The sequence below is a fragment of the Pararge aegeria genome, chromosome 21 (assembly GCF_905163445.1).
Source record: "Pararge aegeria chromosome 21, ilParAegt1.1, whole genome shotgun sequence".
Taxonomy (NCBI): Eukaryota; Metazoa; Arthropoda; class Insecta; order Lepidoptera; family Nymphalidae; genus Pararge; species Pararge aegeria.
The window spans coordinates 14937034-15009122 of NC_053200.1; the positions used below are offsets into that span (position 1 = coordinate 14937034).

General features: G+C 35.9%; 1 protein-coding gene across 1 annotated transcript; it reads left to right on the forward strand.

Moving 5' to 3' along the window:
• Window positions 1-1213: 1213 nt before the first annotated feature.
• LOC120633213 (zwei Ig domain protein zig-8-like) lies at window positions 1214-43069 on the forward strand. Its single transcript, XM_039903365.1, has 7 exons — window positions 1214-1319; window positions 11337-11518; window positions 16359-16475; window positions 29007-29100; window positions 30341-30468; window positions 38974-39142; window positions 42829-43069. Exons 1-7 carry the CDS (start codon window positions 1262-1264, stop codon window positions 42927-42929), a joined length of 849 nt encoding a protein of 282 aa, XP_039759299.1. The 5' UTR covers window positions 1214-1261; the 3' UTR covers window positions 42930-43069.
• Window positions 43070-72089: the final 29020 nt, after the last annotated feature.

Consider the following 72089-nt stretch of genomic DNA (forward strand, 5'->3'; position numbering starts at 1 on the left):
ATATAGTATTTACCTATATATGTCTTCTATGTATTTAAAAACAAACAATTGGTAACTCGCCACCGCTGAAGCCTCTCAAAGTTCTTTGAGACCAGACGATAGCCTCCCACCAGACCAGAGTAGAGAAAATGCGTTTAAGCAAGTGATATATTATTACAACGCACAAAATTTAGAAAAGTTGGAGGTGCGTGCTGGGATTTGAACTCGGCGCCCTGAAAGTTCTAACCACTGCGCTATCACCGCTTCATGCTATCACGATGTGAAATAAAGATATAAAAATATATCTTTCATTCAAATTAAATAGAGTCAAAATTACCAAATCCTAAATAGTTATTTAATTTGAATTCTACCCCACTACCATATGGCAAATCACGAGTGGACACAATGAAACACAAAAACACCCTCAACACACCAAACCACAAAACTATCTCACTCTATTAGATAAGCAACGATGTGCCACATAATATCAGCCTGTAATTACTTTCTCATTGTCTTATATATGTTTTCTTATATAAATGTCGGATATTCTTGGTATAAATAAAAAATTATCATTAATCAATTTAAATTTAGACGAAATTACCTAATCTTAAATCATTATTTAATTTGAACTCTACCTCGCTACCACACAGCAAACCCTAAATGCCCACAATAAAACACAAAAACACCCTCAACACACCAAATCACAAAACCATCTCTCTTTATTAGATAAGCAACGATGTGCCATATAATATCACCCAGTAATTACTTTCTTATTTTCTTATATATATATCGAATATTCTTGGTAATAATTAAAATTTATCATTATTCAATTCAGGTATAGTCGAAATTACCAAATCTTAAATCATTATTTATTTTAAATTCTACCTCACTACTAAACGGCAAACCACAAGTGCACACAATAAAACACAAATACACCCTTAACATACCAAACAATAAAACTCTCTTACTCTCTTTATTAGATAAGCAACGCTGTGCCACATAATATCACCCTGTAATTACTTTCATATTTTCTAGTAAATAATAACTGGCTACAAAACAAAATAACCCTCGAAACGTGCAGTCATGCCGACTAATCCCAAACAGGAACTTCGTACATAACAAAGGGGTATGCCGTCCTGTCCAGCACTACCCGTTCAACTTATCTTGATGAAATAAAAGCAGACTTAACCGGTAATTAATAAGGTTTAATTTTGTCCACAGATGAGGATAACAGTGTAGCTGAGCGTTAAAGTGGGATTATGAACAGGCACATGGTCTAGCCATGACGATGGCTTTTCTATTTGGCGCGCTCGGAGCGTTAGCCCTCGTCAGTCGCACGGGTGAGTAAATCGATCCTTTGTCCAGTCTATAATTACCTATAAATTGTTTATAAATCGCAATGCCTCTATTTCTATATTATCTTTATAGAAATTCTGGGAAATATCTTATTGTCTATACTAATATTATAAATGCGAAAATGTCTTAGTTTGTTAATCCTTAACATCTAGCTGAGCAACTTATTAACTTGAATACCAGGGAAGTACTTTTATACCAGGAAAACAAATGGCTTATCGCTTTAGCGATAAGGCCGCCTTTGCACGTTTAAACTAGCTTTTAAGTTTCTCTGTTATTTCCTTTTTCTCGAATGTGAAGGGGTTTATGCCGTCGTCCACACGCCTTTGAGAACATGGAGAACTCTCATGCATGCATTTTTGTGTCAAGATATTTTCCACCGTTGAATCAAGTGATTTTAATTGCTTATAAAGTACGTAACTTACAAAAGTTAAAATTCAAAATTCAAAAATTCTTTATTCATGTAGACCTATTGCAGACTCTTTTGAAGCGTTCATACATATATGCATAAATAAGTGAAAGTCAATGGTGATTACTTCGTTCGCCAACTTAAAGCTAAAGCTACGAGAGTTCCTAAGAAGAGCCCACAACAAACTTAGCCGGGTAATATTTTTTGTTATCACAATCTCACTGTAAATTAATATTAAGGTATGAAGTTGGAGCAATTCACACCCAAGCTTTACATCGTTAAGGTAATCCTTAACATTATAAGAGTAGAGTTGCGTGCTCGAACTCGGCCTAGTCACTGGGCTAAGTGGATGTGTCGGTTTTTGCGTGATTGAGTAACAAACATCCTCACTCACTTTCACATTTATAATATTAGTAGGATAGTAGGTTTACTAGCTGAATTGTTATAATTCATATATTATTTAGATAAATCTCTTTTTTGTCACAGCCGTGGGTTATTGAATTTATAAAATCCACTCTACTGAATTTTAAAAAGCCAAAGTGTACAGCCATTCTGTATGCTGTTTGCGTGATGGACTTGAATGGAAATGATTTTTCAGAAATGCGAACCGCGTTTGTTTTTTAAAAATATAGAATTTAATTATGATATAGAGATTTTTGTGTATATTTTATGAATACAACGTGTAAAGGAATTACTAAATACTGTAGAAAGGTGCATAAGTATATTTCATAAGGAATCACCCTGTAAAAATATTTATTAAAAAGAAGCATATTTATTTTTCCATACAAACTAATTCAAAAAAATCTAAGTGCTTACTTATGACAACCCTATTGAAGACAACATACCGACACGCGCATAGTACCTACGCTGCGCGACGCGTACCTAATTAAGTGACAGGAGTCACTTGATTTTACTTTTGCATGTGATGTTAGGGCTGTATCTGATTTCTGTAAATAAAATGTACGGCAATGATTTACTGAAAAACTACTAGCATTTCGGTTTCACAGATTAGTCTCAGAGACATTAAATAATGTATCTCTAACGCCTTTGAAGTATTATTTCGTAATTCCGTTACACGTTTTATGTCAATAACTATATAAGGTTGTATCCAGACGGTTAGCCCGAGCGGTTGAATTTGAATGAGGAGATAGAAATAGAAATTTTTTATTACATAAACTCAGTACGATAAATATTCTTGCATATCTAATTACCCGGCTGAGTTTGTTGTGGGCTCTTCTTAGACCAGGGCGCGTTTGAAACCCTCGTAGCTTTAGATTTAAGTTGGCGAACGAAGTTATCACCATCCCGTTACAATTATGTAAACAAATATGTATGAACGCTTCATAAGTGCCTGTGATAGGCCTACATGAATAAAGAAATTTTGAATTTGAAATTTTGAATTTAGCAGGCGCAAATATTAAAATCTCAATAGCTGTTTTATCTTTGTACCTTTTGGTGTAGATTTTGGGACAGTGGTGACCTTGGCTCGCGCTTTTATTAAAGAATTGTAAAAAAAGTTATCGTGTATACCGGTGATGCTAGAGCTGGCAGTTATTTGGCCAAAGAATTAGTTTGGCCATTGAAAGGGGTAATACTGCGAGCATCTTAGACACTATGCCTTTCTGCGCTGGTTTCGAGGACGTTTATGTTTTTATTTTGGTACATTGGTTATTTTAGGTAATTTTTTGTTTATCAATATATTAATGAAGATATAAATAGCAGGGTTGGAGGGTTTTTAATAAAAGGTAAGTTTTACAGAAGAAGTTGAGGAAACTTCATTGGTTTATGTGATATACGGCAATACTGTTATGAGTGATAGTACTGTTTGTTTCCCTTGAAATCTTATAAATAAATAAATTAAAATCTGTTACTAGATTTCTAGTTGATAGCATTAGTAGTTACTAGAATAAAATGTTACTACTGATGAGAAGCGGTGATAGCGCAGTGGGTAGAAGCTCGACTTCACTTTCGGGGGGCCGAGTTGAAGCCCAGCACGCACCTCTATCTTTTAAAAATATACAATTTTACACCAAAATAAAAGGAAAAGAGCGGCGTTTTCCGGAAAAAGATAAAAAAAATATATGCCCCCTATTAATAAATAGCACTCGGTGTCTCTACTATACAATGTCTTATTTATGTTTTTAAAATTCATAACATTATTTGATTTAAAAAAAAATGCCTGCGCTCAAACTGGGTGGGGTCGATTTATTTTAAATATTGTATTATAAATGTAACATTATGTATTGTGCTGAATAAATTGAATTGAAAATTTAAATTGAATGGTGGAGACCACTACAAGGGGACCCTAAAAACGGCTAAACGTTGAAATTGAAGTTCCGAAATTAAGAACCCATTTGATAAATCGACAATCGGCCGGAATGATCCAAATCCCTCATGCAGATCCCGCTAAGCATCCAAATGCTTATTTATTTGAACTGAAGGCATTCCAATTTATTATCAACAAAAGATTGTATGTATTCCAATTTCTTTCTCGCCACTTTCCATTGTCGGGTCCTTAAATTTCGAAAATCCATCGTCCCGTGTAATTTCCGCTTCAACTAATACATTCTCCGTTTAGATTTAGACATCTGTTATTTGGAAAATATATTTTTAGGATTCCGTTACTCGAACTGAAATAAAAACAAAGGAAAAGTGACCACAATTTTACGACGATGCGTTTTCACTGTCAAAAGCAGAAAAAGACTGAAAAACCTTATGCCTACTTCCCTGATATTTTGGTTCCAAAGATGCGGTTGCTCAAAAATTTGCGGATCACGAGGTCCTAGGTTCAATTCGGAGTCAGGTCAAAAACTGTCGGGCATTATGTATTTTCTTTCAAAGCATTTTCAGTACCAGCCTGGAGCTAGGGAGCTGGCATTAGAAGAGCATGTTAATGTTAAGCATGCTAAGCATCGTCCTTGTTATTATCACTTGTGAGTCGTTAAAGCCCACCAACCAGCATTGTAGCAGCATCGTGGGTCTATGCTCTGAAACCGTGTATGCTATAAATAAATAAATAAACAAACAATACACACATCGCCATCTAGCCCCAAAGTAAGCGTAGCTCGTGTTATGGGTGCTAAGATTACTGATGAATATTTTTTTTTGAATAATATACATAAATACTTATAAAATACATATAAACACCCAGCACAGAAAATCATTCCTGTTCATCACACAAACATTTTACACACAGAAAACAGGTTCCCTGCCCACTGCGCTAATCGGCCGCAAAACTATAAGAGGGACGATGTCTGTGCCCAGCAATGGTACGTTATTTGGGTGCGGATGGTGCTGTAAATTCAGCTATTACCTTATATTGCAACTCTTAAATAGTACGGAACTCTCACTTATCGAGCCCGATTCGCACTTGACTAGTTTATTTTCATAAAGTATAGGGAAGAGTACGTCGTTATGTTGGCAAATAGAATTTAATCTTGATTAAAGTGGTCACAGTGTAATCCAGAGGCTTTCAGGGCTTTAAAGCTATTATTTCAACCGCAGATCCGTTTCATTATGTTGTATTTTTTAAATCTGTGACTTATATTCCGCTCCAGCTACTTAAATGGGCTCTCTAAATTATTCCAGCCCGGTTTTGTTTGCCTTTATTTGTTGTTTGTTTTACTTTTGATTTATGTTATTACTTTATCAAATAATTTCAATAGGAAAATCGCTTTACATATAACATTGACATAATTGAAGTTGAGAAAAATTGATTAATGGTGCACAGCGGATAACCGTTTAGACAGAATATCGAGCCGTTATCTCCGACTTAGTGTAGGCGGTAATAAACTAAATTCCCGTTTTTAAGTTTTTTATTGTAATTTTGCAGAACGAAATTGAAATTAATCATAATATTAAGTTTAATTATTATCTTAAAATGGTAAATTTCTATTTACTACTTATAAAATACAAATAATTATGTACACACAAAATTATTCATCAGTCATAGTACCCATAACACAAGCTACGCTTACTTTGGGGCTGGCGATGAGTGTTTTGTCGTAATATATTTATTTATTTATTTATTTTATCTGTTAGTAGTCTAGTAATATAAAAATATAAATCGTGCAAAAAATGATGTCTATCAATGCCTAGTTGAGGCTAAGACTTGTCTTTTTATCTTCATTTGTACTAATTTTGCCACTACAATAATTACTTTTCGAAATCAATGACCAACAACGAATTTTCTATTTGCAAGCCAGTTCTAAGTTTAAATAAAACCTTTAATTAGTTACCTCCATGGTTGCCGTGTTTCATAGTAAGAGATTGTTCCATTTGTAATTTACACAACAGATGTGAGTCTACTTTTATTTGGCCAGTAAACCACGACAAATATGGATTTCCATACAACTTTTGCCGGCCGCTGTTTGCATTCATTCGGCCAGTACAGTTTCGGTTTATCTCGAAGGAGGTTGTCAAAATAATACTCAAATTTCCAAGCATGTTTGAGAAATAGATTTTAACCTTATTTAGAATAATCCACAGCTTAATTAGGAGCTATTATATAAGCTTAAGCGTCGTTGGTCGAAGGATGTAGCGCTCGCATGAATCACCCGCCACAATAGCTGTCCGTAGCTGAGTGCGTCCGTTGTGCTGAGACAAAACGGACTAAAACGTCCTCTATGTTGGATATTAAAGTGATCATTGCTTTATTTTTATGGTTAGGATCTTTATACTCGTAGATTTCGGCTGTGACTTGCCGCTTTGCCGGCAAAGTTAAGCTGCTAAGCAATTTACGCCAAATGTTAACAATCAATAGGTTTACCAGCAACCAAATCTTATGTTTTAAGAAGTATTGTTTCTTTATAAATCTTAAACGCAATGTTTGTTTATATACTTAATCTAGAACTCTGCGTACAAACTATTTTTGGCCTAAATAAAGTTTATTATTGTTATTATTATTATTGGTAAGTACCAAGATTTTTTTTAACTAAGAAAATTATTACTTGAATAACCATAAAAAATTAAATTTCGAAAAAAAAAAAAAAGTTGCAGGTTTATTATTTATTGTTCATTCGTTGAGCAATATATTCTAATAATCTCGCAATTAGTAGGTACTTACTGCGATTGCAAGTAGAAAAACTATACATGAGCCAAGCTTTGCAGGTTTTTTTTTGTTTTACCCATTACAAGTTAGCCCTTAACTGCTTTCTCTGATCTCACCTGATGATAAGTGATGATGCAGTCTAAAATGGTAGCGGGCTTACCTGTTAGGGAGAATAGCAGTTATATTAAACCCATACTCCTAATTGGTTTCTATGCAAAATCGTACCAGAACGTTAAATCGCTTAGCGGCACCTCTTTGTCGGTAGGATCGTAACTAGCAGCGATTGAAGCCTCCCACACACACATCATAATACACAACAAAGCTCGCATGAATCTCGTGCCACTATGTTTCCTTTTTTATAGTACCTAACAAGGTAAATACTAAGTAATTTTCTAAATTTCTCTTGGATTTCTCCAGGAACCCTCAAATAAATCTTCACTTAATTAAATTAGGACAATCTTCAATGCTAATGCACTAACGTATACATTTAATGATAGCTGTACTCGGACTAGAAAACAATATAACGGATAGACAATGACAATACAGTGTATGAATGGTGTTTCTTATGAAATAAATAAATACATTATGTATGATTTATTTATTGCTTTCACATTTGTTTTATAAATATAACTTCAAATAAACTATGTAAAACTAAATAAAAACTAAAACGTCTTCGAAACCACCGCAGCGAGGCACAGTTCCTAAGATGCTGGCAGCATTGCCCCTTTAGATGGCCGAACTAATTCGTTGGCCAAGTTAACTGACCGCTTTAGGATCACCGGTAGACTCGATAACCCTTTTCGATAATTCTAAATAGGACTACCTCTGAGATAGGAAAAAAAGAATCATCAAAATCGTTTTATAATTGGCAGAGTAATCGAGTAACAAATATACAAAAAAAACGTATAGTCGAATTGAGAACCTCCTCCTTTATTTTTTTCGGTTGAAAATGAAATTTAGGGCCCGATTTCTGACGTCATCCGGACGTGTACCCTTACCACGGTCACGGGTGCGTTCGGACTAAACGATAGTTATTATAGTATTAGTCAAAAAGTCCACCAACATTCAGATTAACATTGAACCGAGCTGAGGTCCGCGCAGGAGGCACCCTCGGGTCGACGTATCCCATTTTCCCCCAGATGTCGTCGAGTCCTGGGGCTTCTCGGTGACGCCGTAGCCATTCCTCAGGTGGTTATCAGCAAGTGTCCATCCGAGAGTGAAAAGAAAATAAAAACTATTAAAATCGAAATCAAAAATTAAAATTTTTAAGAATATTTTGCGCATCGAAGAATTGATCCTTATTAACAATTTTTATTCATATTTATTTAATGTTTGATCTTTGAACATATATTGTAACAATCATACATCACTACTAATATTATAAATGTCAATGTAAGTTTGTTTGTTACGCTTTCACGCAAAACTACTTAACCGATCCTTATGAAACTTTGTAAACATATTCTTGGAAGTGTTAAAAGTATATAGGATACTTTTATCCCGACATTAGGCTTGGTTCCTTTGGGAGAGGGGATGAAAGTGTTTGACGATTTTACACCATCACTCCGACAAATTTTAACCGATTTAAATAATTATTTTTATACTATAGAGGTTATAATATGTGTTAAATTTTGCCCAAACTTTGTGAAGATCTGAGGAATGTGGTTGGAGATAGAGGACAGAACTCCTCAGCGGAGAGCAGAAAACCCCTCATTTAAGGCTTAGCGATACTGAATACTTTAATTTTTTTTAGAACTACAGCTAAATTGAATGCCACATCCAAAAACCAAATCAAACGCAGACGAAGTCGCGGGCAACAGCTAGTATATTATGATTGTTACAATACATGCGATTAGCATTCATCATCATCGTCATTTTTCTTGACATATTTGACAATTAAGTTAAACCCATCGGTAAATATGATTTACAGCTCTATAGCGTTTCATCAGGCGACTGGGAAGTAGACCGGCTCACTGTCAGCACCGGCTTCCTCAGTAGCTACGGACCTCCTTTTCATTGGCTAGCTAGTTAGCTATAATTATATAATCTCGATCATGCGTTGGTCGCAGGATGTATCTCTTGCATGAATCACCCGCCACAATAGCTCTCCGTAGCTGAATGCGTCCATAGCGTCCGTTCCGCTGAGACAAAACGGACTAAAACGTCCACCGTAGTTGATACTGATCATTGCTTTGTTACATTACCCGTTGGTCTTGTGCTTAAAATATTTTGACTAGTGGGCGGTGCGAATGCGATTTACGGCCAATGTTAATAATAAAAGTGAATAAAATCTTTCAATTAAATTAAGCCAGTAAATAAAGCCATGGATGTAAAGAGTGACGGTAACAGTGTCGCCAGTTGCATATTCTTTGGTGGAACTTGGCTCACACACTGCCGCGTGTCTTAATACATCGAGCTAGCAGCTGGCGAATTTTTGACATTTTGCTAAAAGGGAGCTTCAGATTTGCCCTGCTACTTCAAAAGTGGCTAACTCGCTTATGTCAACATGTCAAAAAAGTCCATTTTCCATTAGTGCGGCAGCCAGTGAGTCAATGTCCGTCCGACAGGGCAACGAATAGGTACGGTGAGGAAGAGGGAGGGGGTTACACCCTTAGTAACTTAGTAAGAAGTTGACTAACTATAGGCTCATTGAACATATGGTATCCGTCAAAATCCGATAAAATAAATCAATACTAAACTTAATCTTATTAATATGTGATATGAATTAATGGTTTAATATGAAGTTTATTTTCTGATCTAGAGATTTTTTTAAACTTATCAAGATGACCATATGCTTGGTCGATCAATTATTACTTTTACATAAAAAACACAAAGCTAAAATTGTGAGAGTTCTGAGAGCTTGATCGTGCCAGAGAACCAACTACCTTTAACAATTATTTATAAAAGACGCGAGTTATTTGAGATAAAAAGTACACAATGCTAAAACAATAGAAGTCGCGGTTATACATGGCTTGTTTTAATACATATAGAAGGTTATATCACTTTATATTACTAATACAACAATAACACAAAGCTAAAATTATGAGGGTTCTGAGAGCACCTTTAACAATGATAACTTAAATTGCGAGTTATTTGAGAGAAAAGCACATAGTAGGACATACGTAACACATACTCTCGAAAATACTCTTTTTTATCATTCTTAAGATTTGTTTGAAAAATAAAAAAACAGGTTAAATAGCAGTTAAATTAAAAAACAGATGAAATAAGTTTAGTCTTTGACAATATATCGTTAATTATGTTCAAATTTACAATTTTAATTAATAATGGGCAAATTTCGGTTAGTAGAAAACCACTCATACTATTTAGATATTAATCAAAACATTAATTATCTATAATTATATTAGTTGCTACTATTTCAGTTAACTTTAACTAACAAACCTCAAAATTGGACATACCTACATAGCCTCATATATCATAATTTTTACATACATTATAGGTAGCATATAAAATAAACTTTTCTATTGCATGTACTTTTATTAATTAAGTAACATAGCAATAAGATTAATTACAATTTCAAAAACTAACGTAACTCCATTATAAAAGAGTCAAACATAAATAAGCAAATCACAAAATATTGGATTCAATGGGATGTTTCCGAGAATATGAAATGAACTGTCGCATAAAATCCTATCCTCAAAAGGGTAAATCTCCTGTGACATAAATGTCCCTCATTCTATATTTAAATTGTCAATTACTATTTAGAGCTTTCACAATTATTTGAAATGAAAATATATTTTTTTTTCTGTTCATATTTTATCTGTGAAAATACGTGGGTGTTTTAATGAAACTGGAGTGGAGTGGAGTACAGCAAAGTAGAGCACAGTAGAGTAGACTGGAATAGAGTAGAGTTGAGAGAAGTGAAGAGTGGAGTAGAATTAAATGCACATTGGATTGCCTATCACATACGATGTGACATAGCTGTCTCTACTGCGCCTCACTTCACTCCGTTCTTTGCTTATTTATGCTATAACCGGGCTTTTGATAGTGTATTATGTGATTTATATTTTTTTTAGTGGGAAAAAATATGGCTGAAAAAATGAAACGTTCATATTAAATCATATTTTGTTACAGCTAAAACAACGCAAAAAAAACTTTATGATATACTTTATCATCATCATATCATCCCATTACCAGTCCACTACAGGACACGGGTCTCTTCCCACGATGAGAAGGGTTCAGGCCGTCAACCACGATGGCACAGTGCGGATGATGCAGCCTAATATGGTAGCGGGCTAACATGTTTGAGTTGTGCCAGTTATAGTTTATCCCAGGAAGAGCTTTAAGTGTTCTAGCTTCACAGTGGGACATAAATAGGCTGAGGAAAGTAAAGAATTAAAAAAAAACGGATTTATAATAACTTAAAAGATGTCTACTTAAATTGATGTTGCCTGGAAGAGATCGCGATGAGGCCGCCTAATTGTATACATCGTGTAAACTAGTTTTTTTATATTTGTTTTCCTGTATTTTTATGTGGTGTACAATAAAAGTGTATTCATTCATTAATTTATTTTATTTAACCTTCAACAGGTTGCACAGACAACAGAAACGGCGTCCACGACGGCGGCCAAGAAATAGAATACACAGACGTAGACCTAGGTGTCGCACAGAGGGGACCGCACTTCGACGTGGCGTACTCCAGAAATGTCACAGCGCTGGTTGGAAAGACCGCGCAGCTAAACTGCAGGGTTCACGACCTTGGTAATAGAACGGTGAGTTATTTTTGCCTACAATTAAACTTTTTTAACAGTTAATTTAAATTTTTGCATACAGCAACAGGATGCTTTGTTAGTTATTTATGCAACTGTTTTATACTTAAGGGTATTGCTAATTATCAAACGTTGCATTTAAAACTTAATCTACACCCATAGTTGACAGCCGACTGGCGCAGTAGACAGCGACCCTGTTTTATGAGTCCTAGGCCGTGGGTTCGATTTCCACAACTGGATAATGTTTGTGTGATAATCATGAATGTTTTTCAGTGTCTGGGTATTTATCTCTACATTATAAGTATTAATGTATATTATTCATAAAATATATTCATCAGTTATGTTAGTAGGAACCCGTAACACAAGCTACGCTTTCTTTGGGGCTAAAACATATAAATTGTTGACATCTGCATAATAAAGTCCTTGGAAGATTTCTTCGCAGTAAATTTAAACTGCATTTAGGGTTAAATGAATAATTTTGTTAAGGAAACGACTGTATTATAAGACTTTTTTTTACGTAAACAGAGCCGAGGAGAAACTCCAGTTAAAATTAATATAAATATTTAGAACGCAGTAGTAATTGGCGCCCTACGAAGACCTATTGAATTCATTCAAGTGTTTGAATAAAACATTTTCTCTTTCAATTATAGAACCGCTCGAGCGATCCGAGGATGTACTTTGTACACAAATGAATAAAACATTAAAAACACTTTTGCTTTGCTCTGCTTTGCTTTTTAATGCTAAACGCATTAAAAATTGTAAAGGATAAGTATTTGTTTTAATTAAGGTTTTTTAATAAGACACGGTCGAATTCTTATTAACCTTTTGTGTGTTTTTCATTATATTATTAAAGTTTTGTTACTTTATAAATGTATTTCTGAAGTGAAACTTCTTTATTTGCGTTGGAAAAAAATTTACAGTCACATTTTTCGGTTATGCGTCACATTTTTCCGTGACGCGCCATCTTTTACTGTTACGCGCCAACTTCATATCTAAGTCACATTGTTCGTTACGCGCCATATTTATTTCTAATACATTCAACACGTGGGTGTTATTATGGTATTTTTATTCAATTTAGTTTTTTTTTCGTTTTTGATTGTAAATATCAGTGAAGGTAAATATTTTTAGCGGAAGCGGTGATAGCGCATGGGGTAAAAGCTCGACTCCACTTTCGGTTTCACTTTTTATGTCTGTCTCTCGCTCTTAGGCGGGCGCGTGCCTCTCACTCGCTCTCATTGTGAGCGCATAACGTGAGCGGAGCGTAACGCAGTTTCTTGAAGTGTCACCCGGCAAACCAATTTATAAGACGTTGTCACGTCAAAATATCACTTGCGTCATTGGTGAGGGAAAACATCGTGAGAGTTCAATATAATATTCTAAAAGGTGTAATGGCTAATATTATTGTCTTGTTTCTTATTATCCAAGAGGAAGGTTTATAATATGTACTCGTAGCATACATGCATATTATGAGAGAGTTATCAAGCACTCTAAACTTCTCTATATGCAGTAGAAGTATTACTACTGTTCGAAACCGGAGCGGAACGCTAGTTATTTATAATATTAATATCGCGAAGTCCGGAGATCGATTCTCCTAGAAATGTTCCATTCCTGTTCAGTCTGGAGTTACAAAGTGGACGGTGTCGATTAAATTTTTTTGGACCAAGCAGACAGCCTAACCGACGGTTTGTGGAAAACCATCGCCTATAGACAGAGGAACACTTAACAGGGCATGCATGGAGCACGTCCAGCAACGTGCCACCTTGAGCCCATCAATTTGAGCCGTAGGTGTTAAGGTGCGCCTGTAATTACACCGGCATCCACGCTTCAGACCGGAACACAGCATTCAACAATGCTGCTTAGCGGCAGAAATAAGCATGGCGATAGCACTTCCCTTTCTTATTGGACGAGCCTGTCACAAAAAGATCTACTACTACTTCAACTCTCTACCTACTACCTTTTTCTTTTTTTTTTCCGGTTCCGGTTGTCAAAATGTAAAGTATTCTAAAGTTGCTCCAGAGTTTTAATTCAAAAACAAGTAAAAAAACTGAACATAATTTCCTTAAAGTGCAATAAATATACAACAAGAGGTCATAAACAAGCTTATTATTACCACAAAAAACCACAGGCAAGGTGATCTTTTGGTTAAAAATCAGAAATAGTGTCAGTACGGCTAAAGGTTAGAGAAAAAAAAATCAAAACAAGTGGGTAATCGTAACAAAAAGTAGTCTAATTGATAAGTGTGAAAATAATAGTGGGTTTTAATCACTGACGTTGTTACGTTAGTGATTAAATACCATCAAGAACTGAGTGTGTGTGAGGTGTGAGGACTAGCTCCTACTCTTTGTGCTACACAGCAAGTCGGAGGGCGGCCGATTGGCGCAGTTTGCAGCGACCGTGCTTTCTGAGCCCAAGGCCGTGGATTCGATTCCCACTACTAAATAATGTTTGTGTTATTAGTATGTTTTTCAGTGTCCGGGTGTTTATATGTATTTTCTAAGTTATTATGTATATAATTCATGAAAATATTCATCTGGCATCTTAGTACCCATAACACAAGCTACGCTTACTTTTGGGCTAGGTGGCGATATATCGTCGTAGTATATTAAAAAAAAAAACTATCTCCCCAGAGCCCAATAACCCACAATGGTGCAGCAAGGTGGGGTTAAGCTATACATCTCCTACCTGTCTGTATATACACTGATACACTAATTACACCAATAATAATCATGAAAAATACGACAAAAGTGTGTGCGGATTATATCCACAGCACTTAAATATTATGTTGGTAATTTGTTAGATCAAAAAGGTTGCCCCATAATCTGCTTGAAGATGAAAGAGTGACCTCTACTTATGAGATTTAGGACGTAATCCTTAATATCTCTGAAGTAGTGTTTATTATTATTGGTTACACAACGCCCTCTATCCATAAGTCCAACGCGCGACGGACATAGCTCAGAAGACAAATGGATATTGGAGTACTAAGATGATGTTGGAGATTTTGTCACTCGAAAACGCAGTTTTAGCGGAATAGCGGCGATAGCGCATTGGGTAAAAGCTCAACTTAACTTTCGGGGGGCGAGTTCAAATCCCAGCACGCACCTCTAACTTTTCTAAGTTATGTGCGTTTTATGTAATGAAAATATGACTTGCTTCAACGGTGAAGGAGAGCATCGTGATTCAATATAATGGTCTCCAAGTTGTGTGGAGTCCACCAATCCGCACTGGACCAGCGTTATTGAGACCCGTGCTCCACTGCTGGACATAGATCTTTTGTAGAGAGTTCCAAAATCCACTTATTTCCCGCGGCTCCCACTCGTTTGATGTCGTCTGTCCACCTCGTCGGGGGCCGACCAACGCTGCGTTTACCTGTGCGGGGTTCGCCATTCCAACACCCTTGGAACCCCAACGTGTTTTGTTAAAACTAGCAATTATGAATACGACTGTAATCTAGTAAATATCAATTAATTATTGTAATAATGAAATACAAAAGATGTCATAAATAAGTGTGTGTAGGTGAATGAAGATAAGACTTGATTTTCATTGGATATTATAAGATCACCATCATCAACGAATTAATTCTCCTTCAGTCCCAATGTGTGCCATTGAAACTGACGGTCTCCTTTCAGAGAGTGATAAAGTACCTTTTACAATTATTATATTACAAAATGGAACGTTATATTGTCTTACTGTAACTCGGTACCCACTGGAATACCTGAGAATTCCTTTATGTTGAAACGAAGGAATTTTTATCGGATTTTTTTTTTCTCATGTACGTTACTCGATTAATCGAAGATGCCTGAACCAGGGGTCAGGTCAGGGCATTCTTTCCAGGCCCAGGTCCAATTGAATATAACCGAAAGTAGCAAATGTTTGCCTATCAATTTCATTATTTGGCGTGCGCTGAGAAAAGTATTGTTGATACAAAAAAAATATGCACTACAAGATTAAAGTACTCATTATTATCTACAAAAAAGCCCACAATATATCTAACTATCATATTAACACATTCACAATATCGTTTGTGTTCTAAAATTTAATTAGATCGCCGGTATAAACAAGTATTTTCTGCTTTTTAGTTCCTGGGCGTATGTTTTAGTCGGTTATTTTTTGCATTTATTAAAACCACCAAACCAATTTATCATTTATATTTTTCGAGTACTAGTAAAAAAAACTGATACCTGTCATACGACTTTTTAGTTAGTTTTATTACAGTTTTCTCTGCACACTCTGAATACTTATAATTATAAAAGCAATATTAAAAAGTGGCTTCTTAAACAAAATTACGCAGTAACCGAAAATTTATTGTAGATTCTAGTATAATTTATTGGGTGAATTGAAAATCGTTTTTTCCAATTTATCATAGTTACATTTACGCACGCACCCACACACACACTCACACGCACACACGTACAGATACACACGTAAATTCACTCGCAAGCTCACACAAATACACACACTCACACACACACGCACTGACACACACATAATTCAGACATGGACATTTAGGACACGTACAAACACAACCACGAGTACTTGGGCCTACAAGTGATCTTAATTTCTAGTATTAAGCTATGTCATCGAGCGGGTTAGCCCTGTTTTCCGAGACACAGTCTCAACTAGTTCGGAGAACAGGTACACTTTTTATCTGTGCAAAATAAAACAAAATTTTTGTATATGTTATGTGTTATGTTTAAGTACTTTTGATTCTGTTTTGTTATTCTTTATGACAATAAAGCATTTTTTCATTTCAAAGCATTTTTTCATTTTCATTTAATTTTATTTAGTGATTTTTTTTTTTTTTATTATTTTGTGATTATTGATAACTTGATTTGTTTATACGCAGGTGTCATGGATAAGGCATCGTGACATACATCTTCTCACTTCGGGGAGGATGACGTACACGTCGGACCAGAGGTTCATCAGTGTCCACAATCCACACACTGAGGATTGGATATTGAAGGTAATCACTCAATCAGTGGCAAATTGCATTAATTGCAACAATCCTACTCCTATAAGTATTACATATCAATTTTTGGGTAGGCAGTGCTTTTGTGCATGTATGAAGTGCACGCCACTGCAGTCAATCAATAGCTAATAACAGTCCAAACAATTATTAGTAAAAAAACAAATAGCTTAACATTTTGACGGAAATACAGTATTACTTTTTGACGGAAAGACAGAGTAAAATCATTTTTTTATTATTATTACGTCAAATATATGAACTACATTCTTTTCCACCATGTGCATAATCTATCTGATACTTACTCATTAAAACTATTATAATGTTCAAATACGCTATATATATATGCGACGGCTGACTGGCGCAGTATGCAGCGAACCCAGCTTTCGTCCAAGGCTGTGGGTTCCATTCCCACAACTGGAAAATGTTTGTTTGATGAACATGTGTGCTTTTCAGTGTCTGGGTGTATGTATATAAGTATTTATGTATATTTAAAATGTATATTATTCCTAAAAATATTTGTCAGACATCTCAGCACCCATAGCACAAACTACGCTTACTTTAGGGCTAGATGGCGATGTGTGAATTGTCGTTGTAAATTTACAATAATAAACCGGATTAAAAATAGCCTTTGTTATTTATACACAGCTTTAGCATTTCATACCAATCTTGACAACTTCTTGTCTAAATATATCTTGCGTCCTAAGACATTCAAAAGATATTTTGTATCCCAAGAAACCAAACAGTTCCCGTGGGATTATAAAAACCAGAACAAAAGCGGCCAAAGTTGCGGACAGCTACTCTTCAATAAAAAAAAACAAGGCAATAAATATAAAATCTAAGTTCAAACTTCAACTGTTATGAGATTAAAACTATAAAGTCGTGGATTGGAAGCTAGCAATCAAATTTATTGGCCTCGCAGAGCGGTATCTGAGGGGTCGGGGTTTAGGATTGTCTATACGAAAAGTTTGGGATAGTTTTGCCAAGTTGAAAGCCAACTTGCGAGGGTCTTTGGCATTAGTTCCAACCGGCTATAGCAGAATCTTTAACCCAACGTTAGCAAACGGTTGAACCGCAATATTGACCTAAAAAACCAGCCACATATTAGCCTATGTGAGGAGTTGGATTCACTTGTAGCTGTTTGATAGTTTGATGCGCAGTGCAGTTGTTACGTAATTTTTAAGTGTGCTATACAGTCTGTATAAAAATATACCAAAGACCACGACTGCTTTCGTTTTTTTTTGTAAGTTTTTCTAGGATAAAAGAATCCTATGCAATATACAGCACCGATGTTATACATCCGTTTACAGGATGTATATGTTTGTAAATTTGTAATAATCATGTGACTCATTTATAGGTCTGGTTGGTAGCCATTGTTAAAAAAATAATAACAAAATTAAATTAATAGTTTGGTTAAAAAGAGGCATTCTCTATCGAGTGTTAACGGCTCAGAGCGGCATCAATTCAATCAATCGCGGTCCAAAAAGCTGCTTCTATTTTTCCTAAAGCAGATTTTTTTTATTTTTTTTTAATATTGTTACAGAAAACTATAATTAATTATTTGGAATATCCCTTTGAGTTACAGTTGATCTGATAATTTAAAGCGTTGCCTATGTTCGACCACGAAATAAATCGCTGTGTTATTAGTTTCTGTCTATTTCCCAAATTTAAAAGTATCCTTTATCCATCTCAAGGATGCAAGACTAATAAATGGCATAATCTATATCTTAATAATTATTTACTGTAAAAGCAATATCTCCTGAGGATACTCCGGTTTCGTAGCGAAACGTGCGTAGAGGGTACATTGCCGAGGATCAGTTTGGTGTGGAGTATACGGATTGATGAAATTATAAATTACACGATACAGATTCTCCTGCTGTTCGCGGAGTATAGCAAATTATAAGCTTAATTTTCATAAAATAATTTAGTAACATCGTTGTAGTGGTTGAACGGAACTCATGTATTTTAAAACACAGCCGTGCTACTTGGCGGCAGAAATAAGCATGGTGGTATTACTTCGCCGGAATAGCTCTGTGATATACTACTACTACTAAAACTCCCTTCCATACACGGAGGGATTCGTGTGGATTTTATTAAGCTAACTCTATTGACGGTGCTTCAACAAACTGAGATTCAACATAATCGCCTTTAAAGTATAAATTCACGAGCAATCTAAATGTATTTCCTAAATGGAAAGTAAAATAACATTTTCGCTTTGCTCTTTTAGATTAGATTTTCAATTTACTTGGGATTATTTTTTGTACTGGCATATCGAGTTATTTTAATTCTTTAGCTAAATTTTGTTAAATATAACCGTACCGTTTTTATGGTTTGTTTACAAAATGAGTGTTATTTTACGTCCACTTCAAATAAATTCAAATTTAATTATATTGAAACATTCAAAATTCAAAATTCATTTATTTCAAGTAGGCCTGATATAAGCACTTTTGAAACGTCAAGTCTGTCTGTTTGTAGTGACTCTACCACCGGTTCGGAAGGCAGATTCTACCGAGAAAAAGCCGGCAAGAAACTTAGCAGTTGCTCTTTTCCAACATCAACAATTTACATTTTACATTTTAACATTCATTTTTCTATCTTGTGAGAGATGAAAGCGGAGCCAGTTGCTTTCAAGCAACCGGTCCGCTTTTTCTTAATGACAAGGTTGCTTGAAAGCAACTTAAATAAAATAATAAAAAGAATCATAAATTGTATAGTAACCTCGCTGTAATAAATGTGTTTTAACATATTCTTTAAACTTATGCATTGGTAGGTCTAAAATCACCTCAGGAATCATATTATAAAAGCCTATACTCAATCCCACAAATGACTTCTGTACCTTTCACTGACGATATGCAGATAACACTAATTTATTACCATTTCTTGTAAGTCGACTGTTTAGGTCCACTTTTTGTTTATAAATACTAATATATTGTCTTACAAATACTATCTTATTATAAATATATTGTGAAGCTACAGTAAGTATGCCTATTTCTATAAACTTCTCATGGATGGATCCGCGTGATTTAAGTTTATATATTGATCGATTCGAATTGCTTAGGTACGTAAAGCCATAGGATACTTCTAAACCCGGAAAATAGAGGTAGGATTTACATAAATTACTGATTAATAGTTATAAGAATACTAACTGAAGTGATGATGCAGTCTAAGATGGTAGCGGACTTACCTGCAGGATATGGCAGTTGAAAGCTGATCCTGCCCTGATCAGTTTATACGCGACATTGTATCGCTTCACAGCATGTCTTTGTCAGTAGGTTGGTAACTAGCCACGAAGTTTTTTTTTCTTTTGACGTGACAACGTCTTATAATTCGATGGAGCCGGCTGCACGCACGAAAAATCATGACGTTTGCGGCGTTACCTCGCTCTGAGGCGTTCCATTGAAGGCTTTAAGTGCAAGCGAGAGCGCGGAACGAGCGACAAAGAGGCACAGTCGGCCTCCGCGTTCGACATCTGGCTCTCACCTACTCGAGTGAGCGATGCGTCCGCGTGGACAGCTTCTATACAATAATACATTTGCATGTTTTCGGCAAGGATGAAGTGCAGTGAAAAGTGAATGTGGTGTCAATTGTTTATAGCAACGATAATATCTATCAAACAAATAAAATTAAAATTTTCTTTTGAAAAATGCAACCATTCCATCAGTATTTTCTTACGACGTTGTCACGTTCAACTTTCTTCAGTAAGCCGACTTTACAGACAACCGCTTGACGACAATCATGCCCGTTGGAAAACATTGATGAGGTCTAGGTTAGAGCACGCTTGTCTAGAAACAGCCTATTGACTCTAGCCTCTAGCCGTATAATTTGAGTACCTTCAGTACTCAAATTATACGTGGAAGGAAACACAGTTGCCGGGAGGGCGTTCCACATTTTAGCGGAATAACAACCACATGAGGATGCCACCGCTCACGGTGTCTCGCTGTTCTGTGGTAGAACGGGGAACGTAAAGCCTAAGAGCCTCCCACCATTATCACGAAATTCCCCTACATGTGAGCGCGCAACGCAAAGAGTAACTAATGTATATAGTGTAATATAGATAGACAACGATATTTATTTTGTTATAATTTAAAGTACCTAAAATAATGACAGAGTATGTTCACAATTTAAGAAAAATGTGACCGCAATAATTTTAACATTAGTAGTAAAACTGAACTTGCATCGCAATATTCATAAAATTAGTTATTCGTTTACTGGAAAGTGCATACAATTTATAACTACCGGTTGACAGCTTGGAGATTAAAAAGTTCAAAGTTTGGATTAAACGTGAGCTTTTAGAAAAGTCCTATTATAGTATAAAACATAAAGTAACTGATAAAAAAACTTGGGTGTATATTATTGTTCTCGCCAGGCTTGTTCTTCTAATGTTTTTAAATGACGATCTGAGATGGTGATAATAAAAGGGCACACCCCGCTTAATTTTTTTTCGTAACTTGAAGTTTATGAATATGGTAATCGCCATCAACTTACTACCATGTACAAATGTTTCATGTAATGTACGCATCATAAGTGCTATCTATGGTTCTACTTGAATAAAGGTATTTTGACTTTGACTTCGACTTTATAAATATGGCTTTTTTTTTGGTATACAAAAAAAAAGTATTAATATATAAAATTTATTCCACGGACGTAGTAACGGACAAAGGCTTGTCTAACATAATTTCCTAAGTGGAAAACTGAAATAACAATTTCGCTTTGCTCTTTTGCGAATTCAATTCTAGCTAGAATTGTTATAATGGTAGCAAATCCAATGAATTCTTTAAACATTTCTGTTAAAGATTGGTGCGCTTAAGTCTACGCAAAAAGATAATGCTTTTAATGCTCTTATCAGAGATAAGTACTATTAACTTGGCTTTTAATATTTTAAAACGTTGATAAGTTTTAGTTATATTTATGACTTTGCCGAACGATTGGCGCAGTGAGCAGTGACATTGCTTTTCCAGTTGTGGGATCGATTCCCACAACTGGAAAATGTTTGTGTTATGAAGGTAAATGTTTTTCTGTGTCTGGGTGTTTAGATGTAAGTGTTTATGTACATTATTCATTAAAATATTCATCAGTCACCTAAGTACCCATTACACAAGCTACTTTTGCTTTGGGGCTGGATGGCGATGTGTGTATTGTAGTAGAATACTTATTTATTTATTTACCAATTACTATTTTCTTTATTCAATGTATCCTTAATCTATAGATTTATTACTTAGAAACGTTGTTATTGTCAGAAAAATTAGGAGATAATTTATATTGCGGGGCGTATAACGGGAGGAGTCTATGAGCAAGGTTAATAAAAGTAGTCAATATAACAATACGTTATGAACTTGAGCTAACGCGGGTTTAACCACGGGAAACAGTTAATAATGATAAAGAAGATGAATAACTGTTCTATTTACCAACTAAGCTTTAGTTAATAATGTGATGAAGTCGAAATCAAAACAAGACAAGGCGTGTTTCAAACTCCGTCCTAAACTTAAAGTTTGGTTTAAATACGGATACGTTATCATTGAAGCCTCAATGGAAAAATGTGTATGCATCTAAAGTGCCAAAATAATATCATCGTCATCATTTCAACCGATTGAAGTCCACTGTTGGACATTGGTCTTTTATAGGGAGTTCCAAAATCCACGGTCCTGGGCTGCTTGTTTCCAGCGGCTCCCAGCGACTCGTTTGACATCGTCTGCCTACTTCGTTGAAGGGCCGACCAACGCTGCGTTTACCAGTGCGTGGTCGCCATTCCAGCACCTTGGAACCCCAACGTCCATCGGTTCTCCGAGCAATAAGCCCCACCCATTTCCACTTCAGCTTCGCGACTCGCTGAGCTATGTCGGTAACTCTGGTTCTTCTAGGGATCTCCTTATTTTTGATTTGATCACGTAGAGATACTCCCAACATAGCTCTCTCTATCGCCCGCTGAGTGACTCTGAGCCTTTTTATGAGGCCCATAATATATCTACAACATAATATACCTAGCTCTATTTGAAACACTAACCTCTATTACACTTTATTACACAGGAATTGAGAAAAGTAAAACGAACGTTGCAAATGGCTGTAGCACTTTTTTTATTTTTATTTTTTCCTTTTATCGTTGTCTGCCCGCCTTTTTCTAAATGGTGATGTGTAATAAGTAACGATTTTGTAGCATTAATTGTTAATATTAATATATTAATCTACTAGATTAACCAAGCAATTTGTCAAAGGCTGGGTGTACGGAAAAGTATTTATTAAGTTATCTTAAGTTTATGCTTCCACCTTTAAATTCAGACCTGATAATATATATTTATGTGTGATGATTTAATAAATATATAAAAAAAAACTCGATTTAATTAGTTAAGTAATGCTCACAAACTTACTCACTATGCGTAGCGTAGCTTGCGTAGCACACTATAAGCCGTAAAATAAACGCTTTAAAATATAGGTCCCTTTCTACCGACGTCATTAGCGGTTTTCACACGTATCGCAATTGCTTTCTTAAGTCGGCCTCGTCAGACCTCTGTCCTTTCCTTACTCTGTCGTATAACAGTGATAACATCTACTCAGCTAAATAATAATAATAAAATAGCGAAAAAAAGCGTTGATAAGTGGTGAGATTATAAGTGGTTAGGACTCCGGTTTGACGTTTGGGGGAGCAAGTTTGAATCCCAGCACGCACCTCTAACTTTCCTAAGTTACGTGCTTTAATTAAAAAATCACTTGCACTTGCAATCACCGTTAAATGAAGGAAAACACATGCCTGAGAGTTCTCCATAATGAACTGAATGGGTCTGAAGCCCACCAATTCACACTGGGCCAGCGCAGTGGACTACGTCCTAAACCTATACCCCTTCTCATTGTGGGAGGAGACGCGTGCCCTGTACTTGGCGGTAATAGGTTGATATAAGGATGATCATTATATACGAATAGATATTGATAATGCGATTTTATTCTAAATCACTTAGCCCTTGCTTTTTAAAGGTAGGATACAATAGAGTAAATACAATTTCTATATTTAAAAATTGAGCTAGCTAACGAAGCGTCGCGTCGTCCTTCTTAAAGACATTAACGAAGACTATATGTTACGAAGAGGTCAAAGTTAATTACAAATAAAACGGTCAGTTGCACCCATAATTCCAATTAACGTAATGTTAAGAGCTAGGGTTCGAGGATTGGATTAACTACATGGATGCTTAGAATGGTATTTTAAATTGTACACACAACATGCAGGAGATACATGTAGAACTGTCAGGCGTAAAGGTTTCCTCACGATGGTTTCCTATACCGTTGAAGCAAGTGATATTTTAATTGCTTAAAAAACGCACACTACTTACGAAAGATAGAGATGTGTGCTGGGATTCGAACTCGGCCCCCAAAAGTAAAGCAGAAGTCCTTAACACTGAGCTATCACCACTAAGAGTATATATAGTTAATTATTATTTTTACCCATTAACACTCTTGATTTGTTAATAATAAACAAAACTGAAATTGATTTTAAACTTTAAAATGCCTCCGACTTTAATAGAGTGCAGATTACTCTACTAGCCCATATTGATGGAGTTGTGAAATTAAATGAAATTCACCATTTTGTTATGGTTATTGTGGCCATCCTGGATTTTAAATTTCTTATAGTGTACAGTATTCTACTAGTGGAGTTCTTTCATTTGATACCTATATTATAGTATATATATAAATTTATATCGGTATTTGTGTAGTTAATATGTAAATGTAGCATGTATGTTCATGTACGAGTAAGTTTATTTAATTTTTTTGTAACATACTTTATACACCATCCACTTTCCACTTTTTTATCGGCTTCGTACGCTCGGGTTGCCTTTAAAAGATCACTTTTAGTGATAAGGCCGCCTTTGTACCCTAGCAATAGGTACTATTACTGTTTTCCTTGTATTTTTCCTATTCTGTTGTGTTGCAATAAAGTTTTTCTATTCTATATTGAGGTAGGAAAATTATCTAATCCGCCATTTCGTGGCGGCAGCCATCTCTGGCTGAGTTTATCAAATTAAGCACATTCACGGCGAGAATGTAAAAAAACAAAATTAAAATTTGTTCATCCGTTTGTGAAATATGATGCTACAGACACGGGCAAACACACAAAAACTCACACACATGCACACACACACACACACTTATTTTTAAATAATAATAATCATTTATTTGCAAGAACGTTTGTACAATAATATCAAGATGTTGGTAAATAATATAGCTAATTATGTTATATAGTTAAAAAATCTAAAAACTACTTCTGCTGACATCCACTCATGTTCTTTTCAGCAATACAAAAACATTCTGCAGCAATATATATGCACAGGAAAATGATTATTGCCTCGTACATTTCTGTTTTGTTTTAAGTTACTTCGGTTTTTTTTTTGTATGCGTTTTCATCTTCGTTATATTTTCATTATAAAGTTTTTCTGACGTTACAACCACTGGTTACAACAATAAATTCATAACAAGCAATGTAAACTTGTATACCCGCACTTTTATTTTTCAGATACGCATACCCTTTTTGCCAGTAATTGGGTTTACACTACAATTTTAAGTTTCTCAATGTTGTTGTTCCTTGACTGGTTTCAGTGATATTCTGCTTGCAAATCTCATCTTCATCATCACACCAGCCCATTACTGGCCCACTACTGAGCACGAGTGTGCTCCCAAAATGAGAAGGGGTTACGGCCGTAGTCCACCACACTGGCCCAGTGCGGTTTGGTGGACTCTACACACATATTCGAGAACATTATGAACTCTCAGGCATGCAGGTTTCACCACGACGTTTTCCTTCACCGTTGAAGCAATTGATAGTTGAATTACTTAAAACGCACAAAATTTAGAAAAGTAAGAGGTGCGTGCTGGGATTCGAACCCCCCCCCCCCCCCCCCCCATTAAGTGAAGTCCAGCTCCTACCCAATGCGCTATCACCGCTTCTTGCAAACCTAACCCTACTAATATTATAAATGTGAAAGTTTATAAATGTGTAATATTATATATGTCTCAATCACGCAAAAATGGCTGAACGGATTTGGATGCAAGTTGGCATGCATGTAGCCTTTGACGGAGCAAATAATAGCATAGGCTACCTTTTATCCTGATTTCTTAAGTAGTTCCCGAGGGAAAATTGTTAACGAGCTAAGCCGCGGGCAGGTAGCTATGTCACCTATGCTATGGAATAGGACACGTACTTTCTATACCGATCTCTCAAATAGTTCCCATGGTAGTTCCTTGAGATAAAAAATTGTTAACGAACGAAGACTTATAAACTGAAGTCGCGGGCAGAAGCTTGCTTTAATAAATAAATATTAAAGTACAGGCCCCACATAAAATAAAAACCATCACATTAGTTAAAGGTTAACATTGATTAACGATAACGTTACGCGGTGCAACTAACCCTGTCCCTGCCCTAAACATGTTAATGGCCCGTCACAAATTTCACCATTTCACTAGCAGGTGGAGTCTTTTGGCGTTCACCCAGATTGTATTTAACATAGCATGCGAGCTAAGTAATTTACTGACTTAAGCCTCGAGCCAATTTCTGGTTGACCATTAACATACACAAAACATCTATTGAGAATCGTTATAGTCTGTTCGTGGATTATTTGTTTCACGAACTCTAGGTGATAACGACGGTGCCCAAATCCTTACTCATATTATAAATGCAGAGTGGTTATAGTCTACTAGTTAGGACTTCGGTTTCACTTTCAAATGAAAGAGCTTGGCTAGTAGAATAATGTGCATTCTATTAAAAATCGAAGGCTTTTTAAATTTTAACTCGATTAATTTTAGTTTAGTTTAATTATTAACACTCACTAGCCACTCAGCGGGCGATGAAGAGAGCTATGCTAGGAGTATCTCTACGTGATCAAATCAGAAATGAGGAGATCCGTAGAAGAATTAGAGTTACCGACATAGCTTAGCGAGTTGCGAAGCTGAAGTGGCAATGAGCAGGGTACATAGCTCGGAGAACCGATGGATGTTGGGGTCTTAAGGTGCTGGAATGGCAACCCCGCACTGGTAAACGCAGCGTAGGTCAGCCCCCAACGAGTTGGACAGATGACATCAGGCGAGTCGCTGGGAGCCGCTGAAGGCAAGCGGCCCGGGACCGTGTATTGTGGAACTCCCTACAAAAGACCTATGTCCAGCTGTGGACGTCGATTGGTTGACATGATGATGATGATGACTTATTAACAAATAAAAGGCAAATGTGACTGACTGATTGACTGACTGATCTATCAACGCACAGCTCTGACCACTTGACGGATCGGGCTAAAATTTTGCACATAGATAGTTATAACAACGCAGGCATCCGCTAGGAAAGGGTTTTGAAAATTCCAGCTCTAAGAGGGTTAAATGGGGGATGAAAGTTTGTATAAAACCCCTCATTTAACGATTTATTTTTCAAGTTACATCCATGAAACTTTAATTTTAGGTTTTCGATTAAAAATTAACACGGGTTTTACCAATTTTAAAAATTTCAAATACTTAGTCATCAAATAGGGGATGAAAATTTATATGGAAGTTTCTATTTTTTTAAGTAATTTACGTTCATATTTTTCTAGTATTAGCAAGACTTGTTTTTAAGCTTTTGCAGTTAAAAGTTATTCAATCAAAATTGAACTTAACGTGAGCACAGCTGCCGGCAAAAGCTAGTTATTAACAAATCTTTATTGGTAAAAATAATTAATAACTACCATATATACACATTCTTAGCGGTAATAGCTCAGTGATTAGGACTATGGCTTCATTTTCGGGGGCCGAGTTCGAATGGCAGCACGCTTCTAATTTTCCAAGTTATGTGCGTTTCAGGCAATTAAAATATCCCTTGCTTCAACGTTAAAGAAAACATCGTGAGGAAACCTGCATTCCTGAGAGCTCTTTAAAATTTTCTCTAAGCGTAGAATCCACCAATCCCGTAGTGCGCCGGTAATGGAGCTACATGATGAGATATGATATAAATGCAAAAGTGTTTGTTGGTTTGTCCTTCCTTCACGCCCTAACTGATCAACGATACAACTTGATTGATGGTATAGAGTTAGTTGAAAGAACGGAGAGCAACATATCATTCTATCCCAGGCGAACAAACGGTTTCCATGGAATTTGTAAACAACCTTAGTAAAGCCCGAAAACCATTTTTAAAAAGATCCACATTAGTTTATTACAGATAGTAATAAAAAAATAAATGTAAGTAAACTTAAACATAGAAAAAACGAAACGCCTATTTGTTATATACAAGACTAGCGGACCCCAGCGCCATCTGTCGGGCTAATTTGTGAATCTAAACCATCCAGGGGTCCATTTTTTGGTTGGGGGCCACCCAAACGTATACCAAAAAATTCATTCAAATCGGTGCAGCCGTCTAGGAGGAGTTCAGTGACATACACACGCACACAAGAAATATATATATAAAGATATTTGTTATAAAGTCAGGGTTTAATACTTATATGGGTACCTACCTGTTCTCAGATTTTATGTTGCCCAGTTTTAGGTTAAAGTTTTTTTAACTTTACTTATATTTATTACTTTAACATGCTTTGCTTATCTACAATTCTGTGTCACGTAAAGTTATGGTGAATGTTAAGTCGTCCGGGAGGAATACCACGGGTTCCCCGGGCGACAAAGCCTACAAGAGGAATATGTCATGGTGGTTTTAAGTTCGGGTATACCCCCTTTAGAGGGGGAGTCCCAGTTAACCTCCGTCCTGCCCAAGGGTCGGAGGTATCAATAAAGATTTGGTTGCAAGCAAAAAAAAAATGGTGAATACTAGCCAAGGGCGTGCTCTTTAAGAAGATGATGCTTCTGTTAAATTTTAAATGAAATTTGTCATGTATGTTACAGTAACCTAAAAATAACTTAACGATATTTTATTCATAGTACCTACTTATATCGAAATACCTTTATTTGATATTACACTGGGAAAAGTTGTCACAAGCATATATTGCGTAACTTGTTCTACTTTTCCGCCATATTGGATTTATCGTGACGACACGTAGCATATGACACTTGGGTGCAACAATGTAGTCACTGACATCTCAATTAGTAGAAGCGCCAAAAAACTGGAATATCCGAGCTCGCAAAAACGGCATATTAAGGTTCACCGCAGACAAATGGTTTAAATTTTTTAAATATATTTTTTAATTTTAGAATCCGATAGATCCGATTTACCGTGACGTCCGATGGGCTCAGTGGGCAGCGACCCTGCTTTCTGAGTCCAAGGCTGTGGGTTCGATTTTCACAACTGGATAATGTTTGTGTCATTAACATGAATGTGTTCCAGCGTCTGGGTGTTTATCTGTATTTTATAAGTATTTATATATATAATTCATAAAAATATTCATCAGCAATCTTAGTACCCATAACACAAGCTCGCTTACTTGGGGCTAGATGGCGATTGTGTATTGTCGTAGTTATTATTTTATTCGTGAAGCCGGAATTATTGTTATGAAGGAATTAATTATCTTATTTATTTAATGTGTAATTATGTATTTCGATGTTTCTGATGGGAACTTTATAGAATAACGTGATATATTTTGTCTACAGATAAGGTTTCCGCAGCGGCGCGACTCTGGCATCTACGAGTGCCAAGTTGGAACTACACCGCCAATCGGCCACCGGATGCACCTCTCGGTTGTCGGTAAATCACTTTGTACAATATATTGCCTCCGTTATGTATATTTTTAACTTGATATATGACTCAAATATGGAACTGTTTATTGTTAGAAATACTACGCGAGCAACACTTAAGCACACAGTTAGCAGTGTTAGACCAGTGGGTAAGGCATCGAATTCCTTTACGGGGAAGCGAGTTCGATTCCCGGAGACATTTTTACTTTTCGGAGTTACGTGCGTTTTTAATCCAAGCAATTAATGTTGAAAGAAAAACATGGTGAGGAAAACGGCATGCTTCCAATTCTCCATTATGCTCTTAGGGGTGTGTGAAGTCTATTAACCTGCACTTGGTCAGTATGGACTACGGCCTAAAGTATTCTACTTCTGAGAGGAGACTCGTGACTTGAAGTGGGCCGTGGGTAAGGCTTCGAATTCGTTTGGGGGGGGCTAGAGTTTAATCTTCGGCACACTACTTTTAGAGTTACGTGCATTTTTAATTCAAGCAATTTATGTTGAAAGAAAAACATGGTGACGAAACCTGCATGACTGAGATGCTTCATAATAATCTCAAGGATAGTGTGTACTAACCTAATTTGATCAGCGTGGTGGAATACGGCCTAAACCATTCTCATTCTGAGAGAAGACTCGTACTCGGGCTGGTAATGGGTTCAAAATGATTGTGGTTAGCTACGGGTCACGAGACTAAGGTTCGATACCAGGTGGAGACAATTTGAGAAGTTATGATCTCCGATTTGTCTAGTGGTTCTGACTGGCTAGTTACAGACTTTCAAAGAATTTAGCGTGCCAGTACAATGCCGCTTAGAAACCGATACGCTTCAATATAAATGCATAAAATTAACAGGTTAATCGCTATAGGTGTACCACAACTTACCACTAGTGAAAGGCTAGCTTGTAGTTAATGAGAGTACTCTTTATGCCGCAGTCCACGAAACTGACAAAGTGCGGATTGGTAGACTTTTAACACCTTTGAGGGTGTTATGGGGAACTCTCAGGTATGCAGGTTTTCTCTCAATTTTTTTTCATCACCGTTAAAGCAAGAGATATTTTTATTGCTTATATTAGAAATGCAGAAAGTTATAGATGCTTGCGAGGGATCTAAGTCGGTTACCCTTAAAAGAAGGTCGAATTCTATGCTATAGGTATCTATCCCTATCTATATTCTATTCTATAGGCTATCACCGCTTTTAATGGCATCAAACTGGCCTTAGTACGAACACATAAATAAGTAGACTATCTGTCAACAGAGCCCCTGACTACCATCCTGGGAGGTCCGGAGCTGTTCATCAACATGGGAAGCACCATCAACCTCACGTGCGTCGTGCAACACTCTCCGGAGCCACCGCCCGCGATAAACTGGACGCACAATGATGAGGTAAGAGGACAAGCAAGAAGAAAATGAAGATAGAAAGAATCCAGTCACGATTCTATAGGGAAAACGTGTTAAATCGAACCATATGCCAATGGTATAATATGAAAATAAAGCTTAATTTGCTATACTCCGCGAAAAGCAGGAGTAGCCTGAGAAGGAGGAGGAGTCTGTATGACGTAATTTATAACCTGGCAGCTGCCCACTGTGCAAACCGGCTGTCATATCTTAACTTCCAAATGCCATCAAGTATTTTACTCTATATATCTCGCTGGAAACTACGAGAACACAGTTCAGGTAGATCACTGACTAGGTTTTTGAATAGTTTACTAAAGCTTATTTCTAATGTTAAAACATCTGAAGGGGAAAATATCAACATTAATGCAAATACCTTGCCAACTTTAACATAGAGAGGTTTACTCAAGGCCTTAAGCCTCTTGCAACACAAGTGAGTAAGCCATGCAAACATTCGTTTGCAATGGATCGCGGAATCCAGAGATCCAGAATATTTGGCGAACACCCTGTTAGTAGGGATGCACATGTTAGCTTAAAATACATCATATCGAGTAGAGATAAATTAAGGAAACTTAGGGAGCCTTATGTCAGTGCATAAGGCTCCTTAAGTTTTCAATTTCAATTTTTTCAGCACAATACATAATGTAACATTTATAATACAATATTTAAAACAATCTAATTATATAATGTAACGTATGTACACCCAGTTTGAGCGCAGCCATTATTTTTAAAAACATTAGTAAGACATCGTATGGTAGGGAAACCGATTTATTGGGGATGCTCAAAATAAAAAAAAACATTTATAGAATAAAAGCATTGTGCATTTTTTTATATTTTATTAAATTCATTGTCACTTTCAGTGTTCCTTATAAAATCTAGGAGATGCTTGTGGAGTGCTAATTTTGAATATTTTAGGGGGTATTTAATTTATTATTAGTTTTTTTACCTGAAAACGCCGTTCCTTTCCTTTTATTTTGGTGCAAAATCGCATATTTTTCTTCGCAGATTTGCAGATTTCATAGCTATACATAGAGGGATGAGTTATAATGTTTAATTTTTTGAAATAAGGTTGGCATGAGTCTGTTTTAATTATATTTATTAAGTATCGTATGCATTTTTTTTTGTAATATGAAAAGGTAAAAGTTTTCAGTAGCAGTAGAGCTCGTAAGGGCTATAACTACCGCCATGTTTATTTCTGCTGCCAATCAGCATTGCTGTGTTTCGGTCTGAAGAACGTGGTTGCTGGTTAAATTACAGGCACCTGAGACATAGAACACTCAACTCAGGTTTATAGTAACATATATGTATTTCCACTTATCATCAGAAGGGCCAACAATTATTACTATGAAAAAGGAAATTTGAACACCCAAAGTAGCAAATAACAACAATAATACAAATACATTTCCAACTTCAACTTATAGAGATTTAGTCAATGGCGTGACGTTAAGCCTCTTGCAACACAAGTGGGTAAGCCATGCATACATTTGTTTGCATAAGATCGTGTAATCACAGACCCAGATCATTTGGCGAACATCGTCGAAGTAGGGGTGTACACATCATACAGCATTAAAATGTCGATAAATCAATATTTGTATAATAGGTCGTTGTTTTGTGATAGAAAGTAAAAAAAATATATAAACAGAGAAAAAATATTTATACCAGTAAGATTATATTAGTTTTCAAAAATCATTTTAAGTGTTATTTTTCACGGAGTTTAGTTGGCTGATACCATAGATAAATTATAAAACAAACTATGGTTTTCGTAGCACTCGATCTTCGTTAATAATATTTTTTAATTTCGGCTTAATGTTTCTTAAAATCGCATAATATAAATTTTATAAGATTAATAAATAATTTTTTTTCACTTGACCATTAGAGACTGAGAGAACATATAATTTTTCGAAATTAACCTAAATTAACCAAGAAAAACTAAAGTTCATCGGTGTATGTAATGTTCAAAATAAATAATTAATGATTTTGTTGTTTTTAAATTCTTGAACGTTTAAAATATAAATCGAGAAAACAACGTTCACATCTACATCTCTACTTCCATGAAAGTTTTCCAGGGGATTTATTCACAGGGACTTATTTGAATCTAAGCCAAAATGAGTTGCGAGCAACGTCGCAGTTGCGGTGCCAGGAAATAAAGGAATTTTGCAGATCTTTTGCTGAATTAAATTAAAGATTTGGATCGACTTGGAAATTTGGACGGCATTTTGAAACAACCACGTTCCTCCTTTAGAAAGCTATGAGAATAATATTGCACACTTACGTAGTTAACATCCAATGGACGAACAATTATGAAGTGCCCTTTTTCCCCTTTTGTAATACAATAGCAAGGATTTGGCATCCCCTTCCAGTCTTTTTCCTGTCATCGTTATCATAACTATATTTTAATTAGTTAATAATAATAATAAACTTTATTCAGCTTCCACACATAAGTAAACTAATTATACACTATTTTACAAACTAAATGCCTTATCGAAAGGTGCTTCAGCTGAAAAGGCTGCTACCTCAGCATGCTGCTCTAGTATTTGACAACTGCAGCGCTGATTTTCAGGTATAGCCTTGGCGTCACGGATTTGTCGGGAAGAATTTAAGAAGATGCGAAGTGAACTTGACAAGGAGAGGGAGTATACGGAAAAATAAAGTAAAATAATATATATAAAATTATCAAACGATACAATAGAACCACCACCACATAAAAAAAAAAAATATATATATATATATACATATAAACAGATGTCACGCGTAAGCACGACAACAAGCAATTAGTCTGAAAGATCCGGAATGTCTTTTTATTGATGAGTTTTTTGATTATCCAAAAATACCTTTTTAATGGCAGTTGTGAATAGACTTCTGGAAATTCTTCATCAAAAGTCGGTAATTTTTATATGATGTATTCTTCACCCGCGTCAATTAGGGTTGTTAACAAATCCCTTGGGAACCTTTAGTTTTTGAGGGATAAAAAACAACTTATGTAACTCTCCGTCCTTTTAACTCTATGCCAAAAATCTCGTTGATTGGTTTTTAAATTAGTATGGAAAGGCAGGAGAGAAAAACAAACAATCAAGCAAAAAACACACTTTAACATTTATACTATTGGTAAGGATTTTATATTATAGTACACTATTATTGATCGAAATTGCCGCGTACTCGAACGTAACTGGTTGATTGACTTGAAATACTGTCTAAACTTTCAAGCTTACGCCGACGATTTTTCAACTAAAAAACTGCTGCATATTTTTTTGCTCTATCTAAGAGGCAAATAGTTTTGAGTCTTGTAAAAAACAATACCCTATTTAAGATATGCTGACCGTTCCCATCTGTTAAGATTTTTTGATCGATCGTTTTAATGTTAGTTTCGTCAAAATCGACTGGAGTGAGCGCCAAATCTGCTGAGTATTTTTTGATGCTCGGGGCCATGAGAAAAGATGCAAATGGCTGTTTTATTTTCCCATCAATTTCCATTCAAATTGCGCTCTGCTGAGATGAATAATGTTTTTTATAATCTATTACCTGGAGCGGATATTTTACGTGAATATAATGAAGAGTATAAAAACAAAATTTTTGCTGGAGTTGTTTTAGGGTTCCGTAAACAATGTGTACACGGTCCCACCTTATTACTCTTCTGTCCATCCGTCTGTCTTTCAGTCCGAATGGACTGTGATAGTTCATCATCATCATGCAAGCCAATGGGAGTCCACAGCTGGACATAGATCTTATGTAGGGAGTTCCAAATACCGCGGTCTTGTGCCACTTGGGTCTAGGAAATCCCTGTTGAATCGTTTGATGTCATCAGGCCACCTTGTGAAATCCTACCAACAATGCGTTTACCCGTGATCGCCATTCCAGCACATTTGGACCCCCACGTCCATCAGTTCACCGAGCTATGTGCCCCGCCTACATCCACTTTAGCTTAAAATAAAATAAAATTGAATAAAATTAAATTGAAATGAAATTTATTTGTTCACGTAAAACAATAGCAGGTAAGGCGGAGAACTTCTGTAGCGACTCTTTGAGCTACGTCGATTACTCAGGTGCTTCTACGGATCTCGTAGAGATACTCCAAGCATAGCAGGCCAGGACTCCCCATCGCCTGCTGAGTGACATTGAGCCTGCTTATGAGACCCATAGTTAACAACCACGTTATAGATCCATAAGTCATCACTGGCACTGTTCAAAAACTTTTGTTTTAATGCACTGAGGTATTTTGGACTAGAAGATGTCACGGAGTTTCCCGAACGAGTTGGAATCGATGGTTCATCTCTCTCTAAAAATTTGGACTAACCTAACTGGTTTGTGGTCGTAGGTATACATATCCGTCGTCAATTTGTATGCCGATGTATTTCCGCCGTTTTAACAACAAATACTAAAAAACAGAATGAATATCTCTTATATAACAGACATAATTTTCTTTAAATCTCACCTGGTGGTAAGTTATGATGCAGTCTAAGATGGTAGCGGGCTAATCTGATAGGGACTATGGTACTCAATCAGTTTCTACGCGATATCGCACCGGAAAAATAAATCGCTTAGCGACACGTCTTTGTCGGTAGGGTGGTATTTAGCCACGGCCAAAGCCTCACACCAAACCAAACCAGAGAAAATTTAAATTATAAATTCCCAAATTTCACCTGCTGGGAATAGAACCCCTCCTCCTCCTTTTTGAGGTCGTAAAATGAAGATATATATAGAGAGAGAGAAAATGAATATAAAATAAATACGTAAAATGTTTAACGTAAAATTACTCGCAAAAGTTAAAAAGCGATTGTTTAACTTATTCTGTAGAATTTCATTAGGTTTAAAATATAGCCACAGCTTAAACACCGGGAAGAGTATAAAAGTCTTCTAAATAAATAGAAACAACCTCGAATTATTTACTTTCTAGTTTGAAGTTACTCGTCTATGATGAAAAATTTAAATACAGCTTTCATTTACGTTTACAGAGTAAGTATTTAGGATCAGCTATAAGCAAAGTCTGCAGAATGATTCTTTAGTCACAGTTTGGAAATGAAAGCACATTCCAATCAAACTTTATTTTATTTCTCAAATACATAAGTTAAAAACCCCCGATTTAGTGTAAGCCAGCAAATATTGAAAGACGGATATATTCCACGTCAAAATTGGCACATTTAGGAAATTTACTGTGGCAAAATAAATATTGTAAGCTTTAAAGTTTTTGTTTTTTTTTGTTATAATTCAATTTTGTTGTATAATTTTCGCTTGGTAGGTACTTATTCCTAAGCAGTAATGGTTAATGTTATCTTTTATGTATAACTAAATTGTGGAAACTTCATTGGCTAATGTGATATAAAAATACTTCTTTACTTTTATGTGTAATAGTACTGTTTGTTTTCCTTGAAAAACTAGTAATTAAACAATAAATAAATAAATATAAATAGTTTATCTAGTAAAATAAACTAGACAAACCTTTTCATTGCATTCAGGGATTGTGAAAAAACTTCGCCATTTTGTGTTGGAGGCCATCTTGGATTTGAAATTTGTCAAAGTATTCTATTAGTCGAGCCGAAAGTGTAGTGGAAAAAAAATGTAACTCGCCAGTTTATGACATCAAACGAATTTCAAATTCAAGATGGCCGCCACTTCAAACTTAAAATAGCGTCGGGAGTGCTGACTTCCATAGCGAAAGGTAAATACAGCCTGGCCTCATTATTACTATGTCCTTAGCGACTCATCATCGATTTCCGGCTCACTGCAGGCACGACAGGGCATTCTGGAATGAGATGGGTTTGGGTCGGAGATCACCACTCTAGCCAAGTGCGGATTGGTAAACTTTTTTTTATTCCACTACAAGTTAGCCCTTGAGTGCAGTATGAGATGGTAGCGGGCTAAACTGTTAGAGGTTATGGTTTTCATATCCCTAATCGGTTTATACGCGAAATCGCACTGAAACACTAAATCACACATTGTCGGTGGGGTGGTATGTAGCCACGGCTAAAGCCTCCCACCAGACCAGGCCAGAGAAAATTCAGAAATTATATTTTACCAAATTGCCCCTGCCGGCAATCGAACCCGAAACCTCCTTCTTAAAGTCACAGCGCTCATCGTTGCGCCAGGGAGGTCGTCGAACACAGGTTTCCGCACGATGTTTTCCTTTATCGTTGAAGCAAGTAATATTTTAATTCCTTAAATTAAAAACGCACATAGCCCCCAAAGGGAGGCTGAAGTCCTAACCACTTCTCAGATTGACTGTTAATATTCTAAAATTTTCGAAGTAATTGCTCTGGTGTACTGCGCTCGAAATCGGTACCCGGATGTGATCGGTACGTGACCCGGATATGGTCCGGAAAGGACCTAAGTCGACTCGACCTAAACCAACGGGTCCTTGAGGTCAATAAACGATACAAGCATATGAGTGAATAAGTTCTATATCCTGAACACACTTCGCGGAACTAGCGTAGCTACTCGTATGTGGTGCTGTTTGGAGTGATAAATAATAGGTTGGGAAAAAAGTCTTTTCGCATTATAGTATGTATGAACTTGTAATAAAATCTCTTCGGCTAGTATTTGTATATGGCTGGTTATGGTATCATTAAAAGTTTAAATTTTAAAGAAGATAATTCCAAATTCAAAAAATATGAAAATGTGTGATTTTTATTACTTTTCCGGACTGTTAAGATGAGTGAATCTAGTAAAGAAATTCGTTACATTTTAAAATTTTACTACAACAAAGGTAAAAATGCAACGCAATCCGGGAAAAAAATTTGCGATGTTTATGGACCTAGTGCAGCGTCTGTGAGAGTAGCACCAATTTGGTTTAAGCGTTTTCAATCCGGAAATTTGATATCAAAGATGCACCTCGCTCTGGTCGCCCTATTACAGATAAAATGGATGCCATTTTTTAAAAAGTGGAGCAAGATCGGCATGTCAGTAGTTGCATCGTAGCTGAAGAATTGGGAATCGCGTGTAACCTTTACGTGCGATTGAAGTAAAAATTTTATGATTATTTATTCATGAAAGAGTAAAATGTTCCTGGGACTCCGCCATTTTATTTTATATTCACGATTCCATTTTATATTCTATTTAAAATTCATTAATATCACTTTCATATTTTATAAATATTTTCGTTTGTTATATAGAATAATTGGGAGTAGAAAATTGAAGATTTGGCAAATATCAATATAAACTTGTCATTGAATGTTATGGAATGTAGCAATCGTCAGAAAATTTATAAACAAGTAAATTTAGAGATTTTCAAAAAACTATGCAATCTAAAATGTTCTTTTTAAACTGTTGAATTTTTATCTTATATCTTTTTGCTATTCACAATGGTTCCGTTTAAAAATATTGGATATTCCGTTTAATAATCCTAATTGATTATGATATTTGCCACTAGCGTATAAGTCAAGAAGCGTGGAGTATATGACATATACTTACGACCAATCCAAATTATTATTTTTAAATAGCGGAAACTAAAAAGACGTCTGACGTATGACGACACCTGACGACGCGCCTAATGACGCAACGACGTCCAACGCATTACTTCCGAAAGCAAAAAATCTGAGTTACTCCCTATTCGCGCCTAAAGAACTATGAAAATTATTTTGTCAATTAAGCTTAATTTGCTATACTTTGCGAAAAGCAGGAGAATCTGTATGGTGCAATTTATAATTTCTTCAATCCCTATACTTCACACCAAACAGATCTTCAGCAATGTACCCTCTACGCACGTTTCCTTCAGAAACAGGAGCATCCTCAGGAGATTACAATGAATAATTGTTAAGTGAAAATGCGCCAAATGTGCCGCGTATTATACCTTTATGACCCCCGACTTAGGTATCTATCTAAGCCCCTCCTACCTCATTAGTGCCTCTGGATATGTTCAATAGAGGTGAAGTTGATAAGTTTATTTGTTCGTTTAGCAATTCGAACCTCCCATTCTTATGTTTAATAATTTCTAATTGTCCCCTCAAATCAAGTCTCAACCCTTTGTTGCAAGTATGTAATATTTCGTATGAATGATTACTGGTTACGTTATGCCCACTGTCTAAAAGATGTTTTGCAAAATTAGATTTTTCAGGGTGGTTATGATCGGAAGACTGCCAAAAATCTAAATTAATTTATTTCAAGTAGGCCTAATTAAAAAGCACTTTTGAAACGTCAAGTCAGTCTGTTTGTAGTGACTCTACCACCGGTTCGGGAGGCAGACTCCATTGAGAAGAGCTGGCAAGAAACTCAGTGGATTGCTCTTTTCCATCATCATTTTAAAGTTTAACAATCTTTAGAATTTTTCTGTTTTGTGAGAGATGAGAGCGGAGTGGCCTGCTTCCAAGCAGTCTTTTCGTTAAGGAATTCATCAATCGTGTAGTAACCACTCATATGCTCTTTGTAACGCGTTTCAAATTTACATCCGGTCTGACCTACATATGTGGCGTGGCATTCAGAACAAAGAAGTTTTACTTCAAAAAAAAAAACACAAAAAACAAAAACTTAATATTTCAATTCAAATTACTAACAAATCTTATATTGCAGGAAATCAACTACGACTCACCCCGTGGGGGTGTCTCAGTCATCACAGAGAAGGGTGAGATGACGACATCTCACTTGCTGGTGCAAAAGGCTCGAGCGCCTGATTCCGGCCGGTACACCTGCGCTCCAGCCAACGCTAACCCTAGATCTGTCCTTGTCCATGTATTAAGTGGTAAGTGGTATATTAAAAAAATTATAAATAAATAATTAAGGGTATGCAAAGGGTATGCACTAAGCGGGAAGATGATATAAAACGAAAATATCTTCAGTACCAATTATAAAATACTTAAGAATAGGCATTGAAAGAGTTATAAAAAGTCTACCCTTAAGTTTTTATAGCTCCTACTAGAGATTTTCTTCATTTTATATCATCTGTATCCCCTGTGCATACCCTCCATGCACGACACTGTAGGGGCTATAGTTATACTACGCGAAAATTGAATCATACAATATAATTAAAAAATAATTATTGCAAAATAATTAAATAATAATTAAAAATTCATTCATTAATTATTATTTAGTTATTTTGTAAAATTCAATATTCGCAGAGTATCGCTATAGTCCACTTTATTAATGCCATGTCTTTTATAATGTTTTATGTCATCTTCCATTTCCTTCCAACATTTGTCTTATAGTTATCCATAAATTATTTAGTTATATCTAGTTAGTGTAAGTGGCCCTGCCGTACCAACAAGATGTAAAATAAATAATTGTCAAAAGTCAAAGTCAAAAAAATATTTCTTTATTAAAATAGACACGTAGAGGGCACTTTTGTTGCGTAATTTACATTAAAAAATATGCACATGGCAGAGATGATGGCGACAACTACATTAACTACAACTACGTAAACTTAAAAGTAAACCTTACATATTCTAGATCAGGATTATCTAGATATGCATATTAACCTATGTATAGAAGGTACTTCATGACACACCAAGCAGATTCAGTCACCGTTCTGAGTATAGATCAGAGTGGATTAAAACATCTTTACTTACAATTTCTCAGAAATAAGATCCTTAAACGATCTGGACTGCAAAATTAATAGCTTCAAATTAGTAAGATATTCCCAAGAAATTTCATTTTCTAGGCTGCTATTGCAAAATTCCTGTCTCGAGTTCTCCTTAAAATATGGCCTTGAATTTATAATCATTAGATGAATAAAGCTCTTGTTTTTAAACTTAGTAAAATCCTTTGAACTCTTACTCATAAATATATAACAAATCATCGCCATCATCATAATATCAATCCAATACCGACCCACTCCGGGGCACGGGTCTTCTCCCACAATGAAATGGAGTTAAGGCCGTAGTCCACCTCGCTGGCCCAGTGTGGATAGGTGGACTCCACACACCTTTGAGAACATTATGGAGAAATCAAAGGCGTGCAGTTTTCCTCACGATCTTTTCCTTAACCGTTGAAGCAAGTGATGTTTTAATAGCTTTAACAACGCACATTATTTAGAAAAGTTAGAGGTGCCGAAGTCCTACCCGCTAGGCTATCATCGCTTCCATGTACAATTACCATTTTTTACGTGCTTTTTTATGAACATTTATTTTTTAGAAGCTAACAACCCAAAAACGAATATGATTGTCAACTTGATGCATATGTTCTGATTACCATTTAAATGCGGATAAAACATAGATAGATAGATAGATAAGATCTTTATTGAAAAAATTTAAAGAGAAAACAAGAAATAACAAAAACAAAAAAATGTATCAAACACGCTAAGGCGGTCTTATCGCTTTAAGCGATCTCCTCCGGACAAACCTAAGTATGAAAGAATCAAGTAAGATAATAGTAACCGAATTAAAGAATTTTTTACATTCGTTATAGTACGTACAACAATACGACCTCCTAGATTTGCACTAACGAGCCAAAAGTCGCTTTTAAAAGGATTTTTTCTCAAACTGCGCTCGAAAAAATTGAATTACGTACTAGGAGTACATTACAAAGTTAAATTGATTTGCATGCAAAATGGAGAGCTCGAGCGAGACTCAAAGGGGGACATCGTTTACAAAAGACATGGTAACAAGAGGCTAAATTGAAAACTTACGACGGGTACAGGCATAAACTTCCTTTTATTATTCGCAGACAATTCCGTATTACTGGATCTGGGCCAAATATGGCCCGAAGACGTGTAAAGGTCCCGAAAGAGGTTGCCAGAACTACTTCTTGTATTGAGGCAAACTTATAACAAATTACTTATAAAATTTCATTCCTGACAATTATTTTTTTTATTCCTGTTCCTGTTTTTTTTATTTCTGTTGTTTTCTATTCCCGCGGGAACTCTCTTATTTCCCAGGATAAAAGGCAGTCTATGTTCTTTTCCATTTCAAAGGCTACATCTATGTCAAATTTCGTTCAGCCGTTTTTGCGTGATTGAGTAAGAAACATCCACACTTTCACATTTGACAGCAATCTGCTGAGTTTCTTGCCGGCTCTTCTCAGGGGAATCTGCGTTACGAACCGGTGGTAGAGTCACTACAAACAGACTGACATGACGTATCAAAAGCACTTTTGATACGTCATGTCAGTCTGTTTATAATAAACTGGGCCTACTTGAAATAAATGAATTTTTTTTTTGTTTGAATTTATAATATTAAATAAATAAATTAGTAAGATTAGTAGGATATTATATAGACTCTACATAGATACTTATGACATGTATATAAACACCCAGACAACGAAAAAAATTCATGTTCATCACACAAACATTTTCCAGCTGTGGGAATCAAACCCACGACGACGACCACTCAGTAAGCAAAGTTGCTGCCCGCTGCACCAATCGGCCATCTTAATATGTTTAAATATATATTTAACCGGTGCTGATAAATTCATTCTCTTCTATTATGTTACTTATGTAAAGCAGACCCAATTATTATTTAAGGCGGGGTCATTATAATCTTGTCTTCTATTTCTTTCTCTTTCTCTATCTTAAATATTTCAGTATATATTAAGCCAGTGCTGATAAATTCACTCTCTTCTGCTATTATTTTAAGCAGACCCGATTATTATTTAAGGCGGGGTCCTTATAATCTTGTCTTCTCTTTCTCTATCTTTTTGATAATACTATTGTTTCTTTGAACAGGGAATTGTTTTCATGTAAATGAGTCTTCATTTTGCTCTCTATGAAATTCTGTAAGCTGATTTGAATCTTAGGCAACCTTTGTTACATTAACTTCGACTTCAATACGTTTTACTATATAGTTTATTGTGCATTCATGGAAATAATACGCTTTGTTCAATTGCGGTTTACCTATTTGTGAGTTATAACTAGATTGTGAATCCATATTTAGATTCAAAGTATACTTTAATGGGTAAAACTAATATACATAAAGATAAATTACCTAAATACATTAATATAAAACACTACTACACAGTCACGGGTTCAGGCGCACGTTCCAATAAAATCTCCAGAAAGAGTTAAAAAAAACTTAAGGATAGGCATTGTAAGAGTTATGAAAAGCCTACCCTTAAGTATTTATAACTCGTACTGGTGAAGTTCTTCATTTTATATCATCTGCATACCCTGTGCATACCCTCTATGCACGCCACTGGTTATACCCCTAAACGGTTTCGGGTGGTTTCGGGTGGTTTCGGGTGGTTCTAAACGGGTGGTTACTAGCCACCAGACCAAACCAGAGAAAATTCAGAAATTATAAACTTCCAAATGGCCCCTGCCAGGAATCGAACCCGGGTACTCCTGATTAAACTCACAGGGCTTACCTATGCACCAGTCAAGTCACCAGGGAAGTCGTCACAAATGTGTATCCATTTAACAGACACAAACACTACAATATCCATCCACTGCAATAACACTACATATCCACAAAAATTAACATTGTTCATCTTCCACAGGAGAGCATCCAGCGGCGATGCAACACGGGGGCCAGTTGCGTCTCCAGTACCCCTTGTCCGCTGCCCTGCTGAGCGTCATTGTCACTCTTATGGGCTGCTAGTATAATTAAGTTTAACTTAGACTAAGAAACGGTTTTATGCAACAGTACGAATATTTGGAGGGATACCCTTGTAAAGATGATTGTGCGATGTTATCGATGACCGATTGGCCCTGTGGGCAGTGACCCTACTTTGTCCAAGGCTCGGGTTCTAATGTTTGTGCGATGAATGTTTATCAGTGGCTGAGTGTTTATAGGTATATTATAAGTATTTATGTGTAATATTCATAAAAATTATTCATCAGTTAACTTAGTAGCCATAAGACAAGCAACGCTTACTTTGGGGCTAGATGGCGATGCGTGTATTTATGTGTTGTAATATATTATTTATTCATGGATCATTAAATCATCAAACTATTGGTCCTATATTATTGTGAGGACCTAATTGTTAAACGTGATTTACACACAACAATAGTGTAACTTTCTAAACTAATTTAATAATTCGATCGTAAAAATAAAACTGCATAATTTTAAAGTCGTCCTTTTAGTAAATAAAACCAAATTGTATACCGGTTGAGTTATTTATGAATACGAAAAACAATTCGAATAAACTGTTTGTTGAAAGAAACCTTACGTTTTAAGCCTTCGAGTGGCTTTATTGCACAATTACACCTTTATTATCGCTTAAATCAGTTTAATTTACCGTCGCTCATGTTTTAAAAATATAATGTAAAATAACAATGCTTTCAGCGATGGTGTAAGGCCTCCTGTCCAGATAAGAACTTTTAAATATTGAAGCATACATTAATTTGCGGTAATCCATGATATATTATCGAAATGAACTTGAATTTGCTTTACTCCGCGAAGAGCAAGCTATCTTCCCGCGGAATATAGCAAATTAAGCTTTAGTTTCATAATATAAGAACTTTTAACTTTTAAATCAAAAATTTTCCTCAATTACTATGCTACGATTTGAAAGCAAACAGCTCAGCTATCGTATTGCTTTTTTCACAGTCGCTTACCAACGAAGCATGTCGTCTATATACAAATGTAAATGATCGTATTAGCGCCACGTAAAATAATATGTAGATACGCATTAATTAATTGCTTTTTTACCTTTTGTTTTCTGCATGTAATATTTCAATTGTTTGTTATTCATGCATGATTTTATAATTAAAACGTGTGCGCCGTGTAATGGCAACACACTGTTTATAATAACATTTATTCGCATAAATCCGTTTTATTATAACAGGAATATACCGCGTATTATGCGAAAAATAATTTATATTACATTATTAAAGCTTTTACTACGCTTTTAAAAGCATGCTGCTGATCCTTATACACGTGCAGCCAAGGTATAGCGAGCTCCGCGTCTTGTACAATAATGTATTCAGAATGTAACAGAATGTTGGGGCTGCCTCGATTCTGCAGCGCCTCAGGTATGTTTGCGGATGCGCGCACGGATTATTTTCACAATACGTTGCGCAAGCGGTGCGCATCTTTGGTGCGCAGGGTGCGGGACAGCTCCAAAATAGTTCTGCAGATGATCGCGGCTAGGACTGTCATTCCCTCCGGCATTGCTATGAGTGGCACTTTGCAATACCAATGCCGCTGAGACAGTATTGAAGGATTATTCATCTTCTTCTTTAAATTAAAATTTTGATTTGGTTTATTTGGATTTCATTTGATTTAATTTTTAATTAATTTATTTTTGACATGTATCTTTCCAAATTTATTCATTTTAATTGCATTTAATTTAATTTTTATGGATTAAGCCTGAAATAAATGATTATTATTATTATATTCTTACTGTTGCATAAAAACATATGTTTTATATTATTAAAGTACATTATAAATATACTTTGTCAACCATATTGGATATAAAAGCTACGATCAGACAACGGTCGGCACCGCAGCCTAAACTTGCCAGATAATTCAATTTCTGAATTTGTTCTTCTCTCGAAATTCCATACTAATATTATGATTACGAAAGTGTGTCTGTTTAAAACAGTGTATAACAGTTACCTATGGCTCACCTACTTATATTAATGAATCGTGTTTGTAATATATATAATTTGCATCCTAGATCAGGGAGCACACTAGAAGCAGCATAAAAAAAAATATCAATGAAGAGATTTATCGTTTCGTTTGTATAGTCGTTACACTTAGCTATTCTTGATGAAATTCTGCAAAGAGATAGTTCACATCATACAGACGGACATAAGGTTATCTTTCAAGGATACAAGTGGTGTCGCGTTGTGCGTATTAAAAAAAAACTGAAACAATCGCAGACGTAGCCGCGGGCAACAGCTAGTTATTAGTATACTTTGTCAACCATATTGAATATTGAAGCTAGGTCCAGACTACGGTCGGCATCGTAACCTAAAATCGCGCAGTATTTCGACTTCTAAATTTTGTATCGAGTAAACTCATTAAAAATAAACGCATCCGATGGAGTCGGGCTGTGCTAATGAACGTGAACCTGTTGGGAATGACAGTAACCGCAACCGGATTTTAGTCAGACACGATTTAAGCTACGTATTTATCTTTACATACAACATATGCCCTGCGATTAGATCGTGGCGTAATGTGACATAACATATTATTAAAGATTTTAAACTAAGATATTCGTGGTTAATCAACATTTCTTAAGTATAGTTCAACGTGTACATACAACGATAATATTTTGGATTTGTCGATATTTCGACCCAGTTGCATGGATCGTGGTCACGACGGGACTGTGTAGGTACGAAATGTCAAGTTGGATGTCACGGGCAGAATCTGACTACCCGCTTTCGTGTTCTTTTTGTCGGTATTGCACGAACTGTTCGACAAACTACACCGACAACGTCACATTTAAATTGAGAAGCTGTACGATGCTTTCTTCGTTTGCATATTTTTACCACTGGGTTCCACACACTTGCTAATTTAAAACCGTCCTCACGATTGAAATTTTTGTGCTTCCGAATTTCAATCGCTTCACGGACTGCTTCACGTGTAGTCTTGGAATCATGATTCCAAGACTACACGCGAAGCAGTCCCGTCGTGACCACGATCCATGCAACTGGGTCGAAATAAAGACAAATCCAAAATATACTTAAGAAATAACATATTATGTACGATAAAAGAAGTATCGTAATATAGTAATGTTAGAAAAACGTTTAATTACTGTAATTAATAAGAATAAACAACACAAATTAACTCTAACAACTTCTTTGTTACTTTAAATTGTGTCCGTTTTGATTCGTAACAAAATAAAATAAAATTTTAATTAATTCTATTAACGATCCATAAACTGTTTAATTGTTTTTTATCCAATATACAGAATATAGATACGCAGTCTAGAAATTTATGTAAATTAAGTAAAAACACATCTTTAATAATTGTATGTCATCCTTTAGGATTCTGAAAAATGAACGATTGTAAACATCAAGCCAAACCGGAGGAACTAAATATCGAATTCGACGAATTCACCACAAACATTGCTCCGTTGCTGCACGTAAGAAGGACATAGCAAAGAACCAATAAAATAACTTTCACATTGATAATGTATTACGATGCGATGCGGACTGTTGTAATGTACGCTAGCTTTAAGTGTATTCGAATAATATAAATAGACATAGAATATAATATTATTATAATAATTATTATTAATTAAATAAATCTTGTAATTAGTATTTTAATAATAAAACTTATTAAAAGACATGTTCATAGAAAAAAAAAATGTACAGTGAAAAATATCTAAGATATTGCGAAGCGTGAGGGTGCATTCACATTAGTCGCATAAAACTCTTATTACGTAATACGTTAAATCATTTACACCTCTATTATTATCTCTATATTTGTTTTGTATGCAATAAGTTGTAATTTAAAGCATTTTAAAAATGTAAAAACTGATTAGAGACAAGTATTTGAAAATACCCTTGCCAGGTATACGCACTTCACTCTATATTTTCCACTCGTCATTTATATATCTTGATAGAAAGTCACACTATCCCACCTTCCGCATTTTTTGAAAGTTAGTAGGAAATCTTGTACAAATCTGCATTTGTCCAGCACTGTGGACAGCCTAAAATCTCATTCGGAATCTCTTTCGGGGACTCGTGGCATGTAATGATGATGGTACTGTGAAAGCCCAATGTACCTACGTAACACGTACGTACGTACGTACGTAATGTACGAGAAAGGGTATAACGGGTAATCTTTTTTTTTTGATTATAGATGAGCTCTTGACTGCAATCACACCTGATGGTAAACGATGATGCAGCCTAAGGTGGAGCGCGCTTGCCTAGAAGATGCCTATTCACTCTTGATTTTAAGGTGCTCATATTGTAGGCACTGGGGAAAATGGAAGCTGGAAGGGCATTTCAGATCCTAGCGGTGCGGATCAGAAATGAAGATGCAAAGCGCTTCGTACGCGTCTGCGGTATATCGACCACGTAGGGATGCAGATCCTTCGGTGCCTCGCGGTGCGATGGTAAAAAACTTATATGTTTTTGCCTTTTTATTGATCCTTTACCCACTGTTAATATACAACAGGCGCACTGCTATTGCTACCTGATTTAATAATAAATAATAATGAAGAAAAACAGCGCGGCTGCAGCGCAATAAAATCATACTACGACTAATTTGAATGCACCCTTGAATGTAAACCTTAAGATAGTAAAGACATACATATAGAAGTAACTCTTTCGCAGTGTGGACTACGTTAGCAAAGATTTGAATCGAGATATGTGTGGATTCCGCAAGACGTATGTTTTTTTGTCGATAAGTATAGGATACCTATTAGGCCGCGTTGATCTATTTTACAAAGTTTACTCCCAAATGGGTGGGCTCTGCTATCTGAGTCCAAGGCTGTGGGTTCAACTACCACAACTGGAATAATGTTTAAGTGATGAACGTTTTTCAGTGTCTGGTTCTTTATCTTTATTGTAAATATTTATGTATATTATTCATAAATATATTCATCAGTCATCTTAGTACTCATAACACAAGCTTCGCTTAATTTGGGGTTTTATGGAGATGTGTGTATTGTCGTAGAATATATTTATTTAAATATATCTGTTACTGCCAGATGGTGCCCGAAATTACATTGTTAATCAATCTGATCTAAAATCTTCAGATGTCTGCTCGAATTTAGTACTGCTGTCCTTATTTATATTAGAAGAGTACAATCACAAATACATGGCATTTGAAGACTTAAGATTGATTGATTGGCCTTGACTGTTAGTGTCGGGCGTAAGTGAGTACGCATTTCATACTCTACTGATCTAATGTTAAGGCGATGGCTTTTATATCTATCTGTCTCCCTGAGACCCATATCTACAGATTTAAATCTTTGCACGTTAATGTGAATTGTTAACATTTTATAGGTCTTAGCGTTGTAATGGATTACGAGTGATGAACGGGAAGATTTTTAAGTCATACCCAAAATTTAAATATATAATTTAAATTATAGATCTTTGGCGAGAATAACAACACTTGAAAGTTGTTTTTTATATTTTACATTACTAAAATATTAAAATATTTAAATGTCCCATTAAAAACAACATTTGTAGCTACCAAGCTCTACGCAGGCTAGGTGACTATGCTACATCTGTACTACGCTTCTTTTTTCATCCAGCGCATACCGAAGCACGCGTGTAAACAAGTGGTTATTCCAAAATTTAGGGAAAATATTTTACTAGTTTATGTATTAGCATGTAGTTATTCGTATGTATGTATTTTAATATTTGTACCACCAGCAGTCTATTCTCCTCTTCTTTTTTTTCCTAATTCTAGGGTTGCCTGGCAGAGATCGCTATTAAGCGATAAGGCCGCCTTTTGTATTACTACTTCTTTCGATATGTTTCTGTTTTTGATTTATTTTAAATATGTTAATGTTGTGGTATACAAATAAAGAGATTAATAATGATAATACATTAAAAACATTATAACATAATAGTCACTGTATGATACTAAAAATTTTGACACTGACTAAAAATTCTTCCTGTAAATATTATATTATTGAGTTTGACCAACATGTATGTTCATATTTAGGTAAGATAATAAAATTTAAAGATTAAGGATCAATGTTTTCTTTTTTTTTGTAGGAAAATTATTAAGTGTTAACATGACGACCTTATTGGAGTGCGCCGTAGCGTGTATTTTAAAGGTCCTAAGTTTGATCAATTTAAGATTTTATCAAGCCCGTCACGGGTAGAGGCTTCGGCCACGGCTACTTACTATTCTGCCAAAACAGTACGGTCTTTTCCGAGGAGTACACACCCATACACAGTGGCGTGCATACAAAGTATGCACTAAGGGGGCAGATGACATAAAATTAAAGAAATCTCTAGTACAAGCTATAAAAAACTTAAGAATAGGCATAGTAAGAGTTATAAAAAGCCTACCCTTCAGATATATCATCTGCATACCCTGTGCATACCCTCTATACACGCGACTGCCCATACATTTAGCAACTTGGGTCAACATAGTTGATTCGACGCATTCGATTGATTACGATGTTACAGCCATCATTGGGTCACTCCACAGGCTGCAAAATATAAATAATAAATTCTTCCTCGCAAACAATTTGTTTTATTCCCATCATTTTATAGCTAAATTTCTGTTTAAAGCAAATTGTTTGGTTACGCAAATTTCAGGCAATTTAATTTTTAATTTCATTTTCATTATTTTAATGAATGCATTAATTTTACTATCATAACGACTCTTCAAACGAAATACGTTTTAACGGTATACTCCAGCCACTCCATTGGCAGAATGTAGGTTATCCCTTTCGAGCCGTATTCAAAATTACTTTTCAAGGCCTTAAACTTGGGTACTTCAGCTATTCAGAATTTCGTCAAGTTTAAATAAAGTCAAGTGTAAAAAATTTAGTACAGCCGGGTGGTACCTGACTACATAGGTACTCACCCGGTAGAATACAACGCAGTCTAATAAAGTTACTTAACAATTATTCATCGTGTAGTCAACATCTCCTGAGGATGCTCCGGTGTCGGAGCGAAACGTGCGTAGAAGGTACATTGCCGAAGATCTATTAAGTGTGGAGTATAAGGATTGGGCGATATGGGCCTCATAAGAAGGCTTAGAGTCACTCAGCGGGCGATGGAGAGAGCTATGCTCGGAGTATCTCTACGCGATCGAATCAGAAATGTGGAGATTCGTAGAAGAACCAAAGTTACCGACATAGCTCAACGAGTCGCGAAGCTTAAGTGGCAATGGGCCGGGCACATAGTTCGGAGAAAGGATGGACGTTGGGGTCCCAAGGTGCTGGAATGGCAGCCCCGTACTGGTAAGCGCAGCGTTGGTCGACCCCCAACGAGGTGGACAGACGACATTAAGCGCGTCGCAGGTAGCTGTTGGATCCAAGCGGCTCAGAATCGTGGAACTTGGAACTCCCTACAAAAGACCTATGTCCAGCAGTGGACGTCCATCGGTTGATGTGATGATGATGATGATGATAAGGATTGATGTAAGACCTCCTTAGACCACTTCGCTCCAGATTGTCCCAGGAGATCAATAATTTCGTCAAGATATTAAAGTAAGATTTTCGTTGTGATTAACATTTCTTATATAGTTCAACGGGTACATACCACGATCCATGCAAGTGGGTCGAAATATCGACAAATCCCAAATTATCGTGGTATGTACCCGTTGAAATCTATTTAAGAAATAGTAAAGCATTATTAGTTATATAATAAATGAGTTGACACATTATTGCTCTTATCATGCAGGAAAGTTGGAAGTATTTTCCGTTCCATTCCGTTTCTGATTTTCGAGTGTGTAAACACCAACACCTGGAATCTTTAGTATGAGATGCGCATAAGCAAAATGGACCTAAACTACATGGATTTACAGACTTTTTTTTACTATAGCGCTAGACTACAGTCATGCCTGTGAGAAATCAATGATGAGGTCTAGGTTGGAGCACGCTTACCTAGAAAACGCCTATTCACTCTTGCCTTGAAGGTACTCAAGTTATACGCGGCAGGGAACACAGTTGCCGGGAGGGCGTTCCACATCCTAGCGGTACGTATCAGAAACGTGGATAAAAAAGCGCTCACGGCATCTCGCTGTTTTGTGGTAGAACGGGGACGGGGGAACAAGATTGCGAAGCTCTCGACCACACTCACTGAAGTAGGTACATATATACCGATAAACAGTCAACATTGAGTCGGTGCTGTAAACTATGCAGATTCGCCTGTGTCATAAATTTGTCACCTGTAATTTTCCTGGCGCAACGATCCACCGAATCTAAAGCTTCGTGCTGGTACTTTGCAGAGCCACCCCACAGAATTAATTCAATCACGTTATATCGGAACGTTTTGTTAAGAATAATTCATGGTTATTTGACGACTTGTTTGTCAAATGTTCTAAAATGCGTGTTAAATCTACCAATCCGTTACCTTTTTGAACTCGCTGTTAACTGCTCACAGATGCTGTTAGCGCTGTATTTGGTTATAATATTATATCTTTAGCTTTACCGTTTTTATAGACCTGGCCACAATCGTGGGTATCGGTGCGTTAGTCTTTTGTTATAATATCGAAAATATTAAACGAATGTCAGACAACATCAGTAAATAAAAGATTCGGAATTGAGTTGGCGTGAATTCAAAATATAAAAGATAAAATTTATATATCCAATAAATAAAGAGAAGCAGTATCTTTTGGCCGCGTTCTATCAATTGGTTAGCAATGTAAAAGTAAATTAAAAGAGTTGGTATTGCAGACAAAGTGAGTTTTACTACATTTTATTTTTGTATCAAGAAGATTTTTATAAAGAAAGTTATTTATTGACTTTGAGATGGAATGCTCAAATAATTTCGATTAGAAGGTTTGAATTTGTTATTACAGAGCCTGGCTTACATATTATTTTTTTAAATACATCAAACGTTAAATATTTATTATGTAACATCAATATCATCTTAGTCAGGTTTCTGAGCTTTTGGTTTCGTTTGAAAGGTTTACTTTTGGTTAATGCACTGAGAACTAAAATTAAACGCACAAATCGGCTTAGATATTATTAATTTTGGTTACCGAACCGCATTAAAATAGTGTGGTGGGTTTATGCTCTAAAACTCTCTCCTATGAGGCTTGATGAAGTTTGTGCCCAGCAGTGGGAAAATAATAACTTGCGTATACTAATGATGATGAATCCAACTAATGATATTTTCTGGATGACTTTGTGTGACTTTTTTAACGACCCCCATGGTACAATGGTAAGCTTTGCCTTCTGACTTCCAAACCGGCAGTAGATTGACTGCTAACAGACACATTACTTTAAAAGTACTTACAAAGTAACCCTACTTGTAATAAATGTGTTTGAATTTTTTAGGTCTCTGGCAAGGCAATTTGGGAATTCATAATATCAAAAATTTCTCAAGATTGGTCTGATGAGAGTTTTCGGCCAGTTACTACTATGGTCAAATACGTGCTGATGCAGCATAGAAACTAATAAGGGGTTTGGATGGACTTGACGTGTCAAAAGTGCTTATATTAGGCCTACTTGAAATAAATGAATTTTGATTTTGATTTAACATAACTTCCATACCTCTAACAGGTAAGCCCGCTACCATCTTAGACTGCATCATCACTACCAGGAGACATTGCAATTAACTAACGTATAGTGGAATTAAAAAAGCCGCGTGCATAAGCTTGTAATGAGATGAAATTTCGTGGAAAAACATATTTCAATATCGCAGAGTCTTATCCAATACGGATTCCAATTTGGCGAAGCTCTTTAAAATCCATCAACTGGAGTGCTATAAAAAAAAGATTGAAAAAGACAATCGACGGGCCACTCGTTAAAAAGCCGTCGAAACCTCTCCGTGAAGCCATGTCAAGGTTTTTCGATCAGATTTCCAAGTATTCAATAACCATTGATATAAAATTATGAAGATACGCAGTTTTTTCGTGAAGAACATTGTCCCATCGAGTCTACCAATTCGCATTTGTAGCTTGGTGGACGGCCTAAACCCTTCTCATTCTGACGATGATGAGTTACATTATAGTCCAACCCGCGTTGGTGCTATTCAACATTTTCTTTTACATAAAAATAGCCTTTTGCCTACATATCAGTATGCTTTACTATATTTTTTTTCTGTGTTGGACTATCGATGTAATGTCAAGGTCGCTTATTTATATCCAATGCTCCAAAATAACTTACTGAAATCAAAATATATTGTTTTATAGGATCTTAACATGAAGATTTGTTTTCATTTAAGATTGATTGCTCTGAGACATCACTTATTACAAAAACGCCTAACCTCTCGAGTTTTTTAGCGGGCTATAGCCAGAGTTTTGCTGAAGATAAGTGTTACTGTGAAACGTCGTTCATAACCTTACCACAGAATGCGTTTTGACCAAAAGGTTAATGCATTTGAGAGAATGGATTCATACATCACAGGGTTACGGGTTTTAGTTTCTCGGTGATTACTTTATTGTAAATGGTCAAAATACCGGCAGACAAAATTTTTTTTAAATTTTTTTTTATTCCGTAACTTAGCTCTTGACGGCAATCTCATTAGCTATTAAGTGATGATGCAGTCTAAGATGGCAATGGGCTAACCTATGAGGGGCGCCGATGGACACAATTCACTTATTAGTATAGCTCAAATCTCACCAGGACCACGTTCATGGGTAGTAAAGGATCGATCACAGAGAGAGTTTTTAATTACATTTATTTTAAAAGGTACTCAACGTGAAACCTCAGGCTTGGTTATTTAGTAAAGTAATTCTTTTGTTTTGTACATCTATGTCAACACTCAATGTTTTATGTATTGTCGTTTATTCCAAAGGTCAACTCGGCCACAGAGCTAGAGGTCTGGAATAACAAGGGAATATAAGTTTTACGGTCGACACAAGTGTTATTTGTACTCTCAGTTTATTCGGCACCCACTTATTTGGCCCTCAATCGTTATTATTCTTGTGTTACAGATGTTACACGCGGATTTATTCACGCAGAATTTCCGTTTTTACAATTCAATTTACACTTTTGTTTTACACCACAGGCAAAAAAAAATATGAGAGAAAATAGTTGGCTAATCGTGCGTGGCAAAAGTGCAAGCCTCATAATCTCATTCATTGCAATAAAATTGAGATTATTTGTGAATAATTATTAAACTACATCTAATTATACCGTGAAAAGTAATAGGCTTCTATTCCTCAAAATACTGAAGCCTATAAAAAAAAACCAACTCGATAAGTGAAGTATTTCGCTCGTTATCGTGAACACAAGATACGGGATCCGCACATACATACACACGAACGTCCAAGACAGAACTTTTTTTAACAATTTTTTTATTGGTTTGAAGAATAAAAAGAAATTTAAAAATATCGCTTATGAGGCGTGCAATAAGAATGCATGTGATGTACAATAAAAGTGCATTCATTGATTCATTCATTCGTTCGTACATTGAGCAAGTTAGATTGAGGGTACAGTTTGGTTGTCTTATCGCTATATAGCGATTTATTCCAGGTAACACACTAGACGGCTCTCTATAGGAGGGTTTGTCCATCAAGACCACGTTGGGCAGACGTGTTGGTGATCTTAGAACATGGTAGTAGTAGCACAGCTGTCAGTGGCGTGCATAGAGGGTATGCACAGGGTAGGCGAGTAACAAATACTTAATCGTAGGCTTTTTATAACTCTTACTATTCTTAAGTTTTTTATAACTCCTACTAGAGGTTTTTTTCATTTTATATCATCTGCATACCCTGTGCATACCCTCTATGCACGCCACTCATAGCTGTCCATAAATTCATACTTAACTGTTCTAACTTTTATCAACTGTTGTTTTATATGAAGAATTCGACAGACGTCAAAATTGTATTTAAGCAATTCAATTTTAAAAGCGTTGTAGAAATGTAATTGTAATAAATATAGGTGAGATTCAACGGGGAATTCATCGCCTACAGCTCAGCCTTAACTAATTACGATTGTAATTTTAATTAATTATTAATTAAGTTGAATTAAATTATGTAAATATTAATTATCAATAAATAAGTAGACCGAAATTATATTGAATCGTCAAATGAACGAAGGATTAATATTAATTATTGATACTACTAGCGTTTGCCCGCGAATTTGTCCGCGTGGAATAGCTGTGTTATGAAACAGTAACTGTACATTTATCCGAGATAAAAGCATTGGATTGAAGCACTCGTTACTTTGCGGTGTTCAATGATATACAATCAAATTTAAACTAAATTTGCTATACTCCACGAAAAGCAGGAGAATCTGTACGGTCTATTTTATAATTTCTTCAATCTTTTTTATAAAATTAAAATGCATATAAAAATTTTCGTAACCGACAGGATAGTAATATGGACCTTTGATAAAGTATATCGAAACTGCAATGTTTGCTACTAGATGGCGCTACAAGACTAATATTGAAGGCATATACTAATTTTGGCATCGGCGGTAGGAGAGCCGTAGTTTAATTGGTTAAAGCGCTCAGGCCGCGATGGCCAGAGAGTCGCAGGTTCAAATCCTGTTGGTTCCGAATTTATGCATTTTAAGTTTATAAAATTGATAATTCCTCCAAGTGTAGGTGAAAACATAAAAAAAAATTATGAAATTCTTCAATCTTAAGACTACACACCGAACAGATCTGCAATGAATACAACTTTTGTGATTCACAAAATAATCAAGTGGTATCGCTTCTATCACAAATCTCAAAATAAAGTAACAAGAAATAGCAAGAGAGATGCGGGTCAGATTCCTGACAGTTCTGCAAACTCGATATTGTGTATTAGAAAATTGAGTTAACTGTATTCGTATCTACTATTAGCTATAAACTATGGCCTGCACGTTTCACCTACTTTATAAATTACATAATATAACGCAGGATTTTGAGAAATTTTTCACGCAGTTTTTTTTAATAAGCCGAAGTTTTGCGGTTCAATTCTTCTTCTTCATATACTGTATTATCCTGACCTCACCGAAGAACTTCTTAATAAGCTCGAGCGACTTCAAAATGTATGCATCCGCTTTGTGTTTGTACTGCGTAAATTTGATCGCATCTCGGAGTAATGAGTTAGACTAAAATGGTTGCGTATCCAATAACGTCGTGGACTTCATCTACTGTCCTTCTTTTATTCTATTTTAAATACTCAATTTTCTCCCCCTTATTTGAGGGATCGTTTTCGCTTTATTTCTGAATCTATTTCTCATTCCAACCTTTGATCCCAGCTTCTTTTATTATGCTCTGGAATAATCTGCCTGCTGAAATACGTAGAAATAATTCAGTTCCTATATTTTAGAGTAGTCTGAACGACTAATTCCACTCTGAGTGACCGCATTTGAAGTTGTTGCTTTATTATTGTTTGTAAATTATGTATTAAAATCAGCTTGTTCATATATTTATATGTATTATGTATGTTATATATTTGTGTATTTATATATATTATGTATATATATATATTACGTACATTTACTTAAATGATATATGTATTTATATCTATACATTTTGGTATTTATGTTTATTTTACAACACTCTTGCTGTAAGTCCTATCTACAAAGGTTGCCTGTAAGAGATTGCTTAGAGCAATAAGGCCGCCTTTGTATAAACTTCTTACTGCTTCTTTTCTTGTATGTTATACATGAAATAAAGTGTTTTTTCTTCTTCTTCAATTACCGGTGAAGGAAATTTGAAATTTATAACTTCTCAATTTTCTCTGTTCTAGCCTAATTGAATACTCGGCCATGGTATAAGAATGCCACACACAATAAGCCTTTCAGTAAAAAGAGAAATCTCAATCGTAGTCCATTTGGAATTAAAATACTTACAACGATCACAAAAATTGACGCAAAATCTTAAATGGTCTGGCAAACGTCATCTCTCCAGGGAGATGGCCGCCCGTTCTTTACAAAAAGAAAAGGAACTAAGGATTTCTGGACATCCTTTTACCGGTCACTCTAGGGCTTATCAACATAAATTATTAAAACATTGAGTTAATGCTTCGGCTTATCGGCTCTGACCTTTTCTGTATAAATTATACAAAAGGCTTCTGAGAAAAAGCCATTTTTTAGACTATATAGACCCTTGTAAAAGAAAACTCTGAAAAGTGTGACTTAAATTATGACTTATTTTTTGGAAATATTTGTGTGCTTCATTTAAAACCATTTATTACCTACACCAAAAGCCTGTAAAAAATGATCCTATTCACGTATATAAGGACATTCCATACAAAAATCCATTTGTAACTTTTGTTAAGGACATGTCTTGTTTGGTTAGATGACTAATTTATTGTGTATTTTCTGTTAAAGAATTTCAGATAGGAAATTGGTGAAGTAAACCCCCAGGCCTCGGAAAGGACGTTAAACCGTCGGTCCCGGTTGTTACTTATGGAAATAATTGCTTAAGTCCATAGACCAGCATTCGAGTAGCGTGTTGGGTCTGTGCTCTGAAACCGTCTCCCCTAGACGAGGCCTTTAATATACCCAGCAGTAGGCCTTTAATAGGCAGCGGATGGTGATAAACTTTTTTTTATTTTCTTTTTCTTGCCCTTATCTCACTTTGCCAGGTAGGCATTCGAAGTTACGCAGGTGAACTAATTTAAAATTCATCTAAGTTAACTCAAAGACCAGACCAGTAAACCTTTTGATGAACTGGTAATCTGAATACCTAAACCTTTTAACTTTTGAGAGCTTGCAAGTAGTTCGGCACAGCAAATCCTTTGGGTCTGAAGCAGTCCATTTGGGATTAAAATGCTTGAAAAGATCAAGAAAATTGACACGTCCTTTTACGCAAATTGTGAAAGGTCTGGTAAACGTCGGGTCTCTGGAGATGCGGCGGTCCGTTCTCTGCGGAAAGGAAATAAAATTTCGTTAAGGATTTGGGGACATCCCTCTTTCTAGTCTCTCTGGGGCTTATCGACATAAATTATTGTAACATAGTGTCAATGCTTAGATACATAACTCTGATCTCTATACAACTAGTAACCGAATTATGAAATACTGTTGAAGGGAAGCAAATGATAAGTTTATTTCCTAAGGAATAAACCTGTAAAAATTTTAAATCACAAGAAGCATATTTATTTTTCCATACAAACTAATTCAAAACATTTTAAGTGTTCACTTATGACAACCCTATTGAAGACAAAAGACCGCCACGCGCATAGTACCTACACTACTCGAAGCATACCTCTCTAACAGATTAAATAAGTGATTTTAATTTTGCAAGTGATGGGCTGTATCTGATTTTTGAAGTTATACTTCTTTTGGCACGTTAGGGGAAAATTATGTTAAAAATTATATTAAAATTATTTTAATATTATGTTAAAATTATGTATATTAAATTTATTCGATGCGCGCGTACACCGCCACGAAAAACCGACACCCTGTAGTTATCTGTAGTCAACATTTTAGTTTTTCAAAAAAACATTTGACAGTGTAAACTTTCATATGTCAAAGTCTGCGAGCTCATTCCGGTGATTTAATATATTATTATGTATTATTTTATTTGTGTAATCTAGTTTAAGTTGTAGTTATTAGTATGTATTTTTTTTTTGTAATGCACAATCTGCAGTATGTTATCCTTTTGTTTTCCTTATCCTAAGGTTGCCTGGAAGAAATCGCTACAAAGCGATAAGGCTGCCTTTTGTATACTTCTTCTGTCTGTGTTTTTTTTTTATTCTTCTATGTATTTTTATTTGTGTGCAAATAAAGAGTATAAATAAATAAATAAATATTTCAATAATAAAGAAGCATAACTTCTAACGCGTGTACATAAAGTGCACACACATTTTATTTTTAGCACAAACTAAGGCAGTGGTTTACTGAAAACTATTGGCGTTTCGGTTTCACAGATAAGTCTCAAAGACAGTAAATAACGTGCCTCTCAAGTCTGGTAAGTATTATTCGGTTTTCATCTACACGTTGTATAATAATGAAAAATCAGAAATAAATATTTCTTTGCCATGGTATTCTATTTGTCAACGGAAAGATTACAAGTCTGTTTATCTTAAAGTCCACCTGGTTGTTCTTATTTCTTGAAATACTTTTTAGATTTCGATAAAAGAAGTGCCATTTATCATATTGTCATATCGAGAAGAGACTGGTTTATGATATTTTTCCTTTTAATCGTGGTACGTTGGAACACTAAAAAGGAATGAAAAGATTGTTTGCATGATGAGACGAGGCGGAATGAACGGAGCGGTGTGTGTGTGTGCGCGCAGCGAGGCGGTTTATTTTTGACGACGTATTTTGCCACAGGGGAAAATTACGACTTTTTCGTTTAATCTCTCCACGTACAAAGTCGTAACAACTCTATAACCTCCATTTAATTCCTCGGAGGGGCAACAATTTCGAGTATCTGGAGGGTTCAAAATAATAATAAATATGTTAAAGAAAAAATTATGTGTATATTTAAAAGTTATGTATTTTTCGTTTAACTAGCCATAAAACAAATATGCTTTAGCTAAGTGTTCGTCAAAACTTAAAGCTCTTGCGTATAAAAAATACCCTATTTTAATTATAACCACTGGCACCAAAAATGGCCCATTAGTTAAACCATTTAATAAAAATAACCATTAGCTCCTAGATTGTAATATTGTAATGAACTTCTGACGCAACCAAGTAGTTAACATTTGTAATTAAAACATACAATCAAGTGTGGATTTAAAATGTAAGAATATAATATACGGCGACTTTTTATGTTCCTACATCGGCAGCTTTTAAGCTGAAGTCTATTCTGCTACATTTAAAGACAACTTTTTGAAACAGATGATTAAATATAGTTGGTTTTAAGCTAAGCTAAGCTAACCAGAAAGGTGACTGATACCGTATCAGTATGATATTGTAGTAGTAAATACAACTTACCGGCTCGCCGATTTAAGTTTCATAAAATGCCGTCGTGTATAATTAAACGATAAATTAATATAATTGATTAAAATAGTTTTTTTTAATATAATTTTTTTTCTGATGGAAAGGAGGTTGTGTAAATAAGTATAGTTTGATTTAAGTAAATAAACATATTGATCGTCGGTTTTTTGTTTTCATTCAATTTCTGTAAGATCTCTGTCATTGTGGCTTGATAAGTTTATTTTTTATTCCACTCAAAGTTAGCCCTTGACTGCAATCTCACCTGGTGGTAAGTGATGATGTAATTTAAGACGGTTACAAGTTAACCTGTTAGTAAGTTGCTACGCGACATTGTAACGCGACGTTGAGCGCTTAATCGCTTGGCGATACGCCTTTGTCGGCGGGTGGTAACTAGCCACAAAGAAAATTTTGAAATTTCCCGTGATGGGAATCAAACCCGGGACCTCCTAAAAGCACGGCGCCGTGGATTTTGCAATATCATAATACCGAGCCTAATCTATCATCACGTTATTTATACAACAATAAAAACAGCACTTAATAAATCCAAAATAAAAAATAAAGTCAGGGGATCACGTATCCAAGGTGACGAGGGTAGGAGAGGGCAGGGGAGAGCAGGGTAGAGAGGGTCGCAGACCACTAATCGGTCGCATTAACAGATAAAGCCCTCACGAATGGATTCGTGGTCTGAATAAATATCTTTTTGATGGCCGATTCGTTCACAAATTAACATATACCAACTGAATATAAATAATAGGTCGAAAAACCTCCTTATGTACCGATCTAAGAACGTAATAAGATATTATTTTCTTGAAAAAAAAACTAAAGGATACGCCCACGATATCATCCGCGTAGAATTTCCGAATTATGAGCATTTAACTTAAACCTTTTTGCTTAAAATTAAAAAAATATCTTCCATTTATTTAAATGTCTCGTTTTTAACCCCCGACACAAAAACGACTAGGGGTGTTATAAATTTGACGTGTGTATGTGTGTGTGTGTGTCTTATTTCCTAAACGAATCAACCTATTTTGATTTGAAAGGTGACTTGTCAGGAGTGTTCTTAACCATCAAAATCGGTCCAAGATGGCCGCCGTTACAGAAAGGCGGATTACATATTTATTCACAACTTCAATATGGGTATAAAATAAAAGGATTTGCCTTGTAATATACACTATAACAATATTCAAATTCAAGATGGCCAACATCACAAAGTGGCGTATTAATTTTTATTTTTCGCACTTCTCTCATTATGGGTATCAAAACAAAGGCCTGACTAGTAGATTTCTGTGCAGTATATTGAAAGCCGAGAGTTTTTTATTTATTTTATTCTATTACAAATTAGCCCTTGACTGCAATCTCACCTGGTGGTGATTGATGATGTAATCTAAGATGGTCGCGGGCTAAGCTGTCAGGGGTTCATGCAGTAATATTAAACCGATAGCTCTTATCGGTTCGTAGAAAGTGATAAACACCGTAGCCGTAACGCTGAATCTCTTAGCAGATCGTATTTGTTGGTTATAGCTTACCTCCCACAGAAATTATAAAATTTCGATTCAGTAATTTTAAATCTCCAAATTGCTTCTGCCGGGGTCGAACTTGGGACCTCCACTCATAACACAACAGCAATCATTATTTCATCCTGTGAGAGATAAAAGCGTACTGCTACAAAGCGACCTTGTCATCTGTATCATCGGGTCAAATTAAAATAGTGCATGAATTAGAAAGTGCCATTTCGCCTCTATGAAGTGCATATCATTAGTCAGAAGTGTATCTCATCTATCATAAGCCATTAAAACTTGAACTATATTCACTTGCAGAGCATGCAGTAATGAAAAGCCGAAACTTCTGAGCGGAACTACACATAATATAGCTTTTACTTTGAATAATAAACAAGCGGATTACGTAGAGCTTTTGCTTTAGAAACATCGCCTTACTGAGGATTTCATGAAAGATTTATATTAAATACTTAATAACTACGAAAAAATATCACAAAAAATATCATCATAATATTATAAAAAAACTATTTTAGGAGTTATGTGAATTTTTAATTTAGTAACTTTTTGTGACAGAGCTCGTCACAAATGTATAAAAACAAGGTTTACCCACAAATATTTGACGGCCGATTGGCGCAGTTTGCAGCGGCCCTGCTTTCTGAATCCAAGGCCGTGGGTTCGATTCCCACTACTGGAAAATGTTTGTATGTAGAGCGTGAATATTTTTCAGTGTCTGGGTGTTTATCTGTATATTATAAGTATTTATGTGTTATATTCAGGTAAGAAGCCCTGATTTGGCCATGGTGTGGGTGAGTATCTGACTCCTAACTAGTTATAACTGTATTTAGGATATCACAAGTTATAACTAGTGTAGTAATCGAAGTAAGTAATAATATAACATAATATAATATCACTTGCATATACTTGGGTGAGGAATCTTATATGTATAATATTATAATTTCGAAAGTGGGTTTGTTTTCCTTTCTTCACGCCCTAAATATTTAATAAATTGTCTTGATTTTTGGCGTAGAGTAATGCGTAATGTGTATAATTATCACTTACCGTCAGTATGTATTTATAGTAGAGTATTTGTATGTTTATATGTTTGCATATATGTATGGAATATATTTTATATTTTTAATTGTACCACCTACTAATTTCGTATAGCATTTTCTTGTATGCCTTTGGTTGCCTGGAAGAGGCTATTTAGCGATAAGGCCGCCAAATTGTACGTTCTACCTTATTGTGCTGTTGTATTTGTATCTCTGTAAATTTTCTCTGTGGTGTACAATAAAAGTGTATTCATTCATTCATCAGATGGGCCATCTGTTTGGTGGGTCTATTATTAGAGATCGGAGGAAACCTGCATGCTTGAGAGTTCTCCATAACATTCTCGTAGACGTGTGAAGTCCACCAATCTGCATTTGGCCAGCGTGGTGGACTACGGCCTAAGCCCGTTATTCTAAGACTATGACGGCCGTCTGGCGCAGTGGGCAGCGACCCCGCCTTCTGAGTCCTAGGCCGTGGGTTCGATTCCTACAACTGGAAAATGTTTATGTAATAAGCATGATTGTTTTTCAATGTCTGGGTGTTTATCTGTATATTATAAGTATTTATGTGTTATATTCATAAAAATATTCATCAGTCATCTTGGTACCCATAACACAACTTTGGGGCTAGATGGCGATGTGTGTATTGTCGTAGTGTATTTATTTATTATTATTTATTTAAGAGGAGACTCTTTCTTTGTAATGGTCCAGTACTGGCTTGATGATGATTTAATATATCTTATACAAGCACTAAGCTAGCAAATTTAACATAAAAAAATATCTACACGCTTGAGGCTAAAAATACATTACGGATTACGTAAAAATTTATACAAATCCCTAGCGTAATAACTGTAATGGGAAAAAATGTACGCATGACAAAATTGTGTCAAGGATAGGTATTACGTTAACTGAAAAATATAAAAATGTTATGGCCACGAACAAAATGTAGTACGAGTGCGCATGGTAAGTTTACAGGACAGGCTTGATGCTCTCTCAAGATTCCCTGATTCAAATCGGCCTCACACACACTGCTCACTCCTCTTTATTCTTCTATAAAAAGAGCAAAGAGTTCTGCTTTAAATAATTAATATTTAATTATATTAAAAAAAAAACGTTTATTTCGTTTTTACATAATAAATGACACTAGCGGACCCGCGCGACTTCGTCCGCGAATGAGCCGACTTAAAAAATTAGCGTATGTTGTCGCGGACTGTTTTAGAGAACTTTAAAATTTAAAAAATTCATTTATTTCAAGTAGGCCTAATACAAGCACTTTTGAAACGTCAAGTCTGTCCTTGTGTAGTGACTCTACCACCGGTTCGGAAGGCAGATTCTACCGAGAAGAAGCCGGCAAGAAACTCAGCAGTTGCTCTTTTCCAACATCGATAATTTACATTTTACATTTTAACATTAATTTTTCTATCTTGTGAGAGATGAAAGCGGAGCCGGATGCTTCCAAGCAACCTTGTCATTACGAAACTCATCAATTGAAGAAACAACAATTCCGATATATTTATTACAAATTTCAGTCGTTTGGCGTAACGATAACCGTTCACGCATCGCACGCATCAGAATCTCTCAAAAAGGATATTTTGCCGTTTTTTCCCGAGATTCCAATATAAATGAATCCTAGCTAGATCGATTTATCGCCCCCGAAACCTCCTGTATACTAAATTTCACGAAAATCGTTGGAGCCGATTCCGAGATTCCAATTATATAAATACAAGAAGTTTAAAGATATAAGATAAGATAATATATACGTTGTGGATACGTTGTTGGTGTGTATATTATGTTTGTGTAAGTGCGCGCGCGTGTATGTCAAAGTCAAAGTCAAATATATCTTTATTCAAATAGGCACATAGATGGCACTTTTGATGCGTTATTATATACAAAATGTGTACATAGCAGTGAGTAGTGATGGCGATAACTACAATCGTAAACTTTTAGTTAGTTTAGGTATTGCAGTGTATTGTTGTAACAATTGCAGCGTTACACTTGGATAACAGGCAATTGCAGTTACAAGTATGTATGTGTTTATCACGCGCTAAATAGTTGTCTTAAAGCCAATACGACTAATAGCACTCTTTAAAAACACCACAACAGAAGTTTAAAATTCAAGTTTTACTAACCTAACTGTCACTTGGTTTACATCGACGAAAACTTTTCTTACGCACTTTTAACACTAAACTATTAAATATATACTACTATTTATTGTATAAATTAGGCGATTACATTGGATTTGGGCTATAAAAACACACTAAACAAATTAAAAATACAAATTAAATAACAGAGATCTTTGAACAGCTGTTATAGGCGGTGTTGCCACACCAAAAAAAAATATGTGTGTGTAAGATACATGTTATTGAGTTCTTCTTATATATCCAGTACATTTTAAATAGAAATAAATTGAAGGAGCGCCTCAGTTTCTTCATTAATAAATAATAATAAATAAATAAATAAATATAGTACGACAATACACATATCGCCATCTAGCCCCAAAGTAAGCGTAGCTTGTGTTATGGGTACTAAGACGCCTGATGAATATTTATATGAATTATGTACCTAAATACTTAAAAAATACATATAAACACCCAGACACTGAAAAACATTCATGCTCATCACAAAAACATTTTCCAGTAGTGGGAATCGAACCCACGGCCTTGGGCTCAGAAAGCAGGGTCGCTGCAAACTGCGCCCATCGGCCGTCTAATATTAGTCTTAAATATGCTAATAATGTGGTATTTTTATCAGCCTCCTTATTTAGTAGTAATGGCACGTTTGAAAAATAAGCGTTAATTAGACTTTAAGTATTTAAACACTTTTCTGCTTTTGAAATATGTCTATATATGTCACTGGTTCGTGACTCATATAGCACCATCTAGGGTTTAAAGCCTTTTTTTTGGCGTGGCGGAAAAGCGTTATTGCTACCTCCGACCCTTGCGCGGGACGGAGGTTATGTGGGACTCCCCCCTCTAAAGGGGTATACCAAAACTAAAACCACGGCATGTCCCTCTTGTTGCGTTGCGAACCCCCCCCCCCCCCCCCCAGACTGTAATGAGGCTTGTGTAGAGACGGGTAGCTACAGGGATTAGAGCCTCCAGAAGTCCTAAATACAATGCTTAATGACCTCAGCAGAATTTGTCAAGGCCTTTAGGCCTAAAAATTAAAATGAGTGATATCAAAACTACGAGTAGCCATGTAACGCTTCACCGAGTAATCTCAAATTCAAATTCAAATTCAAAATTTCTTTATACATGTCGGCCTATCACTGGCACTTATGAAGCGTTCATACATATATTACGTTTACATAATTGTAAGGGGATGGTGATAATTTCGTATGCCAACTTAAACCTAAAGCTACGAGGGTTCCAAACGCGCCTTGATGATCAAGACCAGGCAAAGTGGAGTAGAATATGCCGGAAAGCGGACCCCACTTTGTTGGATAAGGTTGAGTCGAAGAAGAAGGAAAACCTGTCAAATGCATCCATTGAATTATATAGAATCCAACCAAAGATGCATCCTAGCGTTTTACGCAAAAAAATTACAAATCGTATTCCCCGGAGTCCATTTGGGATTAAAACACTTGGTGAGATCGCAAAAAAAACTGAAACACCCTTTTAGGCAAATTGTAAGGGGCTTGCAAAATGGTGGCCTTAAGATAAGACGGCGTTACCAGTGAAGAGAATATAAAGTGTTCGGCCAATCTGAAAGGGCGTTTTAGTGCTTTTATTATATCAGTAGCGAGAAAACGAGCTGGCGATCTTACAGTTTTCGCTATGACATTTAAATCACGTCACACCCGCAATTTGTGACGTCAAAATTGGACGGTTCTTTTATGAAAAGGAGTCAACGTTAAAATGGGTGGGCTTTGCGATTTCTTTATAAATAATAACGCATTTTTAAAGCATGTTTTAAAACATCGATAAAGTCGCGTTTACTTTATATTTTAAACAAGTTTCTTACTTAACGCGGCTTGACGGCAGACTCCATATCCCCTACAATATATTTATGGGTTTGATTTAATTAATAAGAAAATTATATTGCTTTTTACAATACTAACTTCCACTAAGTGAGTAAAGGAAAAATTGTTACTAATATACTAACAATCTATGGATTGAAACGTCTGAAATAAATGATTATTGTTTTTTTTATTTACTAACAAAACTCAATTTTTTGTTATAGTTTCATTAATAATATTTAATCGTGAATTCTTATATTTACTAAATTTTACTCATACCTGGCCTAAAAAAATGGCCGATTTTTATACATTCTTAATATTCAACACAGAAATGCTTCCGACGTTTACTTGCTATTTACCCAATTGCTTCATTTAAGTGACCTAGATTATGTTAGAATGAGTCTTAACAAAGTTTAAATCCCGGACTGTTTTCTAAGTTATTAAATGTCACTTAATTTAACTATGAAGGAAAACACCGTGGGACAAAATCGTCGTACGGAGAGCACTCAGGCATGACGTGAGCGCTTTTTGTGACAGAGGTCGTCATAGCTCTGAGTGTGTGGATTGTGGATTGTGTGGATTTCAAATTGATGTACTTAGGGCAGCATGTCGCAGGACCTGCTCATTGCATGCCCTGTGAAGTGTTGCTCTGTTATCCCTAAGCCATCAGGTTAGTCCATCAATTATTACTATAAAAACTCTCTCTCTTTCGCTCTCTGGGAGGTATCAAAAAACTCCCTTCGTGAGAGAGAGTTTTTGACACCTCCTAGAATGATCTGGGAGGAAGGCCTGTGTCCTATAGTGGACTGCTTAGTCGTTTATTATGATGACAATGAAAGCTAGAGATGTGTGTAGCGGAACGACCTCGGTACCCCCTTAAGGGTGAAGTGAACGACTAGGCTTTTACCACTATTCTAGATTAGATTAACAAGGAAGCCAAAATTACATTCCACATTCTCCAATTAATGAGTTTCCACTCCGCACTATGAAATTGTAATAAAAACTAAGTTTAATTAAATCACGGGTCATTCTCACGAGGCGAGGTTACCCGCGAGTTAAAAGTTACCCCGTACCCATAATCCAGTTGTTTATTATTCAAACTAAGTAAACTGTAGTAGTGCAGAGATACGGCAGTTTTAGCATTTAGAGGTTATGATTTATAATTATGTTTGTCTAGTTGCTGAGCGCGACAACGTTCACGTGAAAACTTTATGTGTAGACCTCTCAGGCATGCAGGTTTCCTCACGATGTTTTCCTTCACCGTAGGAGCAAGTGATATTTAAATTACTTAAATTCAAATTCAAATTCAAATTCATTTATTTCAACTATGCCTACTTTATAAGCACTTTTGAAACGTCAAGTATGTATGTTTGTAGTGACTCTACCACCGGTTCGGAAAGCAGATTCTACCGAGAAGAGCCGGCAAGAAACTCAGTAGTTGCTCTTTTCCAACATCAACATTTACAATCATTTAACTATCTTGCGGGGGATGAGAGCGAGGCTGCCTGCTTCCAATCTACCTTGTCATTGAGGAATTCATCAAATGTATAATAACCTCGCTGTACTAGATGCGTTTTTACACATTTTTAAAACGGACATAACTTAGAATAGTTAGAGGTGCGTGCTGGGATTCGAACTCGGCCCCCGAAATCGATGTCGCTCCTACCCAAAGCGCTACCACCGCTACTTTAAGTCCAGCAGTGGACGTCAATTGGTTGAATCGATTGTCGATGATGATGTAATAGTTTTAACTGTTATGTATTTATGATAATATGTGCATTAATGATATTATATAAGTGTAACGTTATTATTTTTGTTTAGTTCTTATTGTATTGTGTAAATCAGGTTCAAGTATAAGTATGTAGTTATTTGTATGTATTTTTTTCTCAGTCATGAACCCCCTGCAATCTGTTTTCCCCGTGATTTCCTTATCCTAAGGATTCCTAGAAGAGATCGCTACTAAGCGATAAGCACCTTTTTATTCTGCTTCTTTTTCTATTCTTCTTTGGTTTCATTAAGTTGAGGTGTGCGTTTGAAGAGTTGAAATATAATAAATAAGTACGATTTAGCACCCATTTGGCTTAAATATCGATGATGTTGTCGACCTAAAATCTTTTACCTTGAAAGTGATAAATAAAATTTCCTTTTCAAAGTACACAGGAAAAAAACATAAAGAATATCAAAGAAACATCGCCGCAATCGCTAAGTGGTGCCACTTAACCGTGATTCCGTACCAAAGGCAGTTCTTTGTAGGGCTAAATGTTGAGATGTAACTCTGTTCCGAGCCCTTTACTCGTGCTGACTATTGATTCTACCATCCATGGATAATGTGACCATTTATTTTCAGTTTATAGACATTCCTATTAAAAGACTTAAGCCACATACATGAGGGCTTAATTTTCTAAAATAACTTAATACACTGATGCCCATTTTCAATAGTGACAAACAAGCAGTGGCGTGCACTTCATACATGCACAAAATCACTGCTTACCCTAAAATTGGTATATAGCTCTTGTAGGAGGAGGATTTTTGCCTTTTGTGCAATTTTCCTGCTGTATGCATACCCTGGTGAGAAACCCAGTGTACGCCACTGCGAACAAGGTAATGCCTAAGTAACTTATACCAAATGTAAGGACATTTCTAGGCATAGGTACATTCCCTTTTGCCAATCGATTTTTACTAGGCAACTCAAATAGCCTAACTTGTTACAAGCTACCTAAGTGTAAATATGATTCTTGTCACAAGTTGTCGTATTTTTTGATTGTATTTTAATGTGTAGTATTTCTTCTCCCAAAGAGAACTCCACTGCTAAAGGGCATTTCTAACGTCTTGTAATTAAGATTTCTGTAGTTATAGTGACAGTAATTTGTTAAATCAATGGGTTATAGGTTATTGACGAGATACATAAAAGACTAGATTATCCCTTCGCCAGAATGGTCTCCCTACAGGCTTTTATGGGTTGAGAATCTCTTTAGTTACAAAACCTTGCCTAATGCAACTCCAGTGTATTTTTAACACAACTCGAATGAAGTCGAACCACAATCAGTTCAAGGTCATTATACATCTTCATCGTTATTTTCTTAACTCCTAACGCCAAAACCTTTTTTTTCTGTTTACTATAAGTAAGTCTGTGAATGCAATCTCATCAATAGCTCATAACATTATTAAACTTTATTGGTGGACAACGGGGGCGTTTGTCCATAGTCACCACCCTTTTTTTTGGCGTTGTAGAACAGCTTTATTGTTTCTTCTAACCCTAGGGCAGGAAGGATGTTATGTGGGATACCCTCTTGTTGGCTTTGTTAGACGCCCGGCGAAACCATAATCACCACCCTGCGCAGACGCAGTGGTGATCACAGTAGGTGGTAGTAGGAGCAGAGGACGCTGCTACCCGTTCTCTGTGATAATCGCTTAGGCGCCTCGTACGATACACGCGGGAAGCAGTGGTTAAAACTATATTCTGATCTGCTATTACCACACAAATAGCTGCGATTAAATAAATAAACAATAAAAATATATAAACATACTACGACAATACACACATCGCAATCTAGCCCCAAAGTAAGCGTAGCTTGTGTTATGGGTACCAAGATGACTGATGAATATTTTTATGAATAGGATGCATACTTATAATATACATATAAACACCCAGACACTGAAAAACATACAAGTTAATAACACAAAAATATTCCAGTTGTGGGAATCGAACGACCTTGGACTCAGAAAGCAGGGTCGCTGCGCCAATCGGCTGTCAAATTGATTGGTTGCAATCCCAACTGGTGGTAAATCCAAATACCGTCTTAGACGCCCCACCACCTGCACCCATAGTGTCTGTTAACACAGACCGGCTCGGACAGAATCGGACGGCGCTCTTCTTTTCACACAGACCTCCGGCGCGTGTATGGTTGGAAATGGCCGGAGCGACCAAGCTTTGTTTCACATAGACCGGCTAGAGCACGTAGAGTCCGCAAACGGAGCTGTTCGGATGCGCGAGAGCGGAAGAGCGCGTCATCAGAAGACAGCTGATTGGCGCAGTGGGCAGCGACCTGAGTCCTTCTTTCTGAGTCTACGGCCGAGGGTTCGATTCCCACAACTGGAAAATGCTTGTGTGATGAACATGAATGTTTTTCAGTGTCTATTTATTTATTTATTTATCAGAAATCATACGTAGCCGGTCGGCTCCTTTTATTTTTTCACACTAACTGCGTAAGGTTTGCTCCCCGGCATTCTCAATAACAAAAGAGGTGATATGTAAAAATAAAGCGAGCTGGTCTGTCTGAACGGACACATAATCGGGTTCTGAGCGTAAACGTACAGAAAAGCTCAAGCGCTTGATGGCAGGTCTTTCTCAGCATGGTGGTTACTAGGTAGGACTTAAGCATCTGACTAGTCCAGACCAGAGAAAACTCAGGAACCCAGTACCTACTTATCATACATGCTAATTGAGTTTTTAAGTAAGTATTCTATGTACATAAACAGGTGCTTCTGATGGTTCGATGTAGGTATTTGTATACAATACATTATTTATTATTCTCACAATATTTGCATGACCCCAATTGCGCCCTTCTTCAATACAATTTCAACACAAGCAATAAATTATAGCAAATAATAACTATTCAAAATGTCTTCCACTATAAAATATGTCTATTCATTGTTATAATTTCATATAACTATCCACTAACCGGGGCTGACAATATTTTAGGTTTAAAGACATTTATTCTCAAAAGAAACAGTTTCACTTAATGAGAAATTAAAATGAACATAAAGAAGCGGTAATATATTAACTAGTTAGCGTGATACAAAACAAAATCAGACACAAAAAAACAAAACGACCCTGCTTTCTGAGCCCAAGGCCGTGGGTTCGATTCCCACTACTGAAAATGTTTGTGTGATGAGCATGAATGTTTTTCAGTGTCTGGGTGTTTATACGTATATTCTAAGTATTTATGTATATTATTTATAAAATTATTCATCAGTCATCTTAGTACCCATAACACAAGCTACGCTTACTCCCTACTCATATTATAAATGTCAATGTAAGTTTGTTTGTTACGCTTTCACGCAAAAACTACTTAACCGATCCTCATGAAACTTTGTACAAATATTTTTGGAAGTGTCGGATATAATATAGGATACTTTTTATCCCGACATTAAGCTCGGTTCCTTTGGGAGAGGGGATGAGTGTTTGACGATTTTACACCATATCTCCGACAAATTATAACCGATTTAAATAATTATTTTTGTACCATAGAGGTTATAATATGTATTTAATTTTGCCCAAACTATGGTTGGAGATAGAGCCAAAACTCCTCAGCGGACAGTAGCAAATTCCATTTAAGGCTTAGCTATACTGACTAGTTTATTTTTTTTAGATCTACAATTAAATTTAATGCCCAATCAAAAAACAAAATCAAACGCAGACGAAGTAACGGGGAACAGCTAGTGTTGAAATAATTGTGAAGTGATGGTGATAACTACGTTTGCTAACTTAAACCTAAAGCCATTGGGTAGGTAAGCCATCGTCTAGAAGCATCACATATATATACCTTTAATAACCAATATAAGCACTTAGTAACTACGGCTGAAACGGGGGATAAAAGTTTGCATTGTACATTTATTAAAAAAAAAAAAATACCATTGAAAACCCTCTGAATAAACATACTGAGTGAACTTTTTTGCGTAAACTCAAAATAAAGTGATTATTTGTGTACGCTTTTACTCCGAGGTGAAAAGGGAACATTTATTAAGGCCGGGACAAAGAATCTACACTTAAGGGCGATAACTTTTTCTCATACGTTAGGTATGCGTGAAAATTTAATCTTTACACATAGCGGAGGAGCTGTGGTGGATATGCTCAACCGGCTTACACAGCGACATTCAGCATTTTTATTAGGT

What these genes read in the sequence shown, in the direction of transcription:
- LOC120633213 (XM_039903365.1), top strand. Translation starts at nt 1,262, where the DNA reads ATGACGATGGCTTTTCTATTTGGCGCGCTCGGAGCGTTAGCCCTCGTC. An exon ending in AGCCCTCGTCAGTCGCACGG is followed by an intron (nt 1,320 to 11,336) that starts GTGAGTAAATCG and finishes AACCTTCAACAG; the next exon opens with GTTGCACAGACAACAGAAAC. An exon ending in GATGCACCTCTCGGTTGTCG is followed by an intron (nt 29,101 to 30,340) that starts GTAAATCACTTT and finishes ATCTGTCAACAG; the next exon opens with AGCCCCTGACTACCATCCTG.